The sequence below is a fragment of the Musa acuminata genome, chromosome BXJ1-1 (assembly GCF_036884655.1).
Source record: "Musa acuminata AAA Group cultivar baxijiao chromosome BXJ1-1, Cavendish_Baxijiao_AAA, whole genome shotgun sequence".
NCBI classification, from domain to species: domain Eukaryota; kingdom Viridiplantae; phylum Streptophyta; class Magnoliopsida; order Zingiberales; family Musaceae; genus Musa; species Musa acuminata.
Window position 1 is genome coordinate 28972233 of NC_088327.1, and position 72089 is coordinate 29044321.

Sequence of the window (72089 nt, forward strand, 5' to 3'; positions counted from 1 at the left end):
CCCTGTCTTATTGGATATCCAATAAGCCCCTGAATTATTGGATCCTATGGATGAGATCTAATAAAAGCCCATGAGAAATTATTGGATATAGATCCATTAATCTAAGAGGGTTAGGTAGTTGGATGAAGATCCAAAACCCAATAGCGGAGGATCCATTAGGGTTAAGTTGATAGGGGACCCCTATAAATAGGAGGGATTCAGTGGTTCATAGGCTAGAGCTTTTGCTTGCCTCTCATATTCTCCTCCCCCCTCTCTACCTCAATACAGACCTAGAGTTTTGAGGAGCATCGTCGCAGCCCTGTTGTGTGGATCACCGCTAGAGAGGAGAGTGCTTGACCTCCTTCACCACCCTCTCTTGGAGATCTGCAAAGAATCAGGGATATACGATCTCCCTAGGTAACACAATTTATTCTATACGTAGTTTTATGTTTTGTAACTTTTTATGCACCAATCTTCGCACGATGATGAACATATTTTTGAGAATTGAGGATTTTATTTTTTGTTCTTCTGCTGTGCATGGGATGTTACCCCTAAGAATTCCCAACAGTATTTATAGTCCTCATCCATATAATATCTCAAAGACTGTATATTGGGCATGGTGTTATCAGACTAATATGGAATCTGCTCGAGTATTACTCTAATCGAATTCTCTCAAAGAACTCTTTCTATCTTAATTCAAATGACCCTAGCTAGGGATTTTCTTGAGTAATAACATATAGGATATTCCTCTCATAACACCGAGAGTGGATGATCCTCTATTGACACTCAATAACTCTCGTAAGGTTGGCTGTCACTCCCGTTGACCGATTGTGCTAGATTTGAAACTTCTAAGCCTATAACTCCGGTTTCAAATAGTAAAGTACTCATACAGGACATCTTTGGTGTTTCAAGTCTAAAGACCAGATACACCACTAGGACAACGGAATCGTTGTTTGACAATGAGGTATTATCAACTATCCAGCATTTTGTGAGCGGATCGATCAGTGAATTTATTCTCTAATAAGCATTTGCATTGTATCCCTAGTGTCCCCACATAAGCAACTATGATACTAGCTACCTCCATCATATGGGCGGGTATACAACACACCAATCTATCTAGTTGTCTCAATGTCCCTCTCGAGTAACATATGATTAAGATTCTTTAGGGTTTGTGTTTAGAGGTGAATCGGTCTCATTATCATGTTCTTATCATGATTTGATTTATATTGCACAGATCCATGGACATTATAATATATACAACGGGCAATATAAAGTAAGAAAAATACCAAATAAATAAGAAATAAGAAGAGTATATTTCATGTCACACGTGCTATCACTCACGTGATTGGCTTATAGGGGCACCTATGACTAGTAGTCCCCAATCGCTGTTCTTGGGGGCACATATCGGCAAGTCGCCCGCATAAGGTAAGGGCGGCCTTAACGGAGACCCGTATGCTCCACCTAATGCCCAGGTATAAAAGCTAAGCCCTAGGCTATGTTAGGGCAAGTAAGTAAAAAAGACTCTTTACTCTCTCGTTTACACTACTAATATTGTTGTCTTCCTCCCTCTCTGTTTTCCTGACTTAAGCATTAGAGATCGAGTCGGGATACCTTCGACATAAGCCTATTATGTAGGGTTGTCGGCATAGCCTAGAGGCACAGCTAGGAGGCTACCCAGCAAAGGGAACCACCCAACTCCCAAACTAAGCTTCTTCACCACTCAAAGACGAAGCTACTCCCAACAAACCACCTCTCCCTATCGATTCCTTCATCTTTCGTGCAATGCTTGCTCTCCATATCATCTAGGAGGACTCATTAGAAAGGACTTGCACTTTCAACAATGAACTAATCGGGTCAACTCACTAGTCAACGGTCTCTATGTGTTAACACTTACGCTACGCTTGGGTTACACTCAATCATAGATTTAAAACATAAATATCCTATTTGAATAATTAATCATCCTAAAATCAAAAGAAACTAACAAAAGTGATACTAAACATACTATAATCATATTAGGATAGTTATAGAGAAGTTTTGATAGGTTTGATGAAAATTTTTTTAGATACACTCGGGTTACACTCAATCACAAATTCAACCAAAAGCACCCTATTCAGATAATTAGTCACCATAAATTTAAAAATAATTATAAAAAGTAATACTAAACTTATTAGAGTTATATTATGATAGTTATAGAGAAATTTGAATGAGTTTAAGAAAAATTACTTGAGTTACACTAAAGTTACACTCGATCAAATATTCAATCCAAAGTATCCTAAATTTACACAAGTAAAACTATCACAACCACATATAATGAATCACAATAGAAACACATATTCAATAATCACAAAACAAACACATGAAAGCAATTCACAACAATGTTAATCAGACTACTAAGACGATATTATATTGTCAAAGAATTTGTAGAACAATATAGGCCATTATTAGACTTTCCATTACTTAACTCCAATGTTCCAAAACCCTTTATGTAACTTTCTTTTCTTAAAGAAATATAAGTTATATTTTAAGGCTCGATATATTTTTAATGTATATCATCAATGAATCCAAATGAACGATCCTCTATGATTAGGGTCACAAGATGACTAGGTCAATGATCTTTGAGTATCTTTTATAATCTTATAATTTTATCTTCTTTGTTTTTACACTTGACATACTCTTGATTCTCACCCGCATGTGTCTTACAAATATTTTAATATATCAAATAAATAATATATTTTAAATATATAAATAAAAATACTAAATTATTATACTTCAGTATTCTCAACCGATAGTAGATGAGAACATATCTCCAAATAAACTCCTAAGTCATTAATTACCTTATTTTCATTTATTGAGTACAACCTTAAGTAGATAACAGTTCAGTTGCTAACGCTCACCTAACCCCTTCTCAACAATCATAAATGATTAGGATAATAGGATGGCATAAATATATCAATATGCTTGTATAACCATACTAGCAAAATTAAGAATCAAACTTAATTTGCATTGGACTTTTTATATATACATAGAAAAATAAGATTTAACTTACCATTAAAAGTGGTACATAACCTCTCAAAACATCTTGGTGCGACCATCAAGTTTCAAGTTCTTTATATGAACACCAACAATGGAAATCTTAATGGTAATGTAAGAATAGATACTCATTGCCCATTTGTAGTTTGTCAATGAATAGTAATTGTTGATAGGTAAAGTATAATTTATTTAACAAAATAAAATACAAACTAAAATATACAAAATATGCATACAATCGACAAAAGTCGACAATGTCAACGTCATCATCATTAGACACCAGCCTACACATTAACTATTCTATATTTTGTTTACTAGAGGGTTGATCTTTATAGTATTTCGTAAACATATAACTCAAACCCATTGCTTCAATATCTATGATCTATGGTTAGGAACTCTCAAAATCAAAGCAACATTGCTCGGGCAAAACACAACTAGGGCACCACCAAAAGTGAAAAATGGATCCCTTTGTACAATGTTACAAAATACTATATAGAGCAGACTAATATGTAAGAATGTTAGGAATATCTATTATATTATAAAGAGGTGTTCTCCTAAGGAAGATGACATAACCTAGTAAAAATAGATATCATGTGACTAAACTCCTACCACTCAATTTACAAATAAAATGTATAAAATGATTGATATAACAATGATAATTAACTATATATTATGGAGGGAGTGACATGGAAGCTGAGGAAGCATGTGGTGGTGAATGAGGGGGTGACACAAGTGAGGATGAAGATGTAGGAATGGTTGATTTAGACATATTCAACTTTACACCTTAAAAAAATAGTTATATATAACTTAATAATGATTAATATAATTTATGAAGTTATGATATATATTACTTGTAGTAGCTACTTGATCTACTTTCTTACCCCTAAGTCAAAGAAATCTACATCCTGGTGCTATTCTATTTATATACAAAATTAAATATTATAAATAAGAGACATTGTATCTAAAGTTTAAATATATAAAAGTAAAAAGTCATAGAAAGCGACTATTCTAAACGTTTGATATTTATAAATTATTTTCACTATGCAAAACATGTAGTTGGTGTTTCTCCAATTTCATCAATTTAGATAAGAAATATAAATCCTCTAAGATAATTATACACACACTAAAATAAGATTTGAAAAATATTACTTCTTTCAAGAGAAAGTTATATTTATAGTTTCACACATGATTATAACTAAAAAAAAGAATTAATTAGCTCAAACCTCATTATGAACATAGAATACTATCAATAATAATCCTAGAAGGTGTTGCAAATATAATGACACTTCTAAATACCTCCACTAAGTTTACTGATCTAGACCCAAGATCTTGACATCTCAACAATAACAATTTCACCAACAAAGACTCTCTTTTAGTTTAGATCATCAATCTCCCATCATTTCATCAAAAACTAATAAAATCCTTATATTATGTCAAAAATATAAATATCAATAATTAGTGAATAATCAATCATTTTCATAATACAAAAACGAAACCTCCGAGGACTCTCACAATGTTAATAGGATTAGCACACATAATGAATCAACAAAAAAAATGAGTTTCAAATAAAATTATCGCTTTTTCTTTTTTAAAAAAAGGGAGAAGTTTACCATTAGAGAGGGGAGGATATTATCGATGATGAAGACACTACCATTTATAGTCGGAGAGAAGATGAGGTTATCGTCGATGCAAATACTAGAGAGGAGCAAAGGTGTTCATCACCACCGGAGAGGGGAGGATGCCATTGCCGTTTGCAAATACCATAGAGGAGTAAAGGACTTTGTCGTTATCGGAGAGGAGCAGAGGAATTCGTCGCCACCAAAGAAGGGAGGATATCATTGTTCTTCATGGCCAGAGAATTCGAGGATTTTACTATTGCTTGAAAGAGGAGGATATTGTTGTCGTTCATCGTTATAGAGGAAGGAGTAGAGCATGGAAAGGAGCATTGGTCTCTACTACCCAAAATCTAACCCGATTTACTTTGTAGAATTCGACCAAAATCTATTTGACCCATACTATGATCACAATTGGCCTGAACCAACCTTTGGATCAATCAGAGTTTGAATCAAGCTACCCAATTCAATAAAAAGGATCGACCCAGTTTTAAAGGTATTTTTGGTATTTTAAACAAAGGAGTTATCCATGGTAAAAAATAAATATAGGGTCATCGTAAAATCTCATTATTATTTTTTTATAAATTACCTAATAAAAAAACCTCCCCCATTGCACTCACGTGGATTTCGCGTGAGCAAAGAAAAGAACTAGCTAGTTTCTGCACGATTCTTCTTCGCAGAGGTTTGTGTGTGTGCTTCCTTCCGACGGCGGCTTCGCGTCCTCCGATCAGAGCAGATCCAACAGGTCGGCGATGCAGCGGCGTGGCAGACCTCCCGTCCTGCGGGAGTCGTTGCTGACGAGGGCGGTGAGCTCGGTGTTCGCCTTCGTCCATCTCGCTGAGTTTGAGATCCTCTTCTTCCTCTTCTTCTTCGTCGCCTTCATCATATTCAAAGATCTGGTGAGTACATTTTGCCACAAGATTATCTTCACATAATTGTTCTTTTCTTCGACATCGTTCGAATGATAATAGCTTTGCTATTCGAATTAGGCTCGGGGTCGGGGAATTCACCCTTTATCGAGTAGAAAATCCCTAATTCACACTTTTAAGATTGTAAATTGGTTAAATCTTTACACTGATTGCAAGTTTATGCAGAAATGGTTTTTAATTAAGCTCGGTTTATTAGAAAGAAAATGAGATCGATTACTTTTTCAAGCATGCGCCTTCGTTCCCAGTCGGCTTGATCTGTTTTCTTCTCTTAGTTGACCGGATGTGTCACATATTTCTCGCTATGAAGGATGGATGGAAGGAAAGCGTGGTAGGCTTATATTTATTTTTCTTAGTCCACTCAACTTGATGAAAAAATTCTGCTCTTTATTTATAGTTTTATTGATTTACTATATATATATATCTGAAATTTAAGGCCCAGAGTTGAAACCAGGATTTATCAGGGGGCTCCAAGAGTAATAGAAAAGAATCGATATCATCATTAGGTAAAAAAATGAATACTAATATTGTATTTATGTCTTCGCTAAAATTAAGTTAGGAAGTTTGCTCTAAAGATAAATATATGGAACTGTAAAAATTGGAAGCCACAATAATAAGAAATTATTAGTGATGTTATAGTTGTAGTCAGAATTTAAATTGTACCAATGAAAGGGCTAGTTCGCTGTCTTGTTATGTAACAGTATCATGTGAGCACTTGCGGTGACTTTTTATCATGGCGGACCACCTTAGATCCTTTATCACGTGATTGTTTAGAGCTTGCGAAGTCTATGTTTATAATTTGTATTGTCTATCAAGTGTTTGCTGAAATATCTGCTTGTGGGATCTTGAGTTAAATGTTTTCTCTATTCCGTCTTCTCTTTTGTAAATCTTTAAGGGACCATAAGAGATTTCGAGGAGACTGACCCTTTGCGAATGGACATGCAAGGGTGCCGCATGGCATAGACAAAACTAGCTAAATCCATGACATATATAAATGTTATAAAATTTTGATCCCCTTGAAGATAAAAAATCAATCTCTATATATGCTAGGTTTAGATAAGATATGATAATATCGTCCATCATAGAACCTGTTGGAGTATGAAACCTATAGTACCTTTTAAGAAAAAAGTTTTGCTTGAGACTGAATCTAAAATTTTTATCCCTGAACATAATCCTACTTATTCAATATATGAGAAAAAAGAAGGGAACCTTTTTTTTTTGTTAGTTATGAAACTATTACTGATCATAAATGCTGTAAAATTTTAAATATTATGAAGGCCAAATGCATGCTTTGTGATACCATCTTCCATCATACAACTTGTTCCAGTGATATGAATAATAAAGAAGGATGCCCATATTTGTTAATTTTTACAATATCATTTAACACATGAATAGTAAGAGTAAGTAACTATGTTATTTCATTTTCGTTTCATGCACCCATCTTATCAAAATTAGATGCAAAGTTTTCCTTAGAAAAGAAAGGGACACCTATAAATTTACTGTCGGGACAAGGCCTAGCCATTACATGAATTACTTGGGCGGCCAAAAATAAAATTCTAGTAAATATCAACAAAGATCCTGAAAGTTATTAGTGCAAAATACAAGATCAGGATGGAAGTGAGCTACGAATGATATAATCAATATTGGTAGAATTGGTTGGGTCAGATCAATATGATCGGGATCACTTGAGAAATATTTTAAAATTATAAAAACTTAAAAATCATAACAATGGTAAAATGTTATTGAATGTATAATATTGTTTTGAAAATAGAAGTATTATATGTTAGTGTAAAAGATTCTTTTACCTTTGAAAATCAATGAACATTTATTCATTAAAAAATTATGCATATTTTTGCAAGAAAATAAAATAATTATTACAACATACAAATATATTATTGTAGTAAAAAATGTTTTATAATTTATGCAGAAAGATCCAAAATTTGTCAACTGAGAACTTAGATGTTAGCAATGGGTCCCATTTGTAGCCCTAGTGCTTTTCAAATTACCATGCAGATAAAGTCGAGGCTAATACAGAGATTAACAAAAAAAATCATTTGGACAAACAAGAGTGACTATGAATTTGATATTAATTCCAAATTTCATGATGTCTTCTTTCTTGATGTAGAATGCCTATTTCCTTAAGAGGTCCTCCCATTTTTTCTCCCCATATCCTTTCTTTTATCTTACACAGTGCTACTCAAATAAGTTTACCATAATGCTGGTAGATGACAAATGCAGTTGTTGTAGTAAGTGACAAATGCATAATAGCAGGATCTTCTTCACTGTTTCACAAACATATACAAATGTTTCTTTTTTCCCCTCTAACTTAACTTCTGTCTTATCCTTTTGCTTCTTTTTGCTCTTCCCCACTTTTTCTTCTTTTGTGGTAGTCAATTGGCTAGAATTAGACAAAATCAACTAACACCAATTGGGTTTGATTTACTCAAACAAATTCCTTTGGAGATTTCTATAAGGATGAAAAATCAGACAAATTCAATTTGATACTTATTGGTTGTATAGCATACTGATCAAGGCAGTGACTGATGTTGCTAACTATAGACTTGAGTTCCGCAAAAGGTGGTCATGAATCAGTTTTTGGAGGATTGAGTTGGAGGATTTCTGTATGTTCTTTGACTCTCTAGGAGGATGTGCTTATGCTTGACCTTGCCATTGGTGAAGCATTGATAAGAAATAGATGGTTTATAGTATTAATATTTGGTCAATTCTTTACCAAGTTTTGAACCCACCCCTCATCTCACTTTATCGGTAGAAGCACGGATGAGGGTATAAACATGGGCCCATTAGCCACTATCATTATAGACATAGCTAAGGTGATGGTGTAAAATGGAAGCTACTCTGTTGGTAAAGTGGTCTTTTTTATATGTAGTCAGATAAGATAATAGCTTTTTTTTTTAATTATGATGGGATAATAACCTAAAAGTTATGACATTGTTGACCTATATTTGACTCTTCTTTATGAGTGTTTTTGCATGGTGCCAAAGGAAGTATATAGTTGGTACATTTTGGAAACTATAGCAATGAGAAGATATTAAGGTTAAGCTTATAAAATGAAGTGAAAAGATGCTAAGGCTAAGCTTATTAAATGGATTGAGAAGGAAACAAACATTAGTAACTTCACAACAACAACAACAACAAGCTACAATGTTATAACTTTTAACTATTTGGGTTTGGCTACCTAGATCTTTTATTGCCATTGAGGTCTGGAAAAAGCAATATCTTCAGTTAAATTGAATCTTTATTTATAGTATTTATTAACATCGTCTTAGGTCTTTCTCTATATCTCCTTATGCCATCAAACACTAGTTATCTCATAACTTCTAACTGTAGCATCTGTAAGCCACTTAAACACAAGTCCATACTATCTTGATTTCTTCTTTCTTATTTTATACATAAAATATACACCTAATTTTTCACAAATGACACCATTTTTTTTTAGTAATTTCACACATAAACAGCCAGTGTAAAACTACATCAGATATCATGCAAATGGATCTTAATCAAATTTCAATTTATGATTAGGTTGTCAACTGAAAGTAATGCAAGGTACCTTCGCTACTTAGGTGTCCTGAATTGCAAACGATGGACTAGGAAGTTGCTCGAAAGTGGCCCATCACATCGGCACCTAGATGTGGTGCAAAGTAGGCAAGGATTCTCTTATTACTTTGGGCTTATGCAAGCAAAGAAGTTAGTTCAAGAACAAAGGATTATGTTAGTAAGATAGAACATAGGAATACTTTTAGGAAAAAGATTAGAATTGTGGATACTATGATTAGAAGAATATATATTATTTATTTACAAAAAACTAAGTTGGTAAGAGAAAATTCTAGCTAGATTGATGGTTAAAATTTGCCAAGTTGGTAGGAGAAACTAAGTTATTGCTTTGATTTAAAATTTGCTATACCAGAAAAGTTAAACACAGAAATAGTGTAGGAATTATGGTTTATAAGAGTCTTAAGAAAAATGTTGTAGATGTGAAAATATTTAGAGATAGAATTATAATTCTAAAATTTGTCTTAGGAGAAGATGCCTTGAATGTCATAAGTGTTTATGCCCCTTAAGTTGGACTAGATAATCAAATCAAAAGAGAATTTTTGGAAAATTTAGATGATCTCATTTAAGGAATCCTATACGGAAAAGCTTATAATTGGATGATAGATTTGAATGATCATGTAGAAAAAACATACATTGAATTTAAAGGGATGCAAGGGACTTTGGTTATGAGGAGTGAAATAAAAGTGGTGGTATAATAAATACTAAAAAAGATAAACATTTGATTACTTATAAGTGTGATTACAAATAGTTAGATTGACTTTTTTCTTACTAGAAAAGGTTGATAAAGTTATATGTAAGAATTGTAGAGTTATACCTGGCGAAATTTTGACGAATCAACATGGATTAATGGTATTAGATATTTGTTGTAGAAAATCGAAGAAGATAAAGATAGATGGTGAAGTTTTAAAGATGATAATATAAGGATTTTTAATAATAGGATGAAAAGGGAGATGACTTAGAACCTAATATATGACAATATTAATATTATTTGGACTACGATAATCAATAAAATTAAGAGCTTAACAAAAGATATCTTTGGCGAAACTAATGGTAAAGGTGTAGCCTTAATAGAGAGTTGGTGGTGGTGTAAGGAAGTTTAAAAAGCAATTATTACTAAAAGATCATGTTTTGCATATTGATAAAATTGTAAAAAGGAGAAAACAATAAAAAGATATAAGGAATCTAAAAACGAGGTTAGGATGACAAGGCGTAAAGCTTATAATAATTTTTATAAGAAATTAGATACTAAAAATGAAAAAAAAAAAATATCAAATTGCTAAAGCTAGGAAAAGAAAGCGTAAGAATTTATATAATATTAGATGTATTAAAGATGAAGATGAAAGAATACTTGTTGATGATAACGAAATTAAGAAAAGAAGTAGAAATTATTTTTATAAATTATTTAATGAACATTCCATAAATGACTTTAACGATATATAATAGTGATAGATTTAATAATCATGGATTTTTTCATAAAAATTAGAGTTATTGAAGTAAAAAAAACTTTAAAAAGATGAAAATAGCTAAGGGGGAGACTTGTTGTTATCCCTATCGAGGTTTAGAAAAGTTTAAGAGATTAAGGAGTAGCTTGATTAATTAGTTTATTTAACAATATTATAAGGTTCAAAAGATGTTTGATGAATAAAAGTTTCTTAGTGCTAATTTACAAGAATATAGGTGATAATTTACAATTATTCTAATTATAGACGGTTAAAATCATGAGACATATTATGAAACTTTGGAAAAGAGTTATCAAAAGTAAAATAAGATTTGAAACAAATATCTCTGAAAAACAATTTGATTTAATGCTTGAAAGAGCACAATAGAAGTTATTTATTTATCAAAACAATTAATGAAAATTAGAGAGATAAAAGATTTGTATATGGATTTTATTAATTTAGAGAATAGAGATTTATTATTATGGATTTTAGAAAAGAAACATGTATTCATTAATTATATTGATGTTATTAAGGTTATGTATGATAATAATACTACTATTGTTAGATTATAGGGAGTGCATCCCGTGAGTATCCTATTAGTAAAAGATTACATCAAGGATCCGTTTTATGTCTCTTACCTTGTCACATTGATAATGGATGAACTTATTAGTCATTTATAGTATAGACCATTATTGTGTATGTTATTTGCTAATGATATTAATGTAAAACATAATAGAGAGAAGAGAGAAATAGAGAGAAAGCAAGAGAGGAGTGTAAGAGACTACAAGAGAGAAGATGCAAGCCTTTTTTCATTCAAATATGAAGTGTTTGATCCATTGACAAGCCTCACTATTTATAGGGGTTTAGGAGCCTTGATACGATCAATGTAGGTAATGAATTTTAAGAATAATCTCCTAGGAAACATGTATGTCTTTTGGAATTCCAAAATATGACTTTTAGGATACCTAAATAGTAAATGAGTGCTCTTAATATAAATGGAGTTCCTAGGTTGGCACCTAGAAAAACCAAAAGACTTCAATTTTCAACACAACTTTTAGATATTCTATGCCAACTAATTAATGATTTTTTATTGATTTCTTTACCTAAAATAAACTTTTCTAAATTTCTTTATAAAGCTAGATGGTTCTCCATCATTCTCCCATGGTGGAAAAAAGCTCGACTCCGGGGAGTGATCTGTAAAGTATTGGTCCAATAATTCTGATGCAAAGTCATAAAGTTCCTCCAATAAAATCCAAGTGGCATCAAAAGCTAGACGATCATGCCACTTGACAAGGAAGTGTTGAGTAATGCTAGTAGCAGATGTAACAAGGTGGTTATCAAGAATGACTTCTATGTCATCCCTGTGTCGTGAGAGAGTCTATGCTTTGAGAGGATTGTCACTTGTAAGAATACTAGTAGATAAAGGAGGCTAAAAAATACCATGATATGGAGTTTAATTCTCCATATTGAAAATTGAACTAATATTTAAGTTAGAAGGCAAATTGAGCATATATGTATTTAATCCTAGTTTATGGATAATGGGGAAAGAACCAATGGCTCGGACATGCAAGTTCTCGAATGAGTTTTTAAGAAATCTCTCAGGACAAATGTGAACCAAGATATAATCACCAATTTGAAACTCTTTAACTCTTACGATGTGCATTAGCAGTAAGTTTGTAACTTTCATTACTTAGGATAATTTTATATCGAATCTCAACATATAAATCATGGATATGTTGATTGAAGGAGTGAACTGGTTTTGAGGCACGATAGTCAAGTGGAAGGGGTGCAAGGTCAATGGGTGTACGAGGAGTATAGTTGAGGACAACTTCAAATGGACTTTTTTCAATGGAGCGGTTGATTGGGTTATTGTATGCAAACTCTGTTGTGGGTAAGGTTAAGTTCGAATTTTTCGGTTTCTCCCCAACTAAATATTTAAGAAGATTTCCCAAGGAATGGTTAATAGTCTCAATTTGACTATCAGTCTGGGGTGAAAGGCTGAAGAGAATTTTAATATTGTGCTAAATAGTTTCCACAAAGTTTTTCAAAATAGCTAACAAATTTTACATCCTTATCGGACACTATGGTTGAGGGCAAATCATGTAATTTAACCACTTCTCGAAAGAATAATTTAGCAATGTGTGAGGCATCATTGGTCTTATTCCATGGGATAAAGTGGGTCATTTTTTGAAAATCGATCAACAACAACCAGAAGAGTCATGGCCACGAGCTGTTTTGGGAAGTCCAAGGGCAAAATCTAAACTTACATCTTGCTATGATGAGTATAGAATAAGTAATGGGCTGTATAGGTCAGTATTGCGTATGTGAGTTTTGACAATTTGACAAGTGTGACACTACAACACCACTTGAGCAACCTATCACTTTAAAGACGATCAGTAAAATCTATCCTCGATTAATGCAATGGTTTTGTCTCGACCTAGGTGACTTGCTGATCCACTTACATGCATTTCCCAAATAAATCTCGAAGGGAGGAATGGGGAACACATAATCTAGTGGATCGAAAAAGGTAACCATGCCTAAGAATGAAGTCTATATGCTCACGACAGTTTCTATTTTGGATTTCTTGATAGATGTGATTAAATTCTAAACATTGGGTATATACTCTTTCTTTAATTGCTCAAATCGTATGACCTTGACACTCATGGTAGACAAGATTGTAGAAATTCGACTAAGGGCATCAACAACCTTGTTTTGAGTGCTAGAATAATGCTTAATTATAAAAGAGTATTCATTAAGAAACTCATCCTACTTTGTCACGGACAAACTTCGAAACAGGATGTTTGATTTAATGCTTATGTATGTTCGTGTCTTTTGGTATGTTCATGCTTTGCACAACATGTAGAGGGACGATCGAAGGCTTAATAGTCCCATTTTAGTTGGGTTTGGTGGCAGTTTTAGGCTTGTAAATAAAGGTTGTGTCATGTGGACACTTGTGAGAGATTTTCGGTTTGTAATGGACCATTTTGACCCTTTGTTGTGCAACAGTTCAAAGCTTATAAAGTCTGTTTGTAATTTGCATTGTCTATGAAGTGTTTCCTGGAATGTTTGCTTGTGGATCCCGAGTGAGGCATTTTCTCTAACCCGTTTTCTCTTTTGTGGGTCCTAAGGGACCATGGGAGGCTTCGGGGAGGTTGACCTTTGCGGACGGACACGCAAGAATGCCGCACGACTTAGGCAAAACCAGTTAAGTCCGTGACAGATGGTATCAGAGCGGGACAAGCACTCATAGAAACACTTAGCATGCAAATGTGGGGGACCTAACGGGGCTGTGCTGAGGGCAGTTAGCATACGCGCGACCGTTTGGGGGAAAACGGGCATGGAGATGTAGGGAAAAGGAGTCGCTCGGAGGAGTGAGCATCTGAGATTGACATTTATAGGAATGGCCAACCCTTCGCGCAAGAGGCACCACGATAATAGGCAAGCTTGGAAGAATGTGGAGCGCACAAAGGTTGGGATGGCTGAGTTTGAGCTACGGCTCAACGTTGACAACTATACTTGATGGTGCTCAAGGCAAGCGAGACGCTTGGTAAAGGATGAGACCATGCAAGGTGGAATGAGTTGCTCAGCTACCGAAAGAGTTGTGCAAAGCTCACAGAGGTGAGGGAAATTGCTAACTCAAAGAATTCAGTACTCATACATAGGCTTGTATACGGACGATGGAATGTTCGTGGCCATCCCAAGGCAACCGAAACTTGGTGCCATGGAGCATTGAAACTTTCTCTTCGGCATGTGAAGGATACGTCCGTAGGAGGTTGAAGTGTGCAACGAGTTCAACATGTTGCTAGGCCTTGAGTGGTGCAGCGGGGGCTGTATTGACGTGGAGTCGTAATCTAGCAAGTGCGTTTGTAGGAGGCAGAACAATGCACAGTTTGTTCAGTAAATCGGAGTAGTCCAAGGGGATGGTGGTCTTCGAAACGAAGAGAGATGTTGCTCCAACGGGACAGTTATCCAGGAGGAATAAGTCCCGGCTCTCTAGAGAGAGAATCATGTGGGACGGACCTCACATGTTGAGGAGTACCTCAACAAACAACAACTCCACGAAGCTCAATGGATTGAGCAAGCGGCGAGGAGTCATCGCATGATCTCGCTCGAGAGAATGCATTGGTGGATGCATTGCGAGATTAAGTGGGGGAGCGACCCAATGCAACATAAATGAAGGCACACTTGAAGTCGATATGGAGATCAGACCCAAGGGAGGGCTGACCCGTGGAATGGTGGGCGCGAGGGCCACCATCAACTAAATGCAAAAACGAGGAGCGGAGCAACTTGGGTGTAACCTGGCGAAGTACCCAAGCTGCATGAAGGGAGACAACATAGAAGATGGAACATGGAGCGGAGGCACAGTGCTTTCCTTGGACGGAGGTGAAGGACATGAACTCTTGCAGAGGCAAGAGCAGGATCATGTTGTTTTATGGGTCCTTCATTCTGACGGAGCAGACTCATCTTGCATGGTGCCAAAGACGAAGGGAGCTTCTGGGCACATGCACCTTATCTCGGAAAAGCATTTGATGGAGGAACTAAGGCGACTCAATTTGCGGAGGCGAAGTTGGGTTTAGAAGGCGGCCTTGGCACGGGGCAAGAGGACGCGGAGGCGAGTACTCTTGAAGAATATGCCACAGTTTTACCAGTTAAGTTGCTAGGCAGGAAGCGGTGCGCAGCAGAGATTGTGCTGGTAGGGGTAGAGGCCCAGGATCGAGACAATGTTGCACCATCTTCAACGAAGTCGGTGGACTTCGAGAGCTACTAGGCGACGGACTGTCCTAGAGCGGTGCTTCATCTAAGTGTGACCCAAGAGTGGGTGGATGAAGTGCCAAAGGAGCGAACAAAATCGAAGGTGGAAGAGACCTTGCGATGTATTGGCAGAGGCCACACATGGAGGGATCACAATTCGAGTTCATCCCATAAGGATCAGAATGCAATAGAGATGTCACCAGGAGGCGACATGGTGCAGCGGATCGTGGTGGAACAGTTCGTGGCAATGCGATGCACATGACATAGTCCCGTGAGGGACTAGATCATATGGAGGTATGATCGGGAGCTACTGGAAGCTCCACTTCGGTGAACAACACGACGACAAGAAGGGCTTTGGATTCAAGGAGTGAAGGCCACGATACCGCAGAGGCGGGTCTTCCGTGCGTGCATCGAATTTTGCATCGGATGGAAGCCTTGGTCATCAGCATATGGGGGCTGTGTTTCACTAAGGAAAAAGTTTGAATGCAAGTACCAGTAAGTCCCATTGGAGGGACTTGATCATGTAGAGGTATGATCGAAGCAGCTGGAGAGTTGGACTGCTCCAGAGCCCATATTCGCTTAAGGGAGCCCGACAAGTCAGAGGACAAGGTCGAGTAAGCGAACGTTGTTACCAAGGAAGCTAAGGAGAATAGAATCGGTGCAAACCCTACAACGTGATGGCAGAGGCCATGTATGGGAGTTGCAGTCTGTCTTTCCATCGACCAAAGGGATCTGCTTGGAGAACACCGAGGTGTTGAAGCAGGGGGTCGAAAGGGGCGAGGAAGTGACGATGAGTCCAAAGGGATTTAGCTACCCAAAATCAAGCATCAGTTAGAATGGAGGTGGACTCGGAGGAGTGCCACAGAGGCATATCTACTGATTGTGAAGAAAAGGGATGCAGATGCGAGGCGACGGATAGTAGTGCCATGGGCATGGCAGCGCCATGGTATCGCAAAGGTGGGACTTCCGTTAAAGTCATTGATCCCTTGCTCTCATGGAGGGAGAGCACTTGGTCGTGAAAGGGGCCGAGGAGGTGGAGCATGCAGAGGCAATCTTCAAGTACCGAGACAAGGCTGAAGGACACAAGCCAAGGAACTTCGTAAGACCGGTGTCAACGAGCTTCTCATCAAGATAGCCGAAAGTGAAGGACTTCGGGTCATGCAAGAGTGCACGACCAAGGAACAAGCAGGCAATTTGTGGTGCTGTACCTTTGCTACTCAGTGGAGTAGGCGGTAGGATTGATGGAGAAGATGGTACAATCCCAGAGGCGACCAAATCTATTAGAGAATTACTCCAAGTTGGGGTGAAAACTTCCTACATTCTAGAAGTTCGATGGCATTGAGAAGATGAATCACAGTAACTAACTCAACGCAAGGAGTGCAAACACTTCAAGTGCTTCAGAAGTGTGAGCAAAGAGCAGGCGAAGGCCAATAACCAGCTCGATACTTGGAGTACAATCTCGAGGAGGTGGGCGAAGTCAAGTAACCTTTGCCTTCTCAACCCTTAAGAGAATGGGCGAAACCGAGTACCTTAATTCTCTTATCTATCCAGCAGAGGAGCTCTACACAGGTTCAAAGACCCTTCGAAGATATTAGAAGACAATAATTGTCAAATCCTCACCATTGGTGATCAGTGCTACTGAGAGTAGAGTATCCGCCTCATTTTCCAATAGAATACCAATCAAAAGCGGAAGTGATGCGAATCTACTTGGAAGTGACAACTAAGTGAAAGAAGAGTCGATGAGCAAATTTTGTGGAGGAAGGACTAAAAACTTTGAAAGTTTGCGAGGCGATACTCGTTAAAGCTCCAACAAGCATCCACCCAGTTCAAGCAGCATGAGGCATCTGAGAGACTAACGCATAGTAAGGATGGCCTTTTCCTTCATCTGGAGGATCCGTAGGAATCAACAAGGATCAACACAACTCAGCCAACCCCACACCAGAGTCAGAGTCATTGGTGAGTTGAAGCAGCACGGCGGATCAAATGTTCGACCACTCAAAAACAACAGCGGAGAGCAGCTGGGAGCCAAGAGGCACATTGCAGTTGGAGCAGAAGATTGAAGACTCAGCAAAGGCGAAGAGTTGCAGTATTCACAAAGGCTTCGACGAGGACGTCGAAGGAATAAGTGGGGGAGAATGTCACGGACAAACTTCGAAATAGGATGTTTGATTTAATGTTTATGTCTGCTCGTGTCTTTTGGTATGTTCATGCTTTGCACAACATGTAGAGGGATGGCCGAAGGCTTAATAGTCCCATTTTAGTTGGGTTTGGTGGCAGCTTTAGGCTTGTAAATAAAGGTTGTGTCATGTGGACACTTGTGAGAGATTTTCGGCCTGTAATGGATCATTTTGACCATTTGTTGTGCAACTGTTCAGAGCTTGTAAAGTCTGTTTGTAATTTGCATTGTTTATGAAGTGTTTCCTGGAATGTTTACTTGTGGATCCCGAGTGAGGTATTTTCTCTAACCCGTTTTCTCTTTTGTGGGTCCTAAGAGACCATGAGAGGCTTTGGAGAAGCTGACCTTTGTGGACGAACACACAAGGGTGCCGCACGATTTAGGCAAAACCAGCTAAGTCCGTGACAACTTGGCATATCGAGTATTTAACTTCTTTTGGGCCTTTAAGTACATTAGGATCTAGTGGTCAGACAATAAGACAAACTCTTGCGATAGAAGAAAATATCGTCAATACCTAAGACATTGCACAATCATATAATTCTTTATCGTAGGTAGAATAATATTGTTTTGCATCATTGAGTTTCTTATTGAAAAAGACGATAAATTAACCCTCTTGACTTAGAATTCCTCTTTTGCCAATACCAAAGACATCATAAGTGGGGCTAATTACATATTACTCCCTGTAATTAGTTATCTTTAGTATCCCAGTTCCTACACTTTCAAAAATTATATTGGGATCTCTATATTTACGAAAGTGAAACATTAAGATCCTTATAAATGATTACAAAAGTAATTTCACAAGGTTAGAAATCAAGAAATAGAGAGGGGTTTTGTTGGAGCAACGTGGTTAAATATTTCACTTTCGTAAGTATAAGAATCTCAATGTAACTTTTGAAAGTATAGGGATTGGGATACTAAATGTAGTTAATTATAGGGGGGTTTACTAAAGTCAGGATGCCTAAGAATAGGAGTGGTCGTCATTCTCGTTTTGATGTTAGCAAAAGCTTTAGTAGTGGCCAGGGTCTAAAAAAACTCACCCTTCTTTTGGCAATCAATGATAGGTGCCATGGTAGAACTAAACCCTATAATAAATCTCCTATGAAAAGAGACTAATCTATGGAAACTTTGAATCTCATAAAAGTTTTAGACTCAGGCCACTATAAAATGACGCGGATCTTTTCTGGATCAGTGGCAATACCTTGGGTAGAAATGATGAAGCCTAGGAATAGGACATGGGTTTGCATGATCGACCACTTTTTCAAATTGACAAAGCTTAGCAACTTGAAGGGTAGTATCTTTGATCTTTATCAAGATGTTGTTAAAGTAGACTACAATAAATTTGCCTATGTAGGGTTGTAAAACTTGATTTATGAAGTGCATGAAAGTGCTTAGGGCATTGCATAAACCAAAGGGCATGACTAACTACTCGTATAAGCTATCTTGAGTTTTAAATGTTGTTTTTGATTCGTCACCAAGTCTAATACGAATCTGGTGGTATCAGCTTCTTAGGTCAAGTTTCAAAAACAAACTAGATCCAACGAGAAGGTCTAGCATATCTTCAAGTTGAGGAATCGGGAAGTGATATTTGATTGTTATTTTGTTGATCGCTCAACTATCGTTACATATCCTCCTAGACCTATCTTTCTTAGGGGTTAACAAGGCAAAGATAATGCAAGGAGCCAAGGATTGAGGCTGTGTCACACAAATCCTTTAGCTAAAAGTTCTTTAACTTGCTTGTTTACCTCGGCTCTCTCCTTATGATTCATCCTATAATATGAGAGATTAAAGAGCAGCGATCCTGGGACAAAGTCAATGACATATTTGATTCCTCATAATGGTGGCAACTTACTAGGTAATTATGAGGATATGCCATCAAATAATTCATCTAATAAGGATTTAACCTCAAGAGTTAGGTCAGGAATATTGCAAGGGCCAAACATTTCTCTGGTAATGATGGCCATACAAAATTTGTTGTCTAGACTCTTTATTTTAAAAGATTTAGGATTTAGTAAGTAGAGTCCCTTGGTAGTTGGGGCTTATGGAAGAGACTTGGGAGTTCCTAATTTGATTTTTTATGATGATTTTGCTGGTCGCAGGTGATGTTTTTGCCTTTGTATCGAAAAGCATAGGTGTTTTCTATTCCATGGTTGATAACATCAAAGTCATATAACCAAACCCAACCTAAAAGAATGTGGGCATGGCATTGGTAGGAAGTCATAGTAATTCTCATCCCGGTAATTGCTTATTTTGATTGGTACCAAACATCTCTCAGTCATAGGTAAAGTGGTTTTGTCAACCCAGGCTACTTTAAATGGGGTTGAATGTGACTACCTTAAGGTTTAGTCTCTTGATAGTAGATTTTGAGGCCACATTCATAGTGCTACCCCATTATAACAAACTTACAAGTTCTTTTCCCATTTCGGATAAAAGTATGAAGGATACTTTTCGTCTCCATTAATTTGAATCATTATTAGTAAAGAGAATAATACATACAATATTAACATGGGCATCTTCAATTTTTAGTCCATTTTTGTCACCTGAGTGGGCTTCGTATTCAACTACTTGTTTTACTTGATTTGATCCTGGGTTGTTGTTTTACGATAAGGGTATATTGAGGATATTGAGAGGCAATGTGACCTCTATTATGGCAATAATGAGAATCAGTGGTTGAACGAGTTGGATGATTCATGGTTGGGCCAAGATTGTTGCTAGTAGTGGGGATTTTTTTGACTTGATAGAACCACTTTTTGGGATAGATTGAGAAATAGTTCTATTGTCGAGAAATTGAGAAGATGCTTGACGAATTGGATAGAGTTTGATATACTTCTTAATCTCAAGAGCTCGTCGGGAAGCTTTCTCCATGGTGTCAGGGAAACTAAAGAGACTTCTCATTGGATGTTAAACCTTAACCCATTAACAAATCTTCGGACAATGATGATTTAGTCCTTTATTTCACACCTAAGTGAAAGTTCTTCAAATCAAGCTAAATAACCTACCACACTAAAATTCAACTGTTTAAGGTTAACAATTGTTCAATTAGATGGCTATGAAAGTAGGTTGGCAAATATTTTTCCTTTAGTTTTTGTTTCATGATTTCCCATTGAGTGATGAGAGACTCTCGACAGTGTTCAATATTACGTTGGACATGTTGGCAATATTTCCTAGCGAACCCCACCATTTTCATTGTTGCAAATCATACATGTTTAATATCATCATTCCATGTCACTCAAAGTAGTCTTCTATACTATCTAACTAGTCAACGAACATATTTGGGTCAAAACTACCATCAAAGTCTAGCATATCCACTTTGACTCTTTTAGCCATTTCTCTCGGATTGTTAGCAAACCTAATTCGTTGGCCCATGACTTGGGTTTGTTGATTTTTAGTAGGTTCTAGGAATTCATCGTTAAGGTCAAAAGCTTGGTCATCAAGAATTGTTTGAGCATGATTGTGAATAAGTGCCTTATAGGTAGACCTAAGATTCGTTCCAAGTGGAGCTTGGGCAGTAAGCAAAATTCCTTGATTTGAAGTTGTGGATTGTGGAGAATGGACATGTTGCCTAACTAACTCATCAACCTCCTCATTCATAGGTCGTTTTCCAAGGTGTTGGAGAGCTCTTATGACTTAGGTCATTAAGTCGTATAATTGGTTCAACATATGTATCATGATCTCCTAGTTTGGTCCTAAGGGTATCTATCTGACTCTGTTGGTTTAGGGATTGATCAGGATTGGTTTGGTTTCTCTTGCTTAGACATGATTCCCATACTATCGACAATTTGTCTTTTGGTAATAATGTTGTTAATTGTTGCAATGCACAATGTAGAAATGCAATGTTTCAAATGGTTCTCTCACTTTTTTTCTTAATTTTTTATTTTTTTTAGGACAACTTTTTAAGGTTTAAAATCTAGTGGTATTGTAATTGTAGCTAAAGGGGAGAGAGAGGGTGATAAATAGAAAAAAAGGAGAAAATGAGGGAGAACCGATGAAAACCACATTCTAATGAAATAAATAATTTTTCTTTTCGACAAAAATATAGTGAAGTTTAAACAAAACTTACCAGGCACCGAGAACTAAGTGGTCCACCAATTTTGTAGGGATAGTCACACCAAAATCCAACTCCACATGCAAGGGTTGACGTTAGAGGTGTAAGAATCCTTGAGTGTTGATTAAAACTTTTGCTGCTAGTTGGAACCCAATAGGGTCCAGGGCAGGTTTTTTGATGGCCTTGATACCAAAATGTTGTTATTCAGAATAGAGAGAAGAGAGAATTAAAGAGAAAGCAAGAGAGCAAGAGAGGAGTGTAAGAGACTAGAAGAGAGAAGATACAAGTATTTTTTCATTCAAATATGAAATGCTTGATCCATTGGCAAGCCCCACTATTTATAGGGATTTAGGAGTCTTGATACAATCAATGTAGCAATGATTCTTAAGAATAATCCCCTAGGAAATATGTATGCCTTTTAGAATTTCAAAATATGGCTTTTAGGACACCTTAATAATAAAGGTGTGCACTTAATATAAGAGTACACTTAATACAAAAGGAATCCCTAGGTTAGCACCTAGAAAGATCAAAAGGCTCTTCAATTTTTCTTACAACTTTTAGATATTCTAGGCCAACTAATTGATGACTTTTTGTTAATTTCTTTGCTTGGAATAAACTTTTTTTGAAATCCTTTATAAAGCTAGATGGTTCTCCATCAGATATTATCTTAGTTGATGAGAGTATAAATGAAATTAATTCTAAGCTTGAGGTATAAACTATAAAGATAATACGTAGAAACTAAATGCTTTAGATTAAGTCGGGCTAAAACTGAATATATGAGATATAGTTTTAGTAATACTTGAATTAAATAGTATCATACAATTTAATTGGATGAGCAAAAAGTACCTTTAAGTGAAGGCTTTAGGTATTTTGGATCAATTATTCAATAAGATGAAGAGATTAATAAAGATGTTATTTGTAGAGCGAAAACATAATGTTAAAATGATGAGAGGCATTAAGAGTCATGTGATCATTTGGTGTCTTTGAGACTAAAGAAAAAATTTTATAAAACAATTGTTAGACTAGTAATAATTTATGGATTTGAGTATTGGGAAGTAAAGAAACAACATATACAAAAAAGGCTTGTGTTATTGAGATAAGAATGTTAAGGTGAAAGTGTGGAATTACTAGGAAAGATAGAAAAAAATATTTTTAATTGTGAATAATTAATTATCACTTCAATAGAGGATAAAATGAGAGAGTATCATTTAATATGGTATGAACATTTGATCAGGAGACATATGTTGTGGTAATTAGAAGAGACGAAAAGATTATTGTTAGTAACATGAGGAAAGGTGAAAAAAGACCTAAAAATATATAATTAAAGATTTAAATAATCTTAACATATGAATTTTTACGGATCTCAATGGTCGAAAAAAGATCCATGTAGCCGATCCTAAATAGTCAGGACTTACGATTTTGTTGTTGTTGTAGTAATTTTATATATCCACCTCAGTATTATCATCTTAACAATAATATATATATATATATATATATATATATATATATATATATATATATATATATATATAATTTTTTAGCTGCCCAACACTCAGACTCATAAGGAGTTAATAGCTTAACAAGTGTCTAGTAAAAATTTTCTTTTAATCTAAGGATACTCGGTGGTCACAGAAGACTCTTAACTTCTCTTTTCACTTTAATCATCCATTTTTTACTATATGAATGATATGTTTATCAAATTCTTCATCTTGTTGAATAATTATTGTAAGATATTTGAAATTTTTACCTATTGGAACATCTTGTTTATTTGATTTAACTATATCCTTAGTTCTTGTCTTACTATATATAATAGTACATCTTATATATTTAGTCTTAGTCTTAATATAGAACTTTTAATTTGTAAGATTTGTTTCCCTAATTTGAATTTAGAATTAATTCTATTTAAACTTTCATCAACATTTTCTGGTAGTAAAGATGCCATTTTTAAGGAATTGTTCAATAGCTAGCCTCACAAAATTTGTATCAAGGGAAAGACTCATTCAAGGAGGTGCCTCTTTGAGGCATCAACATTTACATTTTGTGCATAAGAGCATACATTATCGAAGAGGAGAAGATGACGATACATTGAGGTGCATCTAGATTTCGAGGCTTCAGCTGAAAACTAACTTATGGGATTCATTGTTGTTAGGCAAGTAAGTTGACATTAATATAGACATGGTTGCATAGTTCACTAGTCTACCCTCCTTCCACATTATTTTATATTTTTATTGCAACTAAAATAATTTGAAATATGGACAATTTGATAACATTTGTGGCTTACATATTAAGTACTGGCTGAGTCATCAGAAAATGATGTGAATTATCATTTGATCTGCCACTAGGCTAATGAGGAATAAACCCTGACCACAAAAGTTCCATTGCATTGCACTTTCGCTTATCTTTTTGCCAAGGTTTATGTGGTCATTTTAGTTGAGGCCATTGAATAGTCGAGGAAGATGGGTGGTCTTTCCAAAGACATCGTGTGAAAAAAACTGTGATGTTAAATTGAGTGATGCAAAGTTGATTCTGCAATAGTGCTGATGGACAAACATATATACAAAGGACTAGTTTGTTACACTACGCACCTTGACTGGCATATCTAGAAGTTCAAAGGTGAGCCATCCCTACCTGCGGTTATGGTGGAACAGCCCACAAATAGAAGTCTGTCTATATTTGCCAGGTCTATTGGCTGGAGTCATTTCATGTATTTGTTATTCTGCCTTTTTTTTTAAAAAATGATTAAGATGATTCATGCTTGATATAGAGTGCGTCAGAATTGAAAGGACTCTAAAATCAGCAATATTTGCTGATTCATGAAATGTCACAGTTATGTGTGTGTTTGTTGCATTAGCATGTCACATCCCAACATATGATTTATGGATACAACGTGTGTCTTAGTTGTAAACTGCATGTATGTGTCCATGGAATTTTTATTCATCATTGATCTTTCTAAAAGTTTTAACCCTTTTCAGACATCACGACCTGAGTACAACCAGATCTTTGTAAAGAAGCCTGGTGGTGAAGACTTTTGGCCTTTTTAGGAGAAATCTGCTTATCAAGACCTTAGAGAATTGGGCCATGAATCAGAAGTAGTCATCTTTTCCCTGGTGTTTTCGTCACAGGTGATGCTTTCTCCTGTATGTGAATCTTGCTATAACAATAATGGTGCATTTCACATGTCCTGGTGAGTATTATTTTCTCTGGAAACGAAAGTAGTACTTATGTTATTAGAGACCTATGCTTCTTTCCTTCTTTTTTTTTGTATCGAGTTACGTGGTAGACTGTAGGTGTATCTTAGTGACTCCAGTTCAATCTGGAAATCGTCCATTACACAACATTTGACAGGAAAATGGAAAGTGTCACTTTACATAGTAGTTTTCCTTTACCTGAGAACTCTGTCGTATTGGAAGAAAGAAAGTGATGCTACTTGTAGAGAAAGAAGACCTGCTGTAGTCTGTGAATTAACCAGACAAAGTAGGAAGCTGACTATAAAAGAAGTTTCTGCAATTCTGTACATATTTGGTGATTTGAATGGTATTCTTAATAAATCCAATCTGTGTACTAATCGAGAAAAATGTCATGGCAAACGATAGATCTGCTTGCGTCTCTAGAATTGGGGCACAGATGAAAAGACAGTGCAGGGAAAATACACGAGGCTTATTCCGTGTCAGCATGAGACGAGAGAGACAAGGAGTCAGCAGGTATACTGTAGATACTGTACACCTTTCTTGTTAATCCACAATTCTACCAACAAAACGTATTTATAGATTTGGTCCACTGCTCTTACACCTAGCCAATCTTTGTTAATGGCTTGTTTTCTAACAGCAAAGTAGCAAGTGTTTTGACAGAAAATTCGAATCTTTTTATTCTGTCTTCAAGATTTTGGTGTTTTTCAAGGATTAATTTAAAATTCTTTAAACTGACTCGATTAGATAAGCAAGTTTTGTCGTAAATAACAGAGATATTGTGGGCTAATTCTTTCCGTGTAGGGTTTATGGTTTCAGCAAGATCAAGGTAGTCAAGCTGGGAGGTATGGGAATTAGTATACCATTGTTGCATAGCTTCTTCCCATTTATAAGACATCTATTTCAAACTATGGGATCATGAGCCTTTCTTTCCTGTTATTTATATTACGTTGCCTCACCTTTTCAGTGTGCTTCAGGGTATCTCCTTGCCCTTTTGACACCTTACGTCTATTAGCAATTTCATACTTGAACAGAAAGTACTGATTCATGATCATTCTAGTCTTTCAATAGAAAACTCTTCCAGATGAAAATAAGTTTTAAAACGTTGACACCTATACTCCCAATCTCCTAACTCAACTACACTGAAGTACGTGACCTGGTGACAGAAAACGTCAGGCAATCAAAACTAGTTGAAAACGAGGCGTTGAGGTTATCACAAGACCTTGACCGGAAGCTACAAAGGGTGGAGCAGCTGCTCTCAAAAATTGAAAGGCAAATTTTTGGATGAGTCACACACTCTCCAAAAATACTGAAGCCTACAAGGAAGCCCTTAGAGCAACCGAAGCAATTGACGCTCCTTCACTCGGTTTTCTAAAACCAAGCGACTATTCAGGAACTTTGAGCCATCAGTCTGCGGTTATCAAACAACTCCTGACCTGTTATTGGGTCGATTGTTGTCCCTGAATTGACTATTATAGCTGTTGTTCTATGTCGGCTTTGGCTTGGTCTGATTACGCCTAGGTCCAATAGTGCTTTGATATTCTTGGCAAAAGACTCCTTTGCCTGAGGCGTAAGGTGCTTGATTGGCTTATCCTCAATTGTAAAGCTCGGATTTTTTATTTTCAATTTGCACGTGACTCTGTTTTTCTCCCAGTGCTGGAGCGGGTTTTCCCCAACGTAGCCTTGGGCCTTTAGTTCTTCGAGGAGGTTCCCAAACTGGGCTCTTAGGCCTGCTTCATCTTTTTGTGGTTCGGTCGAGTAGCATACTAACTCTTGGATCTGGATGTAATTTTCCTCATCTAGATCCAGTTCTTCTATTGCTGCTGCTGTTGGGGTATACGGAAGAGTGTTTACTAAAGCCTACAAGGAAGCCCTTAGAGTAACCGAAGCAATTGACGCTCATTCACTCGGTTTTCTAAAACCAAGCGACTATTCAGAAACTTTGAGCCATCAGTCTGCGGTTATCAAACAACACAACGTTCAGATATAACTTTTGGTACAAATCGCAGAGAGTCTCAAAGAAATACAATCTGAGCTCCGAGTTATAAAGGAGCTACAACAAGCAAGAACAGGGCCTTCCCAAGCAATCCCGGAAGACCTCATCACCAAACTCTCAAACCTCAGTTTGGGTCCTTCAGAAAGACCCAAAGAAGCAAAAGGAAGGATTTTAGTGTTCAAAGATCCCATCCAGATCCTCAGAGAGTTAAAATAATGACAACGAGAACGCAGACAAGAGAGGTGTCGACATCCGCTCCCCTAGTTGAAGACCAAATCAGAAACTATCAGAGGAGCCAGAGACGGATGTTCAACACCCGCCAAGCGGCAAGACGGGTTGGACAAATGATATTCGGAGGACCAAACACAAGCCAACAGGTCCTCGAACAGCAAATTGATCCTCAGACACAACTGAGGCTATCAATGCGGGAAAGGGCGGCAATAGCACCCGCCGAAGTATTATATCGCTCCAGAAGAGATGATGCCCATCACCGGGTGTATATGCATAGATCAGAAGAAGCTATCCTGGTAACACATAACCAGGAGGACAGGTCGTTCATCCGAGAAGAAAGCTATGACCAACTCTAGAGGAGTCGGATGAGATACATCCACTTGGGAATTCTACAAGTACAAATACAAACCCTACACTGACGGGAAGAAGGAACACTAGCCCTATTAGTATTCCGAGACAACAGGTGGAGCGACGACAGATCCATCATCGCAACGATGGAAGTAGATCTGACTAGAGGTAGTCAATTGGTTTACGTTATCCCCGACACAATGATGACGATTGGTGACTTCTACCGCAACATCCAACTTTCAATCCTCACCCGAGGATACGACAGTTGGCGGAATGGAGAAGCTAACTTACTGATCAATCGAGGAATGGTGGGGCGACTGTCAAATACCCTGAATGTCGCCTTTGCCTACGAAGTATCAGGGGTGGTGGACTATCTCACAAGCCATGGTGTAAGGGCGCTATCAGGAAGGAGATACTCCACAACAGAATTACAAGGAAGGGACTGGGTAATCCAACCTACCCAGACTAACATCCCTATGCAGCCATTGGAGGTACGAAGCCGAAACTTACTAGACGGAAGAATTTCAATAAGTTTCGACAATTACAAAGCCGCATCAACCTCAAGCCATCTTCACTACAATGCAAATGGCGAGGAAACGTTTAGTGAAGAAGAAGAAATCAGGAGCCACATCATAGCGGTCATACTTCAGCTCACCAACAAGGAAGAAGAAGAAGAGGCCGAACAACTATGCAATAACCTGAATTCTTATTTTCAGGATAATTACAATTTTCAAGAGGGAGGGGAGATGCCATACCCCCAAAAATTTCAGAAAGAGATAATAGCAGCCGGAATAGAAACAAATTGGGAAATGAAGTACCCACAATTGGCAAAACTATCTCAGCAAGTATATTCCTCATCAGCCGTATCAAACTACAGACCACCTGCAGACTCTACGATGGGACCCGCAAATTACCCACCAGCGGTCAACATAGAGTCAACAAGTCAGAAGCCAACCTTTGAGGGATACACCAGACAAAATCAACCAAGGTTCAAGGCAATAGACTTCTCAGAGGCATGGAACCTCCCAACAGCATTCCAACAGCAAGGGGCAATGTTTATAATCCCGTCACAACTAGGGATGTTTGATGAAGTATTCATGAGGTGGGAATCAATTACAAAAAATCTAGTCTCACTACAAGGGTTCACAGACTCACAAGCAAAGATGGAATTCATCGAGAACCTTCTAGGAGAATATGAGAAACTAGCCTGGATACAATGGCGAATGGCGTATCCAGATGAATACCAGATATTATTAGCAAATGCGGACAAAGCAGGAGATACTCAAAATATCCTCTCTCAATTACGCACAATTTTTGTACTTGAAGACCCGTTCCAAGGATCTACAGGTGCACAGGAAGAAGCATATAGAGACCTTGAAAGGCTATCATGCGATAACCTGAAGAATATTATCCAATTCCTAAATGCTTATATGAGACTAGCCTCGAAAACAGAAAGGTTGTTTACCAGCCCAGAATTATCCTAGAAATTATGGTAAAAAATGCCCGGAGAATTGGGCAGAAGGATAAAACAAGCATTCGAAGCAAACTACAGAGGCAACACCATAGGAGTAATCCCAAGGATATTGTTCTCCTACAAATATCTAGAGGTAGAATGCAAGGACGTTGCATTTAAAAGAGCACTAAAAGATCTATCATTCTGTAGTGAAATACCCATCCCAGGGTACTACAGCAAACCCGAAAGGAAGTTTGGGGTAAGAAGATCCACCACATACAAAGGAAAACCCCACTCATCTCATGCAAGAATCGAGAAAAAGAAACATCTCATCAGGAATAAGAAATGCAAATGCTATCTATGCGGGGAAGGAGGACATTTTGCCCGAGAATGCCCTAATGATCGCCAAAATACAAAGAGGGTTGCCATGTTCGAACAACTTGACCTACCAGACGATTATGAGATTATTTCGGTCCAAGAAGGTGAAAACCAAAGTGACACTATATACTCCATCTCAGAAGGCGAGAATGTGTAAAACCTGAATCATGGTATAAACTCTCTCACCCATAAAATATTCGTGCTAATAGGTGATAGCAGGACGTGGTGGATATGACCAAATGCAGGCTACAGAGCAAAGGTCCAGGTGTCCCAAAAACAAGCAGAGTGTCACCACTTATGGAGGATAAACGAAGATCTACCAGCAGATTTAGAAAGGTGCATCTGCTGTAAAAAGACGTCACAAAGAAGACACAGACGTCACTGCCCATTATGTGAAGTCACTTCGTGCGGAATGTGCAGCATGTACTATTTCGACAAAAGAACCCCGGTGGCCTTAGATGAACAGCCAAGGTATGAGCCCAAGAACCTTATCCTTCAGCAAACAGATTACATCAAACATTGTGAAGAAGAGATAAAGAAATTGAAGGGAGCATTGGAAGCCAAAAAGGAAAAGGCTAAGGAATCAAGGGAAATACAAAATCAAGCCCTGCTTGTTGCCCAAGAAAATTTCCAACTAAAACATGAACTGGAGGAAATGAGGAGAAAGTATCAGCAACTGGAGCAAGAAGGTCTGGAAATGGATAGGCTCAGAATGGAAAGAGCAGATCTACAAAAGGAAATCTAGATCCTAAGAAGGAAGGGCAAAACTCAAGAAGAAGAAACATACGTCCTCATGGAGGAAGGGTCACAGATAATCCTATCAGCAGAAACAAGCAACCCGAGAGGTACAAAGAACATGTTATTTAATCTGAAGGTACAAATAGAAATACTCGGCGCATCAATATTCAGGGTAAATGCGATACTAGATACGGGAGCAACAACATGCTGCATTGATGACAAGGCAGCCCCAGAAATGACTCTGGAGAAAAGCCTGTACCCAGTACTCTTCAGCGGGATAACCTCAAAAGCAACCGCTGATAAGAAGCTAAGAGGGTAAAGATGACGATAGGAGACAACTCCTTCAGAATCCCCTACACATATGCATTCCCCATGAAACTAGGGGACAACATACAGATGATAATAGGCTGCAATTTCATACGAGCTATGCAAGGAGGAGTAAGGATTGAAGGTAACGTAGTAACTTTTTATAAAAACCTAACTATAGTAAACACTCTTCCGTATACCCCAACAGCAGCTGCAATAGAAGAATTGGATCTAGATGAGGAAGATTACATCCAGATCCAAGAGTTAGTATGCTACTCGCCCGAACCACAAAAGGATGAAGCAGGCCTAAGAGCCCAGTTCGGGAACCTCCTCGAAGAACTAAAGGCCCAGGGCTACGTTGGGGAAAAGCCACTCCAGCACTGGGAGAAAAACAGTCACATGCAAATTGGAAATCAAAAATCCGAGCTTTACAATTGAGGATAAGCCAATCAAGCATCTTACGCCTCAGGCAAAGGAGTCTTTTGCCAAGCATATCAAAGCACTATTGGATCTAGGCGTAATCAGACCAAGCCAAAGCCGACACAGAAAAATAGCTATAATAGTCAATTCAGGGACAACAATCGACCCAACAACAGGTCAGGAGAAAAAGGGAAAAGAGCGGATTGTATTTAATTACCGCAGGCTAAATGACATTGTTAAGATCAAGAGCACTAAGAGGGGGGGGGTGAATTAGTGCCGCGGAAAACTTTCTGCGATTAAAACGAAACTGCGTTCGAACGATAGAAACGATTTCTGTGTGAAAGCTGATTCTAAGCAAGATGATGTTAAAGTCAATCTATGAAGGCAGTTTGTAGCTATGATGAAAACCAGAATATAGGCGCAAACTGAAATACGACGTTCGTACGAAGAAACTGATTTACGTCTAAATGCTGATTCATAAATCACTTGATTAGGCAAGATGCAGTTTAAGCAAGAGTATAAAGGCAGTTTGCAGTTATGGTAGAGCTCAAAACGTAAACGCAATCTGAAATATGATGATTGTACGAAAAAGCAGATTTATGTTTAAACGCTGATTTGGAAAGTGAAAGGCTTGAAACCCGATCGTATATGCGCAGAAAGCAGTAAGCTTCAGAGGAGGTTTGCAGTAAAGATAATATGCTCAAAGTAAATGCAAACCGGGATTTAGAGTGGTTCGGTCAATCTTGACCTACTCCACTTTTGGCTTCCTCCACCGACGAGGTCATCGACGTCAACTAGAGGCCTTCCTTCAATAGGCGAAGGCCAACCACCCTTTTACAGTTTCACTCATTTTGACGGGCTTAGGAGACAACCCTTACAGAAATTTTCTCTCCTCTCTTTACAGCTTAGAACATGAAAGAACAGAGGGAGAAGAACTTTTGGCCTTTACAACAATTTTGAGCTCTAAGAATCACAAAAAAGAATGAAGATTTCGGTGTTAAGTTATTGCCTTTCAGTGCTGAATGGGTGGGGTATTTATAGGCCCCAACCCAGTTCAAATTTGGAGCTCAAAACTGTCAATTCCTGGAATTCCGGGATGAGGCGGTTGCACCTCCTGACTGGAGCGGTTGCACCGCCTGGTAGAGCTCAAAGACTGAGCCTCTGGGCGGTGCTACCTCATGTCAGGGGCGGTTGCACCTCTTGACTGAGGCGGTTGCACCGCCTGGCAGAGCTCGAAGACTGAGCTCAAGCGGTGCCACCTCCTGTCAGGGGAGGTTGCACCGCCCAGTCTCGCTCGGAGACTGAGCCCCAGGCGGTGCCACCACTTGGCTGGGGCGGTTGCACCTCCCAGTCTCGCTCGGAGACTGAGCCCAGGCGGTGGAACCTCCTGCCTTGGGCGGTTCAACCGCCTGGCAGAAATCAGGGTCCGAATGGGTTGATCCATTCGGCCCGATTTGGGTTTTTCAGGGGCCCAATTGCCCCAAGATTAAGTTAATGAGATCACTTCCCATTTCCAACTTAATCAATGTGCTAACTACGATTTTTTCTAAGACATTTACTGCAGCTTGCTCCGGTGCGTCAATCGCTTCTTCCGGCGAGCTTCCGGCGAACTTCCGTCGATCATCCGATGAACCCTCGGTGATGCTCCTGCGGACTTCCGGCAAACTCCTGGACTTGCGACGATTCACTTGGCTAGTTCCGACGAGCTTCTTTGGCAAGCTTATGGACTTCTCGGATTTGTTCCCGCAGAACCTTCGACGACTGTCCGAACTTCCGTCGAACTCTCGAACTCCCAACGTGATCATTGTCTTGACTCCGGCGCAACTCCTGCTGCATGTCTTACTTTCATCGTAGTTAATTCTGCACACTTATCTCAACATATAGATTAGATAACAAATGACAATTGACTTCATCATCAAAATCCGAGATTCAACAATCTCCTCCTTTTTTATGATGACAATCAGTTGATAATGGAGTTAACCTTAACTGCCCCTGCCTATATGCCATACTTGAGATAAGTCATTCTTGAATTCAAGACCTAAGAATTCAAGTGACATATTGATTAGTTAAATCATTTAAACTTATCAATACTCCCATCATGATTCCCATCATGATGTATCTCTCTGAAGATGATGTCAAGGCTTGACATTCATTTTCAAATTTTACATAACAATTTTGAATGATGGTAATTGTAGCAATTCATCATATTGTAAGATATCAACATGTAAAGCTGTGAAGTAAGATTTTGATATCATTACATGATGTACACATTTCAAATATTTTAGCAAGTGTTGCATTTCTTCACATGGTAAGATATCAACTCAAGGCATAATGCAAATTAATGCATGGCATCTGTTCATATATCTCTTGGTGATGCAAGCATGAAATAATCGTAGCATCAGTGTTTATAGCATCAATTCATATATTTCTCCCCCTTTGTCATTAACAAAAAGCATGGTAGATGTGATACCAAGAGAACAATATAAGCAAGTTATCAAGCATATAAAGGAAGGCATGATACGTAGATTGCTTTGAATACTTCTTCCTTTTTTTTTTTGTTATAATCCTTTGTGCATGAAGGAGGAAAGCCATTTGTGATTCCAGCTATTTGTGAGGTCACTTTGAGTCAAGATATGTGATTGAAACAGCTTTTTGCAAGCAAAAAATACTATCATTCATATTTCAAGATGGAATTCATAAGCATGAATCATTTCATCAAACCCATTTCAGAAAAAATATTTTTCATATGAGAAAATTGGATTTTTGGCATTTCAACTGTTGAGCGAATCCGAAAATGAGATGAATTCTTTCATGCATTCGGACAAGACTATGCTACAGATTTTCAAATACAATCATGAAGACAAAACATTTCAACACATGTTATGCAATGGCAATCAAGCGATTTGATCATTCAATAAAGTCCGAAAAATAATTTTAACTAGTTTATCTATTCGGACACATCAACATTCCTAATTCTCTTCTTATGAAATCAAATTGTTTTTTATTTAGAGGTTTTGTCAACTAGTTGATGTTTAGTATCAATGGCAATGACTTATCAACTGCATTGGTATATTACTTTTTCAAACTATATTTATCATGAAAATCAAGTCACAAGGTTTTCAAAACATTTAGTTTCAATGTAAAATCCGAGATAAACATTTAGTTTACAACTCTACATATGCTCAAAATATATCAAGGATCAAGGCAAAGCTCATCATGGTGAGTAACATAAGGAGTTTACAATAACAACAGATGATTGTTTTCATACAAGCTCATTCATGAGGTGGAAAATTAAAGTGCCTAAACAAAGAATCAAATTATCGATGAATTTGCTGCAGCTAAGATAGGATTTGATCTTGTCGATGTTCAAGCCGTTCTTGTCTTTGTTCGAATCGGTCCATCCGAATCCCAATATCTTCGACAGATAATGTATGAGTTTGCTCAAATTGATGTGTTTCCTCAAAGGGACAGATCGGAGGAGATTGGGTACCCCTAAAGACTGGTGTTTCCGGTTCTGGTTCAGGTTGAGGGGGATCAGTTCTTCTTGGCATTTTAACCCAGTTACCGTTTCTATAAAAATATCTTAATCGGTGAAGTAGATTTTTATTTATTATGCTAAATCTATCTACTTTTATTACTTCTTCCGGTGGTATTAGAATATCGTAGGCTTTCATTATTCTAGTGATTATACCACCATATGGGAGCATCACGTCTTTCTTAGATAGTTCTAACATGTTTTATTGGATAAGATAACCAAGACAGATGTCATGTCCTTTCATGATCAAATACATAGTTCCTAATTCTAATTGGCTTACTTTATCATGATGGTATTGTTTAGGGAGAATGATGCTAGTTAGGATATGATAAAGTACCTTAGTGTTTAGAGGCAGTAGATGTTCATAACTTTTAGGAACAAATGCTAAGTTGGGATTGGCAAAAATTGTTCCTAAGGCTTCAACATATGTTGTTCCAACAGTTTCATCATCCCATGATCCTCTAAAGTAAAGTCCTCTACTTTTCATGGGAATGCCTATCATATCGCAAATGAATTTATCCGTAATTGAGATGTGTTGTCCTAGAAGATAGGTAGACATTCTTTCTTCTTCATCTATTTGTATGTTATTGTAAAACAATCTAACAAGTCTTGGATATATGAGTTCGTTAATTTGCAAAATAGGAAGTAGATCTAAGTTTACAAACCATTGGATTGTCTCTAAGTCTCTTAGTTCATTTAAATCGAAAGAGGAAAATTTCTCAGCATGGTATTTTGAATCGAAAAGGGTGAGATCAAAATCTTCTACTAATCTCCTCTTTCCTTTGTCCCTTGAGGATCTTCTAGATTCCATAACTACTGTTGTTTAGAAGAATAGTGATGAGCAAGAGTAAATGAATAAAAAAACAGAGTTTAAGGGCTTCTTAGAGAGTACCTTAGTGAGATCTTCAAGAGAGGGAAGGATTGTTGATGTTTTGCTCCGAAATGGGGGGTATTTGGGATACTATTGTAACACCCCTCATTTCCGAATGTTCGTATAAATTTTTGGTGATAATGTAAGCATCTATTTTAATTGACAAAAGAAATAGAGTATGAATCAGAGGTAACTTATTTTTAAGATTTGGGAGATCTGTTCAAAAAAAAAAAAAAGAAAAAGAAAGAATCTGAGGACCTATATGTAAACCCTAAGGACCTAATCGTGAATATGATAAAAACAAGGACTAAACTGTAAAATGCACCAAATGACAAATTCCACCGCTTAAGCTTCTCTGCCTTCGTTGTTAAGGAAGCAGAGGAGGCAGCTCGTGGGTGATCAGGGAAAGAAAGAAAGAAAGAAGAAGAAGAAGAAGAAGAAGAAGAAGAGAAAGAAAATTGGGGCTTTTAGGGTTCTTGCTTTAATCTTGTCATTTGGGGTCAAAATTTCCAAAGGCAAGTGTTCTAACCCCATCCTACAGAAGTATTAGACTCTGTTTTTATGTTGATTCAAAATAAATTGGAAGATTTCTGTTTAGAAACTGATATGACTCTTTTTGGACCTAAAACCATGGATTCTGAAATATTTTCGATAAACTGACCCCTATACACTGTTTCGGCTGTAAGTTTTAGTATAAGATGTGAATTCAGGCAGGAACTATTTTGTTTGTAATTAGACTCTTATGTCTTTCTTTTGACACCGATTTTGTAGATTTTGGACACCGAATACTTACCCAAACATTTTTTTCAAATGAGCCTATAGACGTTGTAAAACAGAGTTCAAGATTCTTGACCTTTCGATACTAAAACGCCTATAACTCCCTGTTGAAAATTCTGGTTTGTACCAACTGATTTTTATTTGAAACTAGACTTGAAATTATCTCTTTTGACATATAGTTTGAAAATTTTGGAGTTCAATTGCCCACCCTATCGTCTGTTGAATCCGACCCTATAAATTCTGCAAAACAGTGATTGTGATTTTGACCTTGTGTTACCAAATCAGAGGTAACTCTGTGTTGGGAGCCCTGTTTCATATGAAATCTGTTCCACCCGAATATAGATTGATATATGGTTCGACCATAGCCTTCTTATGGGTATTGGAGCATAATTGTTATTCTGAAATATTTGTTTGATGTGCCATTGGAATTCTGTCCGAAATCGAGCTTTGGTCGATTTCGCATATTCTGTTCCATTTCCTTTGGATACTTGAATTCGCCTAATCTTCTTATTGGAATTGAGCTGATTATGATTGCTTGGAATCCCTGTACACTCTTGCTTTCATTTCTTTCCTAAAATGAATACTTTTGTGAGAGATTTGTTCCTTGCATCACATTGCTTTTGAAAAGGCACATGTACGTTTGGTTGTTCCGCGTGTGCTTCCGTTATATGCTACTTATTGTTGAAATTGCCTTCTTGTACTCTGGTGTGTGGGATTGTCTGGACCTTTACCAGAAATGGTAAAGGGTATGCGCTGATTTGCCCGCTTTGTGGGATATTCTGGTATGCGCTTATTTGCCCGCTTTGTGGGGTCCCGCTTTGTGGGATATTGCTTAGAGCCTGCGATGCTCTGCCGACCCCCTTTGACTTCACCTAGACGTGGGTGGATGGAGCTCCCAGACGTGGGAGACTTTTGTCAGGTGGTCATTCAGAAATGGATGAATCACATTCTGACTGAGATCCCACTACACCCTCTATATGTTTGATATGACATCCAGAGTTTTGGTGAGTTATTTCTGTTCGTGCTCTGGATAGTTATGATATGATTGCAACGTCAAGGACGACGTTTGAGCTTCTGTACGACATATGAGTTTGATATGCTCTTAAATGCTTCATTCACTGTTGATTTTGCTTCGTAATGTTCCATATGTCGTTGATGTGATTTGGAACATTTTAAATGCCATTGTTAAGCTCCGATATGTTTCCTTTGTTTCTGATATGCTCCAATTACTCTATGCCCCATCTGTCAGGAACCAAATATGTATGATTAAAAAGGACAATTATGATTCTGCTCCTAATGATATTATGTATACGAAATCGTATATTCTGCTTTGTGTTTGAAAACTGCATCTCTTTGGAAATTGTACTATTTTGATATGGATATGTTAGTCACTTGCTGAGCTCTTTATGCTCACCCCATTTGTTGATAAATTTTTCAGGATAGCGTAACGCTTGCTTAAATGTTAAGAATGGGCTGAGGCAGTGGAGAGTTTAGAAGACGTTGGGCAGAACTTTTGTTAGCATATATGTAGTTGTGTATAAGCTACCTTGCATCTAATGAAATGTGACTGTGAATATGAACCTGTGGATTTTGTGTAAGTTAAAGGATCCCTCATGTATAGGGTTTTGGAATGTTAAATTAAATTCGTGTAATGATATGAACTTATGGTAAATCGATGATTGTGGTGACTGCATAGATTTCCCCACTTGTGGATTTATATTGTGGTTTTTATTTTGATGAGTTGAGTTCAGATTGTATAAATTATCGAGTGATGTGTGCTATGTTTATGAATTGCACAGGGTTATGAATTGGTAGATTATAGAAGTGAAATTTTTGGATCTGAATGTTTTCTTAGTGACCTCAAATGTGTGTTTGGATCCTGGGTTAGTTGTGACGAAAAAAAAAAAAATTAAATATCATGGATATTTTTAGGGGTGTGACAACTATGAGGGGAGAAATGGGGATGGAGGAGGCTTGGAGGAGTAGAGAGGGGAAGGGAGTGAGTTGGGGTCGGTTTCACCGTCGGCCCTAGCTTGGGTTAAAAAGGGCAGAGTTGCAGGCGGTTGCACCTCTGGCTGGAGCGGTGCAACCGCTTGCAACACGTGACAGCTGGAGGTGCTACCTCCAGCTGGGGCGGTGCCACCGCCTGCAGGCGATGAGCACTTGTTCTGATCGTAGTGTAATCTGATTTGAGAGTTTTTGTCTTGAGAAGAATTTTCATTCAGAGCAATCAACTTTACTTTCGTAATTACGTAAGAGTTTTTATTTTAAGACAAGAACTTTTGCACGATCAAGATAGATCTTTTAACGTGCATACTCTCAATGTCGTACACATGTTTGTGATAGTTTGTTCAAGTTGGTAAGCCTTGCAAGTTCATGACAGACTTAGTCAGTTCATGATACAGAGTTGGATTCGAAAGTTATGAACGGATGAAGTTGATGGGTTCGAAAATCCAGAGGATATGTGAATTTGAGAATCATACGTTTCTAATTCTGAAAAGTCAAATAAGGTTGTATCTAAATCGCATTTGTGATTTTAAATTTATAATCTCCATTTGTTATTTAGGCTAAAGAGCATTGCGAGTTCCTTTTTGGATCTTGGGTCGAGAATCAAGGAGCAGAATATTATTTCTTGCTCCAGCCTAAATTTTTTTAAATTTTTTTATGTTTTTAATGTTTTTACAGGAAGGGATGATTTTTAGGTACCCATTTGCTTTTGGGTGCCTCACAAATAGATCTACATTGCCTATCATGTTGCATAGAATTTATCATAGTTCCTTTAGGAACCCAAATCAATTTGTTTGGACTAATTTTCTTGAATGGACAATAATGCGTATTGTGTCCAAATTTGCAACAAAAGTTGCATTTGTTTTGGTGTCGAACATGTAAGATGGGGCCTTTTATGAAGGTAGTTGGATTTTGGTGAGAACTTCTCACAAATCCAATTCCACTTCTTTTGGGAACGTGACTCTTGTTTGCAAGGATCATGTTCAATGACTTGCTACTAACCTCGAATTTCTTCAAGGTGTCCTTAAGTAGCAAGTTTTCCTTTTGGAGAGTTTCTAGATCATGACATTTGATGCATGAATTTAAACTATCATGATATTCAGTTTTTAACTTATCAAAATTATAAGTAAGACTATCATGCTCCTTTTTTAGCAATTTGTATTTTCTATTAATAATCTTGCATTCATCAAATAAGTCATAGAAGGCATTTAATAATTCATCAAATGATAAATCTGCATCTATTAAATTTGTTACCTCATCTCCGATGGCCATTAAGGCGTAATGAGCAACTTGCTCGGTGTTGGACACCTCTTCTTCGGACGCGCTCGAGTCATCCCATGTTGCTTTGAGCGCCTTCTTCTTTGATGTTCTCTTTTTGACTTGGGGATAATCACTCTTGTAGTGTCCCGGCTTTTTGCATTCATAGCAAATAACTTTGTCATTCTTGGGTTCAAGTTTATTTTTTGCGTCATTCTTAAACTTGTTTCTTTTAAAGAATTTTTTAAATTTTCTTGTTAGAAGTGCCAAGTCATCATCACAGTCCTCATAACTTGAGTTTTCTCTCTAGTGGCCTTCTGAAGTTTTAAGTGCCATATCCTTCCTGTTCTTTGGAAGGATGTCTTCTTGCTCTTCATGAGCTTTACAAGTCATCTCGTAGGTCATTAATGACCCGATTAGTTCTTCAAGAGGGAAGTTGCGTAGATCTTTTGCCTCTTGAATAACAGTGACTTTAGGATCCCAACTCTTTGGAAGGGATCTTAGAATCTTATTTACGAGCTCAAAATCCGAAAAACTTTTTCCGAGTCCTTTTAGACCATTGACGACATTCGTGAAACAAGTAAACATGTCGCCAATGGTTTCACTCAGTTTCATCCGGAAAAGTTCGAAAGAATGTAACAGAAGATTGATTTTTGACTCTTTCACTCTACTTGTGCCTTCGTGAGTCACTTCGAGTGTGTGCCAAATATCAAATGCGGTTTCACAGGTTGAAACACGGTTAAACTCGTTTTTATCAAGTGCACAAAATAAGGCATTTATAGCCTTTGCATTAAGAGCGAAAGCCTTCTTCTCCAATTCATTCCAATCGATCATTGGAAGAGAAGACTTCGAAAATATGTTTTCGACAAGATTCCAAAGTTCAAAATCCATAGAAATAAGAAAGATCCTCATTCGGGTCTTCCAATAGGTGTAGTCCGTCCCACTGAACATGGGTGGACGTGTAATAGAATGACCCTCTTGGTTTCCGGCGTATGCCATCTCTCTTGGGTTTTAATCCGTTAGAGAGTTAACCCCGCTCTGATACCAATTGTTAGGATCAAGAGCACTAAGAGGGGGGGGGGGGGGGGGGGGGGGTGAATTAGTGCAGCGGAAAACTTTCTGCGATTAAAACAAAACTGCGTTCGAACGATAGAAACGATTTCTGTGTGAAAGCTGATTCTAAGCAAGATGATGTTAAAGTCAATCTATGAAGACAGTTTGCAGCTATGATGAAAACCAGAATATAGGCGCAAACTGAAATACGACGTTCGTACGAAGAAACTGATTTACGTCTAAATGCTGATTCGTAAATCACTTGATTAGGAAAGATGTAGTTTAAGCAAGAGTATAAAGGCAGTTTGCAGTTATGGTAGAGCTCAAAACGTAAACGCAATCTGAAATATGATGATCGTATGAAAAAACAGATTTACGTCTAAACGCTGATTTGGAAAGTGAAAGGCTTGAAACCCAATCGGATATGCGCAGAAAGCAATAAGCTTCAGAGGAGATTTGCAGTAAAGATAATATGCTCAAAGTAAATGCAAACCGGGATTTAGAGTGGTTCGGTCAATCTTGACCTACTCCACTTTTGGCTTCCTCCACCGATGAGGTCACCGACGTCAACAAGAGGCCTTCCTTCAATAGGCGAAGGCCAACCACCCTTTTACAGTTTCACTCCTTTTGACGGGCTTAGGAGAAAACCCTTATAGAAATTTTCTCTCCTCTCTTTACAGCTTAGAACTTGGAAGAACAGAGGGAGAAGAACTTTTGGCCTTTACAACAATTTTGAGCTCTAAGAATCACAGAAAAAAATCAAGATTTCGGTGTTAAGTTACTGCCTTTCAGTGTTGAATGGGTGGGATATTTATAGGCCCTAACCCAGTTCAAATTTGGAGCTCAAAACTGTCAATTCTCGGAATTCCGGGATCAAGCGGTTGCACCTCCTGACTGGAGCGGTTGCACCGCTTGGCAAAGCTCGAAGACTGAGCCTCTGGGCGGTGCTACCTCATGTCAGGGGCGGTTGCACCTCCTGACAGAGCTCGAAGACCGAGCTCAGGTAGTTGCACCTCCTGACTGAGGCGGATGCACCGCCTGGCAGAGCTCGAAGACTAAGCTCAGGCGGTGCCACCTCCTGTCAGGGGAGGTTGCACCGCCCAGTCTCGCTCGGAGATTGAGCCCCAAGCGGTGCCACTACCTGGCTGGGGCGGTTGCAACTCCCAGTCTCGCTCGAAGACTGAGCCCAGGCGGTGCAACCTCCTACCTTGGGCGGTTCAACCGCCTGGCAGAAATCAGGGTCCGAATGGGTTGATCCATTCAGCCCGATTAGGGTTTTTCAGGGGCCCAATTGCCCCAAGATTAAGTTAATGGGATCACCTCCCATTTCCAACTTAATCAATGTGCTAACTACGATTTTTTATAATACATTTACTGCAGCTTGCTCCGGTGCGTCAATCGCTTCTTCCGGCGAGCTTCCGGCAAACTTCCGTCGATCATCCGATGAACCCTCGGTGATGCTCCTGCGGACTTCCGGCAAACTTCTGGACTTGCGACGATTCACTTGGCGAGTTCCGACGAGCTTATTTGGCAAGCTTATGGACTTCTCGGATTTGTTCCCGCAGAACCTTCGACGACTGTCCGAACTTCCGTCGAACTCTCGAACTCCCAACGTGATCATTGTCTTGACTCCGGCGCAACTCCTGCTGCATGTCTTACTTTCATCGTAGTTAATCCTTCACACTTATCTCAACATATAGATTAGATAACAAATGACAATTGACTTCATCATCAAAATCCTAGATTCAACAGACATCACAAAAAAGGATCAATATAGCCTCCCTGGAATAAACACAATACTAAAGAAGGTCAGCACCAGTAAGGTATATTCAAATTTTGACTTAAAGTCGGGCTTCCATTAGGTGGTAATGCACCCGGAGTCCATAGAATGGAAGGTGTTTTGGGTGGGTACCGGAAGTCCTCTATGAATGGCTGGTCATGCCATTTGGGCTGAAGAATGCCCCTACATTATTTCAAAGAAAAATGGACGACTGCTTTCGAGGTACGGAGCAATTCATAGCAGTCTACATAGATGACAAATTAGTATTCTCTGAAAACATGAGGGATCACGTGAAACACCTGAAAAGAATGATCGAGATATGCTAGGAAAACGGACTGGTCCTGAGCTCAACCAAGATGAAAATTGCGGTCCAGGAAATCGAGTTCCTTGGAGCAGTTCTCGGCAATTCAAGGATCAAACTTCAACCCCACATTATCAAAAGAATCATGAAATACAATGAAGAAGACCTGACAACAAAAAGGGGCATGAGATCATGGTTAGGAATACTAAACTACGCGAGGAGTTATATACCAAACCTCGGCAAACTCCTAGGGCCATTATACTCTAAGACAAGCCCAACAGGAGAAAAGAGGATGAATGAGCAAGACTGGAAGCTTATCAGAGAAATAAAAGGAATAGTAAATAAGCTGCCAGACCTAGAAGTCCCACCCCAAGAATGTTTTACAATCCTAGAGGTGGACGGATGTATGGAAGGATGGGGGGGTATGCAAATGGAAAAACAAAAAGGGCGACCCTAGAAACTCAGAAAGGGTCTATGCATATGCGAGCGGGAAGTTTAGCCCGATCAAATCCACCATTGATGCAAAGATACACGCAGTAATGAAGACTTTAGAAGCCCTAAAAATATACTACCTTGATAAAAAGGAAATCCTGATCAGGACATACTGTCAAGCCATAATCAGCTTTTTCAACAAATCAGCACAGAACAAACCATCAAGGGTTAGATGGATGGCATTTGTGGACTACATCACCGGAAATGGAATAGAAGTACAGTTCGAGCATATTGAGGGCACGAGCAACGTCCTGGCGGATTCGCTATCAAGGCTAATAAATATGTTAATTAATGCAGGATGGAAGGACGAACAAGAGGAACAACTATCATTGATAGCAGGGGCAACCAAAGAGCTAAAAGAAAAGCCCAACCCACCGAGCAGAAGCCTTTTTGAGTCAGATTGCCCACAAGATTGTGGATTGTTCTCTGACTATGCCACCAAGCTTAATAACATCAGGAACAAAATGCAAGGAGGGGCCTCACTTAGTGACATGGACGCCTCTAGAAGAAGACTCAACTCACTGCAGGAAGAAGCAGCACAGCAAGCAATCAAAGCCCTATAACAATATAAAGACATCCACTCACTCAAAGTGGATGAGTATCGAAGAAGAAGCGCAGGGAACAACAACCGGTACAAAGATTGGCTGCCAACCGTCCTCACAGCAGCAACAACAGCTGGAAAGGGCACTTGCACTAGCTAAAGACATTGCCCAAAGGACACCTAGCTTCAGCGTCTAGGGACAGGGCAGGCCCAAGACAAAAGCTGAAGCACGTCACTCATCCAGCTGAAAAACACCACGACGCCACCCTGGTTGGAACACACTATCTTTACTTAGCATGCAAGAAAGCTTTGGACTGAGCCTCGGGGAGCCGTCCATCGTAGAGTCAATAATTGTACTCAGGAACATAAAGAAGGAAAGGATAAGGATGGCGGGGGGGGGGGAAGGCCCAGCTCTTCCACTCCCTCTATATAAACCCACCACGAGCTCTTGCAGAGCATCAGTCGACCACTTGAAGTTCTACTTGAGAGAAGTTCAAATTAAGAAGTTCTTAGAGTCATTCCTAGTTCTCTGTAAGCATTTTACACTTTCTTCGCTAGTCTTTGTGTGTACAATTGCTTTACTTTGAATTAGAAATTCCGCTTGTATCTCCGTGTGCATGGTTTCAATTCAAAGTAAAGCAATTGTACACACAAAGAACTAGTTCTCCTTGTGCATGGTATGGAAGATTTAGTTGGCTAGGTTCTAAGTTTATGGCTTTGACCAAAAACAGGGTTATCACAAGATCTTGATAACCCTGAGATACAACGAAACTTCTAATAACCCATAAATTTAGAACTTCTAATAACCCATAAATTAGTAGTTCCGCTGTATCAAAAGAACTTGTGATACAGCAGAACTTCTAATTCAACGTAAAGCAATTGTACACAAAAAGAACTAACGAAGAAAACGTAAAATGCTTACAGAGAAATAGGAATGACTCTAAGAACTTCTTAATTTGAACTTCTCTCAAGTAGAACTTCGGTGGTCGACAGATGCTCTGCAAGAGCTCGTGGTGGGTTTATATAGAGGGAGTGGAAGAGCTGGGCCTTCCCCCCCCCCCCCCCCCCCCCCCATCCTTATCCTTTCCTTCTTTATGTTCCTGAGTACAATTATTGACTCTACGATGGACGGCTCCCCGAGGCTCAGTCCAAAGCTTTTCTTGCATGCTAAGTAAAGATAGAGTGTTCCAGCTGGGGCGGCGTCGTGGTGTTTTCCAGCTGGATGAGTGACATGCTTTAGCTTTTGTCTTGGGCCTGCCCTGTCCCCTAGACGCTGAAGCTAGGTGTCCTATGGGTAGTGTCTTTAGCTAGTGCAAGTGCCCTTTCCATCTGTTGTTGCTGCTGGAGGACGGTTGGCAGCCAATCTTTGTACCAGTTGCTGTTCCCTGCGCTTCTTCTTCGATACTCATCCACTTTGAGTGAGTGGATGTCTTTATATTGTTGTAGGGCTTTGATTGCCTGTTGTGCTGCTTCTTCCTGCAGAGAGTTGAGTCTTCTTCTGGAGTCGTCCATGTCACTAAGTGAGCCCCCTCCTTGCATTTTGTTCCTAATGTTATTAAGCTCGGTGGCATAGTCAAAGAACAATCCACAATCCTGTGGGCAATCTGACTCAAAAAGGCTTCTGCTTGTGGGTTAGGCTTTTCTTTTAGCTCTTTGGTTGCCCCTGCTATCAATGATAGCTGTTCCTCTTGTTCGTCCTTCCATCCTGCATTAATTAACATATTTATTAGCCTTGATAGCGAATCCGCCAGGATGTTGCTCGTGCCCTCAATATGCTCGAACTAGACTTCTATTCCATTTTCGATGATGTAGTCCACAAATGCCATCCATCTAACCCTTGATGGTTTGTTCCGTGCTGATTTGTTGAAAAAGCTGATTATGGCTTGACAGTCTGTCCTGATCAGGATTTCCTTTTTGTCAAGGTAGTATATTTTTAGGGCTTCTAAAGTCTTCATTACGGCGTGTATCTCTGCATCAATGGTGGATTTGATCGGGCTAAACTTCCCGCTCGCATATGCACAGACCCTAGTTTCTAGGGTCGCCCTTTTTGTTTTTCCATTTGCATAACCCCCCCCCCCCCCCCCCCCATCCTTCCATACATCCGCCCACCTCTAGGATTATAAAACATTCTTGGGGTGGGACTTCTAGGTCTGGCAGCTTATTTACTATTCCTTTTATTTCTCTAATAAGCTTCCAGTCTTGCTCATTCATCCTCTTTTCTCCTGTTGGGCTTGTCTTAGAGTATAATGGCCCTAGGAGTTTGCCGAGGTTAGGTATATAACTCCTCGCGTAGTTTAGTATTCCTAACCATGATCTCATGCCCCTTTTTGTTGTCAAGTCTTCTTCATTGTATTCCATGGTTCTTTTAATAATGTGGGGTTGAAGTTTGATCCTTGAATTGCCGAGAACTACTCCAAGGAACTCGATTTCCTGGACCGCAATTTTCATCTTGGTTGAGCTCAGGACCAGTCCGTTTTCCTAGCATATCTCGATCATTCTTTTCAGGTGTTTCACGTGATCCCTCATGTTTTCAGAGAATACTAATATATCATCTATGTAGACTGCTATGAATTGCTCCGTACCTCGAAAGTAGTCGTCCATTTTTCTTTGAAACATTTCAGGGGCATTCTTCAGCCCAAATGGCATGACCAGCCATTCATAGAGGCCATCCGGTACCCAAAACGTCATCCATTCTATGGACTCCGGGTGCATTGCCACCTGATGGAAGCCCGACTTTAAGTCAAATTTTGAATATATCTTACTGGTGCTTACCTTCTTTAGTATTGTGTTTATTCCAGGGAGGCTGTACTGATCCTTTTCTATGATGTCATTTAGCCTGCGGTAATTAAATACCATCTGCTCTTTTCCCTTTTTCTCCTGACTTGTTATTGGGTCGATTGTTGTCCCTGAATTGACTATTATAGCTGTTGTTCTGTGTCGGCTTTGGCTTGGTCTGATTACGCCTAGGTCCAATAGTGCTTTGATATGCTTGGCAAAAGACTCCTTTGCTTGAGGCGTAAGGTGCTTGATTGGCATATCCTCAATTGTAAAGCTCGGATTTTTTATTTCCAATTTGCACGTGACTCTGTTTTTCTCCCAGTGCTGGAGCGGGTTTTCCCCAACGTAGCCCTGGGCCTTTAGTTCTTCGAGGAGGTTCTCGAACTGAGCTCTTAGGCCTGCTTCATCCTTTTGTGGTTCGCCCGAGTAGCATACTAACTCTTGGATCTAGATGTAATCTTCCTCATCTAGATCCAGTTCTTCTATTGCTACTGCTGTTGGGGTATACGTAAGAGTGTTTACTGTAGTTAGGTTTTTATAAAAAGTTACTACGTTACCTTTAATCCTTACTCCTCCTTGCATAGCTCGTATGAAATTGCAGCCTATTATCATCTGTATGTCGTCCCCTAGTTTCATGGGGAATGCATATGTGTAGGGGATTCTTAAGGAGTTGTCTCCTATCGTCATCTTTCCCCCTCTTAGCTTCATATCAGCGGTTGCTTTTGAGGTTATCCCGCTGAAGTGTACTGGGTACGGGCTTTTCTCTAGAGTCATTTCTGGGGCTGCCTTGTCATCAATGCAGCATGTTGTTGCTCCCGTATCTAGTATCGCATTTACCCTGAATATTGGTGCGCCGGGTATTTCTATTTGTACCTTCAGATTAAATAACATGTTCTTTGTACCTCTCGGGTCGCTTGTTTCTGCTGATAGGATTCTCTGTGACCCTTCCTCCTTGAGGACATATGTTTCTTCTTCTTGAGTTTTGCCCTTCCTTCTTAGGATCTGGATTTCCTTTTGTAGATATGCTCTTTCCATTCTGAGCCTATCCATTTCCAGACCTTCTAGCTCCAATTGCTGATACTTTCTCCTCGTTTCCTCCATTTCATGTTTTAGTTGAAAATTTTCTTGGGCAACAAGCAGGGCTTGATTTTGTATTTCCCTTGATTACTTAGCCTTTTCCTTTTCGGCTTCTAGTGCTCCCTTCAGTTTCTTTATCTCTTCTTCACAATGATTGATGTAATCTGTTTGTTGAAGCATATGGTTCTTGGGCTCATACCTTGGCTGTTCATCTAAGGCCACCGGGGTTCTTTTGTCGAAATAGTACATGCTGCACATTTCGCACGAAGTGACTTCACATAATGGGCAGTGATGTCTGTGTCTTCTTTGTGACGTCTTTTTACAGTAGATGCCCCTTTCTAAATCTGTTGGTAGATCTTTGTTTATTCTCCATAAGTGGTGACACTATGCTTGTTTTTGGGACACCTGGACCTTTGCTCTGTAGCCTACATTTGGTCATATCCACCACGTCCTGCTATCTTCTATTAGCACGAATATTTTATGGGTGACAGAGTTTATACCATGATTTAGGTTTTCCACATTCTCGCCTTTTGAGATGGAGTATATAGTGTCACTTTGGTTTTCACCTTCTTGGACCGAAATAATCTCATAATCGTCTGGTAGGTCAAGTTGTTCGAACATGGCAACCCTCTTTGTATTTTGGCGATCATTGGGGCATTCTCGGGCAAAATGTTCTCCTTCCCCGCATAGATAGCATTTGCATTTCTTATTCCTGATGAGATGTTTCATTTTCTCGATTCTTGCATGAGATGAGTGGGGTTATCCTTTGTATGTGGTGGATCTTCTTACCCTATACTTCCTTTCGGGTTTGCTGTAGTACCCTGGGATGGGTATTTCACTGCAGAATGATAGATCTTTTAGTGCTCTTTTAAATGCAGCGTCCTTGCATTCTTCCTCTAGATATTTGTAGGAGAACAATATCCTTGGGATTACTCCTATGGTGTTGCCTCTATATTTTGCTTCGAATGCTTCTTTTATCCTTCTACCCAATTCTCCGGGCATTTTTGACCATAATTTCTCGGATAATTATGGGCTGGTAAACAGCCTTCCTATTTTCGAGGCTAGTCTCATATAATCATTCAGGAATTGGATAGTATTCTTCAGGTTATCGCATGATAGCCTTTCAAGGTCTCTATATGCTTCTTCCTGTGCTCCTGTAGATCCTTGGAATGGGTCTTCAAGTACAAAAATTGTGCGTAATTGGGAGAGGATATTTTGAGTACCTCCTGCTCCGTCCGCATTTGCTAATAATAGCTGGTATTCATCTGGATATGCCATTCGCCATTGTATCCAGGCTAGTTTCTCAGATTCTCCTAGGAGGTTCTCGATGAATTCCATCTTTGCTTGTGAGTATGTGAACCCTTGTAGTGAGACTAGATTTTTTGTAATTGATTCCCACCTCATGAATACTTCATCAAACATCCTTAGTTGTGACAGGATTATAAACATTTCCCCTTGCTGTTGGAATGCTGATGGGAGGTTCCATGCCTCTGAGAAGTCTTTTGCCTTGAACCTTGGTTGATTTTGTCTGGTGTATCCCTCAAAGCTTGGCTTCGGACTTGTTGACTCTATGTTGACCGCTGGTGTGTAATTTGCGGTTCCCATCGTAGAGTCTGCAGGTGGTCTGTAGTTTGATACGGCTGATGAGGAATATACTTGCTGAGATAGTTTTGCTAGTTGTTGGTACTCCATTTCCCAATTTGTTTCTATTCCGGCTGCTATTATCTCTTTTTGGAATTTTTGGGGGTATGGCATCTCCCCTCCCTCTTGAAAATTGTAATTATGCTGAAAATAAGAATTCCGGTTATTGCATAGTTGTTCTACCTAATCTTCTTCTTCCTTGTTGGTGAGCTGAAGTATGACCGCTATGATGTGGCTCCTAATTTTTTCTTCTTCACTAAATGTTTCCTCGTCATTTGCGTTGTAGTGAAGATGGCTTGAGGTTGATGCGGCTTTGTAATTGTCGAAACTTATTGAAATTCTTCCGTCTAGTAAGTTTCGGCTTCGTACCTCCAATGGCTGCATAGGGATGTTGGTCTGGGTAGGTTGGATTACCCAGTCCCTTCCTTGTAATTCTGTTGTGGAGTATCTCCTTCCTGATAGCGCCCGTACACCATAGCTTGTGAGATAGTCCACCACCCCGGATACTTCATAGGCAAAGGCGACATTCGGGTTATTTGACAGTCGCCCCACTATTCCTCGGGTGATTAGTAAGTTAGCTTCTCCATTCCGCCAACTGTCGTATCCTCGGGTGAGGATTGAAAGTTGGATGTTGCGGTAGAAGTCACCAATCGTCATCATTGTGTCGGGGATGACGTAAACCAATTGACTGCCTCTAGTCAGATCTACTTCCATCGTTGTGATGATGGATCTGTCATCGCTCCACCTGTTGTCTCTACGATAGGACCCGCAAATTACTCACCAGCGGTCAACATAGAGTCAACAAGTCAGAATCCAACCTTTGAGGGATACACCAGACAAAATCAACCAAGGTTCAAGGCAAAAGACTTCTCAGAGGCATGGAACCTCCCATCAGCATTCCAACAGAAAGGGGCAATGTTTATAATCCCGTCACAACTAGATCTGGATCTAGATGAGGGTATAAAAACCTAACTACAGTTATTAAAACCGAACTACAGTAAGCACTCTTCTGTATACCCCAGCAGCAGTAGCAATAGAAGAACTGGATCTAGATGAGGAAGATTACATCCAGATCCAAGAGTTAGTATGCTACTCGGCCGAACCACAAAAGGATGAAGCAGGCCTAAGAGCCTAGTTCGAGAACCTCCTCGAAGAACTAAAGGCCCAGGGCTACGTTGGGGAAAACCCGCTCCAACACTAGGAGAAAAACAGAGTCACTTGCAAATTGGAAATAAAAAATCCGAGCTTTACAATTGAGGATAAGCCAATCAAGCACCTTACGCCTCAAGCAAAGGAGTCTTTTGCCAAGCATATCAAAGCACTATAGGACCTAGGCGTAATCAGACCAAGCCAAAGCCGACACAGAACAACAGCTATAATAGTCAATTCAGGGACAACAATCAACCCAACAACAGGTCAGGAGTTGTTTGATAACCGCAGACTGATGGCTCAAAGTTCCTGAATAGTCGCTTTGATACCATACACTAGGAGATACAACGGAACTTCTAATTCAAAGTAAAGCAATTGTACACACAAAGAACTAGCGAAGAAAGCGTAAAATGCTTACAGAGAACTAGGAATGACTCTAAGAACTTCTTAATTTGAACTTCTCTCAAGTAGAACTTCAGTGGTCGACTGATGCTCTGCAAGAGCTCGTGGTGGGTTTATATAGAGGGAGTGTAAGAGCTAGGCCTCCCCCCCCCCCCCCATCCTTATCCTTTCCTTCTTTATGTTCTTGAGTACAATTATTGACTCTACGATGGACGGCTCCTCGCGGCTCAGTCCAAAGCATTTCTTGCATCCTAAGTAAAGATAGTGTGTTCTGGCTAGGGTGGCATCGTGGTGTTTTCCAGCTGGATGAGTGACGTGCTTTAGCTTTTGTCTTGGGCCTTCCCTATCCCCTAGACGCTGAAGCTAAGTGTCCTTTGGGCAGTGTCTTTAGCTAGTGCAAGTGCCCTTTCCAGCTGTTGTTGCTGCTGGAGGACGGTTGGCAGCCAATCTTTGTACAAGTTGCTGTTCCCTGCGCTTCTTCTTCGATACTCATCCACTTTGAGTGAGTGGATGTCTTTATATTGTTGTAGGGCTTTGATTGCTTGCTGTGCTGCTTCTTCCTGCAGTGAGTTGAGTCTTCTTCTGGAGGCGTCCATGTCACTAAGTGAGGCCCCTCATTGCATTTTGTTCTTGATGTTATTAAGCTCGGTGGCATAGTCAGAGAACAATCCACAATCCTATGGGCAATCTGACTCAAAAAGGCTTCTGCTCGTGGGTTGGGCTTTTCTTTTAGCTCTTTGGTTGCCCCTACTATCAATGATAGTTGTTCCTCTTGTTCGTCCTTCCATCCTGCATTAATTAACATATTTATTAGCCTTGATAGCGAATCCGCCAGGATGTTGCTCGTGCCCTCAATATGCTCGAACTAGACTTCTATTCCATTTCCGGTGATGTAGTCCACAAATGCCATCCATCTAACCCTTGATGGTTTGTTCTGTGCTGATTTGTTGAAAAAGCTGATTATGGCTTGACAGTCTGTCCTGATCAGGATTTCCTTTTTATCAAGGTAGTATATTTTTAGGCCTTCTAAAGTCTTCATCAATGGTGGATTTGATCGGGCTAAACTTCCCGCTCGCATATGCATAGACCCTTTCTGAGTTTCTAGGGTCGCCCTTTTTGTTTTTCCATTTGCATACCCCCCCCATCCTTCCATACATCCGTCCACCACTAGGATTATAAAACATTCTTGGGGTGGGACTTCTAGGTCTGGCAGCTTATTTACTATTCCTTTTATTTCTCTAATAAGCTTCCAGTCTTGCTCATTCATCCTCTTTTCTCCTGTTGGGCTTGTCTTAGAGTATAACGGCCCTAGGAGTTTGCCAAGGTTAGGTATATAACTCCTCGCGTAGTTTAGTATTCCTAACCATGATCTCATGCCCCTTTTTGTTGTCAGGTCTTCTTCATTGTATTCCATGATTCTTTTAATAATGTGGGGTTAAAGTTTGATCCTCGAATTGCCGAGAAGTGCTCCAAGGAACTCGATTTCCTGGACCGCAATTTTCATCTTGGTTGGGCTCAGGACCAATCCGTTTTCCTGGCATATCTCGATCATTTTTTTCAGGTGTTTCGCGTGATCCCTCATATTTTCAGAGAATACTAATGTCATCTATGTAGATTGCTATGAATTGCTCCGTACCTCGAAAGCAGTTGTCCATTTTTCTTTGAAATATTGCAGGGGCATTCTTCAGCCCAAATGGCATGACCAGCCATTCATAGAGGCCTTCCGGTACCCAAAACGCCGTCCATTCTATAGACTCCGGGTGCATTGCCACCTGATAGAAGCCCGACTTTAAGTCAAATTTTGAATATATCTTATTGGTGCTGACCTTCTTTAGTATTGTGTTTATTCCAGGGAGGCTGTACTGATCCTTTTCTGTGATGTCATTTAGCCTGCGGTAATTAAATACCATTCGCTCTTTTCCCTTTTTCTCCTGACCTGTTGTTGTGTCGATTGTTGTCCCTGAATTGTCTATTATAACTGTTGTTTTGTGTTTGCTTTGGCTTGGTCTGATTACGCCTAGGTCCAATAGTGCTTTGATATGCTTGGCAAAAGACTCCTTTGCCTGAGGCGTAAGGTGCTTGATTGGCTTATCCTCAATTGTAAAGCTCGGATTTTTGATTTTCAATTTGCACGTGACTGTTTTTCTCCCAGTGCTGGAGCGGGTTTTCCCCAATGTAGCCCTGGGCCTTTAGTTCTTCGAGGAGGTTCCCGAATTGGGCTCTTAGGCCCGCTTCATCCTTTTGTGGTTCGGCCGAGTAGCATACTAACTCTTGGATCTGGATGTAATCTTCCTCATCTAGATCCAGTTCTTCTATTGCTGCTGCAGATGGGGTATACGGAAGAGTGTTTACTGTCGTTAGGTTTTTATAAAAAGTTACTACGTTATCTTCAATCCTTACTCCTCCTTGCATAGCTCGTATGAAATTGCAGCCTATTATCATCTATATGTCGTCCCCTAGTTTCATGGGGAATGCATATGTGTAGGGGATTCTGAAGGAGTTGTCTCCTATCGTCATCTTTCCCCCTCTTAGCTTCTTATCAGCGGTTTCTTTTGAGGTTATCCCGCTGAAGTGTACTGGGTACGGGCTTTTCTCTAGAGTCATTTCTGGGGCTGCCTTGTCATCAATGCAGAATGTTGTTGCTCCCGTATCTAGTATCGCATTTACCCTGAATATTGGTGAGCCGGGTATTTCTATTTGTACCTTCATATTAAATAACATGTTCTTTGTACCTCTCGGGTCGCTTGTTTCTGCTGATAGGATTCTCTGTGACCCTTCCTCCATGAGGACGTATGTTTCTTCTTCTTGAGTTTTGCCCTTCCTTCTTAGGATCTGGATTTCCTTTTGTAGATCTGCTCTTTCCATTCTAAGCCTATCCATTTCCAGACCTTCTTGCTCCAGTTGCTGATACTTTCTCCTCATTACCTCTAGTTCATGTTTTAGTTGGAAATTTTCTTGGGCAACAAGTAGGGCTTGATTTTGTATTTCCCTTGATTCCTTAGCCTTTTCCTTTTCGGCTTCCAGTGCTCCCTTCAGTTTCTTTATCTCTTCTTCACAATGATTGATGTAATCTGTTTGCTGAAGTATAAGGTTCTTGGGCTCATACCTTGGCTGTTCATCTAAGGCCACCGGGGTTCTTTTGTCGAAATAGTACATGCTGCATATTCCGCACGAAGTGACTTCACATAATGGGCAGTGATGTCTGTGTCTTCTTTGTGACGTCTTTTTACAGTAGATGCACCTTTCTAAATCTGCTGGTAGATCTTCGTTTATCCTCCATAAGTGGTGACACTTTGCTTGTTTTTGGGACACTTGGACCTTTGCTTTGTAGCCTGCATTTGGTCCTATCCACCACGTCCTGCTATCTTCTATTAGCACGAATATTTTATGGGTGAGAGAGTTTATACCATGATTCAGGTTTTCCACATTCTCGCCTTCTGAGATGGAGTATATAACGTCACTTTGGTTTTCACCTTCTTGGACCGAAATAATCTCATAATCGTCTGGTAGGTCATGTTGTTGGAACATGGCAACCCTCTTTGTATTTTGGCGATCATTGGGGCATTCTCAGGCAATATGTCCTCCTTCCCCGCATAGATAGCATTTGCATTTCTTATTCCTGATGAGATGTTTCTTTTTCTCAATTCTTGCATGAGATGAGTGGGGTTTCCTTTGTATGTGGTGGATCTTCTTACCCCATACTTCCTTTCGGGTTTGCTGTAGTACCCTGGGATGGGTATTTCACTGCAGAATGATAGATCTTTTAGTGCTCTTTTAAATGCAGCGTCCTTGCATTCTGCCTCTAGATATTTGTAGGAGAACAATATCCTTGGGATTACTCCTATGGTGTTGCCTCTGTATTTTACTTCGAATGCTTCTTTTATCCTTCTGCCCGATTCTCCGGGCATTTTTGACCATAATTTCTCGGATAATTCTGGGCTGGTAAACATCCTTCTTGTTTTCGAGGCTAGTCTCATATAATCATTCAGGAATTGGATAATATTATTTAGGTTATCGCATAATAGCCTTTCAAGGTCTCTATATGATTCTTCCTGTGCTCCTGTAGATCCTTGGAACAGGTCTTCAAGTACAAAAATTGTGCGTAATTGAGAGAGGATATTTTGAGTACCTCTTGCTCCGTCCGCATTTGCTAATAGTAGTTGGTATTCATCTGGATACGCCATTCGCCATTGTATCCAGGCTAGTTTCTCAGATTCTCCTAGGAGGTTCTCGATGAATTCCATCTTTGCTTGTGAGTCTGTGAACCCTTATAGTGAGACTAGATTTTTTGTAATTGATTCCCACCTCATGAATACTTCATCAAATATCCCTAGTTGTGACGGGATTATAAACATTGCCCCTTGTTGTTGGAATGCTGTTGGGAGGTTCCATGCCTCTGAGAAGTCTTTTGCCTTGAACCTTGGTTTATTTTGTCTGGTGTATCCCTCAAAGGTTGGCTTCTGACTTGTTGACTCTATGTTGACCGTTGGTGGGTAATTTGCGGGTCCCATCGTAGAGTCTGCAGGTTGTCTGTAGTTTCATACGGCTGATGAGGAATATACTTGCTGAGATAGTTTTGCCAGTTGTGGGTACTCCATTTCCCAATTTGTTTCTATTCCGGCTACTATTATCTCTTTCTGGAATTTTTGGGGGTATGGCATCTCCCCTCCCACTTGAAAATTGCAATTATCCTGAAAATAAGAATTCAGGTTATTGCATAGTTGTTCGGCCTCTTCTTCTTCTTCCTTGTTGGTGAGCTGAAGTATGACCGCTATGATGTGGCTCTTGATTTCTTCTTCTTCACTAAACGTTTCCTCGTCATTTGCGTTGTAGTGAAGATGGCTTGAGGTTGATGCGGCTTTGTAATTGTCGAAACTTATTGAAATTCTTTCGTCTAGTAAGTTACGGCTTCGTACCTCCAATGGCTGTATAGGGATGTTGGTCTGGGTAGGTTGGATTACCCAGTCCCTTCCTTGTAATTCTGTTGTGGCGTATCTCCTTCCTGATAGCACCCTTACACCATGGCTTGTGAGATAGTCCACCACCCCTGATACTTCGTAGGCAAAGGCGACATTCGCGGTATTTGACAGTCGCCCCACCATTCCTCAGGTGATCAGTAAGTTAGCTTCTCCATTCCGCCAACTATCGTATCCTCGGGTGAGGATTGAAAGTTGGATGTTGCGGTAGAAGTCACCAATCATCATCATTGTGTTGGGGATGACGTAAACCAATTGACTGCCTCTAGTTAGATCTACTTCCATCGTTGCGATGATGGATCTATCGTCGCTCCACCTGTTGTCTCGGAATACTAATAGGGCTAGTGTTCCTTCTTCCTGTCGGTGTAGGGTTTGTATTCGTACTTGTAGAATTCCCAAGTGGATGTATCGCATCCGACTCCTCTGGAGTTGGTTATAGCTTTCTTCTCGGATAAACGACCTGTCCTCCTGGTTATGTGTTGCTCCACCCTTTGTAGCTTCCGGTCAAGGTCTTGTGATAACCTCAACGCCTCGTTTTCAACTAGTTTTGATTGCCTGGCGTTTTCTGTCAGCAGGTCACGTACTTCCTGCTTTGTTAATGGCTTGTTTTCTAACAGTAAAGTAATAAGTGTTTTGACAGAAAATTCGAATCTTTTTATTCTGTCTTCAAGATTTTGGTGTTTTTCAAGGATTAATTTAAAATTCTTTAAACTGACTCGACTAGATAAGCAAGTTCTGTCGTAAATAACAGAGATATTGTGGGCTAATTCTTTCCGTGTAGGGTTTATGGTTTCAGCAAGATCAAGGTAGTCAAGCTTGGAGGTATGGGAATTAGTATACCATTGTTGTATAGTTTCTTTCCATCTATAAGGCATCTATTTCAAACTATGGGATCATGAGCCTTTCTTTCCTGTTATTTATATTACGTTGCCTCACCTTTTCAGTGTGCTTCAGGGTATCTCCTTACCCTTTTGACACCTTACGTCTATTAGCAATTTCATACTTGGAACAGAAAGTACTGATTCATGACGCTTCTAGTATTTCAATAGAAAACTCTTCCAGATGAAAATAAGTTTTAAAACGCTGACACCTATACTCCCAATCTCCTAACTCAACTACCCTGAAGTAAACTTAGAAAGCCATAAATCTTCTACATGTTAGAAAGCCCTAAACTTAGAAAGCCATCAAATGGTGCACTAGGACTAGACAGCCTGGCCATTGTAACTTGTAAAATTGTTGGCAATGCATCGATCATGAATCGAAACAGACCTAATCCTCCTCTCATGTTTGGTCCAAAGCAATCCACAGATTTACTCAACATTTTATAGTAGAAGGGAAATAAATAAATAAAGAGTTAGACACCATTTCTTCTCTTTCTTTATTGTGTAATGATGAGTGCGGAGTTTTTTTAACAGTTAGGGCTAGTCAAAATCTTCCACATCCCTGTCAGTTGTTATTCTCTCTTTATCTTGTGCATAATAATAATCCACATGTTTGGTGTTCATAGACAGCAAACCAACGACATAAATCAACTGCCCAATGCACCTCTCCGAGCATATCATCATAGAGACGACCAAGTTCACTGTGCAAGAAAGCAGTGAAGGGAAGGAACTTCTCGATCATATGCTTGGCAAAGTTGCCAAAGAATCATTCACCTTTATTGAGCCCTTGGCGCATGAAGGTAACAAGAGAAGCAGATGAAGCCATCGGGGAGATGAACAATGGCCAACAGAAGAGAATGAACCAGTAATTATGAAATGGACATAATCAAAGTACAGAGGTTCAACGTATAAAAAAACCCGGTAATACAATGCAAAAAGCTATTGGGCGATACAAAGTGACAATAAAATTTACAACTTCAGTAGTAGAATGAACATCATCCTTGTTAATGTGTTTGCATAAAGCTGTTATAAACGAGCAAAAACTTTGAGCCACTGTACATTTGCCGTTCTTCGGAAAGTTGATCGGCATTAAGCAATCAGATTTACTGATACACTGGGAAAGTTTCTACCATGAATTGTTTCAAGACTTGATTGAGAGCCCACATCTACCACAGCAGCAGATCCCAAGCACACGTACACCAGCACATGAAAGCAACCATTAGAACCTTGGTCTATCATTATTTGATCTCGTCCCATTTTGAGCTCGATTCTCACTCAGGGCTTCTCGATTGTTAGTTAGAGAGGGAGAGGCTGCGTTGGTGTGGGGTGTTTAATAGTGTCACATCTCATCAACTTTGAATTCAAATTCTATCTTTACAACACTAAATATTTTTTTACTAAAATTAGGAACCTTTGAAAAATTATAAAAATAATATTTAATATTTATGAAATATATAAAAATATCAATAATTTAATATAAAATATATCGATTCATTATAAAACATATATATCAAAAAATTAATAATAAATTTTTGATATGTGGGTTACGTTGTACTTGACTACATGGGCTTAGTTATAGTTTGTCACATGGGTTATATCATACTTAGCTACATGGGCTGTGTCGTATCTAGTCACATACGTTGGGTCATGCTTATCCATGTGTTGGATCGTACCTAACCACATGGGCTGGGTTACGTGCTAAGCTATACTTGGCCACATGAGCTAAGTCATGCCCGACCACATGAGTTGGGTTATATTTGACCACATAGGTTGAGTCATGCCTAACCATATGAATTGGACCATACCTAATCATATGGGCTAGGTTATGTCTAACCACATATCATAGCCAGCTCGATATTGGGCCTAGAGGGTCACACACATATGGTAGGCTTTACGATGGGTAGAGGTTTAGATATGAGATATTTACTGGAGCCTCTATCTTATTTGATATATAATAAGCCCCTGAATTATTGAATCCTATGGATGAGTTCCAATAAGAGCCAATGAGAGATTATTAGATAGAGATCCACTAATCTAAGAGGCTTAAATTATTGGATGGAGATCTAATACCCAATAGGGCAAGATCTATTAGGGTTAAGTTGATAGAGGACCTTTATAAATAGGAGAAAACCAATGGTTCATAGGCTAGAGCAACTTTGGGAATACCATCTCCTATTCTCCTCCCCTTCTTCTCCTCAGATAGCTGGCCTAGAGCTTTGACGAGCATCATCGTAGCCCTACTATGTGGATCACCGCTAGAGAGGAGGAGGCTTGACCTTCTTCACCATCTCTTAGAGATCTATAAGGATTCAGAGATATACGATCTTCCTAGATAACACAATCTATCTCACATATAACTTTTAAGTTTCGTAGATTTTGTGCATCAATCTTCGCATGACGACGAACAAATCTTTGGGAAATTTAGCGATTTTGTTTTATGTTCTTTCGCTGTGCATGTGATGTCGCCGCCTAGATTTTCCTACAAAAACTCCCCCTATCAATATTACGTATTGATAGAACCTTGAATTCAAGTTAAAGCAATTATAATCATGATCATATGCAACACATTATATGCATATCATTGCATTGCATGCATAATTATCATAAGTATTGCATGAATCATCATAAATATTTCAAATCATCATGGTATCAAAATATCAAAGTATATTACATCCTATCATGTATGATTATCATATCATCATATCTTCTCCCCCTTTGTCATCAATTAAAAAGAGAAGTGCAACTAGCAATTTTTGAGACATAACTTCAAATCATTGCATAATTTTAAGTTTTTGAAACATCATTGCATATATTATCACTTTAGAACATGCAAACTAGAAAATTTGTGAAAGTAAGCAATATTTGCTTCTTTTGAGATAGCAATTTTTTGCATCTCTTTACAACGTGTAAGCTAGCACATTTTTGTTGATTTTTGTGATGTGCAAGCCAGCAAGACTTTCTTTTTGAGATGGGCAATATTGCATTTTGCGTGAGATTACAAGCTAGCAATTTTTCTTCCTTTTGCAATGTACAAGCTAGCAATTTTTCTTCCTTTTGCAATGTGCAAGCTAGTAATCTTTGCTTTTCTTTTTAAATGAGCAAGCTAGCAAGTTTTGCTTTTCTAGAGCTAGCAATTCTTTCTCCCCATTTGTTATAAAAAAGAAGGGAACAATATAATAGTGTAAAATATTTTAACCATTATATGAGGCATACAAGCCATAAATACAAAGGAATCATATCATGAAGGATATAATATCAAAGATCATGAAGGAATAAGTCATGAATACCAAAAGACATGATTTATTTTAACAAATCTTCCTTTTAGTAAATAATAAAAAGAAACTTTAGGAGATCAAATATTTTGATTTATAAAAAAAATCTCAAGTTGTCAAGATCATGCTTCATATATTAAAAAATTTCAAGTTATAATTCACAAGAAAAATCATGATTCATAAAAAAAATCTCCTCTTAAGTAAACGACAAGAAGAAAGATGAACTTGATTCATGCATTAGAAAAATCGAGCTATCAAGCAAAAGAATCATGATTTATGTGATAAAAAGATTATCGATTCATGCATTTGAGTAAATATTTTTTGAACTATCATTACTTCAACTCATCATTCATAATTTTAAAATGTAAAATTATCAAGCATGATACAAATATTTATTTTCAAAACATTCATCATTATTTTCAATTCATTCAATTTGTCAAATCATCAAAATCACTTTCAAGGCATTCTAAATGACATAAATAGATTTATCAATTTCTTTTAAAAAATCGATAAGATAGAGATAGAGAAATTTTCAAAATGCATTCCCTTTTTAGTTGTTTTAATTTATGTGATTTATTTCATATAAGCATGCATTTGTCTTTTATGCCAAAACCATGCGTTATCGTTTAAACTCGAAAAATAAGATTTATCATAAAAATCATCAAAATCAAAAGTGTAACACAAAATTCCAAAACATAAGATTTCAAATCATCATTACTTCAAATCCTTATGCATAATATAAAATCACCAAGCATGATACCAAACCTTTTAACATTTTCATTACATCATTACATTATTAAAACATTAAGCATGATTTCATTAAACATAAAGCATTTTCAATCAAAATCATTTTGTTTGTTGTAATAATATATTTTTCTTTTTAAATAGATCTAACTTTTTATGCTTAGTGCTAGGACATAAAATGCAATTGTCATATTCAAATTTTTAAGTTTTTTTTAAAATAACTAAAAAAGAAGCATGATAATTTTTTTTTATATTTTTTTATTTTTTACTAACTAATTTGAAAACAACTCATGAAAGGCATCAAGTAATTTCATAGTAAAGTAAAGGGGTTTCGGGTGAGCCATTTACCTTATCATTGAGAGCCACTAAGGTATAGTTCTGTTAGGATCAGGGTCGGCACTAAGAGGGGAGGAGGGGGTGAATTAGTACAGTGGTAAAATCATAATGGTTTAAAAACTTTCATAAGATAAAATCATTTCTGATGTAAAATCGTTTTCGGAAAATTAACTTAAATTGAAAGCATAGGGAAGTGTAGTTGATGTAAAGCAATGGAGGTAGTTTGCAGTTAAGATAAATAGTAGAAAGTAAATACAAACTGAGATTTAGAGTGGTTCGGTCAAACTTAACCTACATCCACTTTTGGCTTCCTCCTCCGACGAGGTCACCGACGTCCACTAGAGGCTTTTCTTCAATAAGCGAAGGCCAATTACCTTTTATATCCCTCTTCTCCTTTTATCGGGTTTAGGAGACAACCCTTACAAGCACTCACTTACTCCTCTCTTAAACTAGTCTAACACTTAGAAGAGGGAGAGGAGATTATTGAATCTCAAATTTTGATGATGAAACTAATTGATTGTGTTTAGATGTTTAACTGCATTTTGAGTGATGCAAGTCTACTCGATTAGGATTAGACAGTTGACGCAGGAGGAATTAACGTTGCATCGGAGGAGATCACGTTAGGATATTGGACGGCAGAAGGCTTCGGACGTCGGGCATCGGGCAAAGGAGAGTGGAATTGCACCAAGGATATCGGGGTTGTGGAGGTCAACCGCCGATTGGGCAACAAGCCGCAAGAGAGGACGAAGCGCAAACCAATGACGTGACGGGCAACAGAATGTCAATTCGCATTGTAATAATTGTCTAGATTAGAGTAGAGTTTTAGTTTGTGTGTGCAGGAATAACTACGATAATGACAAAGATATAAAGCGAAACAAAGTATCGGAGTCAAGTGCGAAGGATTCGTTGGGAGTTCAAGAGTTAGACGGAAGTCCGAAGGTTCGTCGGGAATGCTGCCGGAACTAGCCGAGAATGAGTAGGGAGCTTACCGAAGGGTTTTTCGGAAGCTCACCGGAAGGTTCGTGGGAAGTTCGCGGAGCTTGCCGAGAAAGATCAGAGCTTGCCGAAGAAGCTCATTAGAACTCGCCAAGATTAAATTGTGAAGTCTAGGAGCTTGCCGGGAGTCCGTAGAATGGTTTTTGAGAGTTCGCCGGAAGACCGCCGGAAGTTCGTCGGAAGCTCATCGGAAGAAGTCTTGACTTGCGAACTTTGTAATAGCTTAGGAAATGTCTTTAAATTCGTAGTTAGCACATTAATTAGGGTTAGGATTAGGTGTTAATCCTATAACCCAAGTAGGGGCCAATTGGGCCCGAGTTCGGACTGGTTTGGGCCAAGTTTGGAGCCCAACCAGTGAGCTGAATTGGTCTAGGCGGTGGCACTGCCAGATTAGGCGGTGGCACCGCCCAGCACCCGAGAGCCAAGCGGTGGCACCGCTTGGATGGGCGGTGGCACCGCCCAGCACCCGAGAGCCAGGCGGTGGCACTACTTGGCTGGGCGGTGGCACCGCCAGTACACTGTCAGTGTCAAACACTAACAGGCGGTGGCACCGCCAGCATCGGGAACCAAAGAGAATTCAAATTTTGGAGCCCAAATTTGAATCCTCTTGAGGCCTATAAATACCCCTCAATTCTCAGCTGAGATGACAACTTTTGAGAAGCAATTGATTGAGAGAAAGGTCTTAGAAAAGTCTTAGCAAGTCTTGTTTTCAATTTGCTAGAGTGTTCACCTCCTTCTTTCTTGCTGAAAATTTGTAAGAGTGTGAACCGCTTGTAAAGAGTTATAAGAGGGGTATTTACCCTTCCCCTTCAAGAGATTTACTAGTGGAACGTGGGAGCCTCATCGAAGAGGGCCTCGCAAGTGGATGTAGGTCATTTGACCGAACCACTTTAAAATCGGTGTGATCTCTGGTTTGCATTTCATTATTGCTATTTACATTACTACAAACCTTCTTACATGCTTTATTTCTTCATTACCTTTGCTGTACACCTTTACGAACACGCGTTCAAGTTAAGCTTTTCAAGTTCGAGTTTTTATCGTATAAAAGATTTATCGAAACCAACGTTTTAATCCGCTGCACTAATTCACCTCCCCCTCTTAGTGCCGCTCTGATCCTAACAATTGGTATTAGAGCCTGGTATTTCTCATTTCGAATTTACACCTGAGAGAAATGTCTCTTCATGGCTTTCAAGAGGGCTTATCGGTTGTTCGTCCACCGTTTTTTACGGATTGGACTACACTTATTGGAAAACTCGAATGAGAGTTTTCTTAATTTCTATGAATTTGAATTTGTGGAATATTGTTGAAAATGGTTTTCAACTTCCCTCTAAACCGATGAACGAATGGTCGGATTTGGAGAAGAAGTATTTTTTTTTAAACGCAAAGGCTATGAATGCCTTATTTTACGCTTTGGACAAAAATGAGTTCAATCGGATTTCTACATGCGAAATGGCTTTTGATATTTGGCGAACACTTGAAATCACGCACGAGGGAACTAGTAGAGTCAAAGACTCGAAAGTTAACATTTTAATGCATGATTTCGATCTTTTTCAAATGAAGCCGAGCGAAACCATTGTTGACATGGACACCCGTTTTACGGATGTCGTCAATGGTTTACAAGCTCTTGGCAAATGTTTCTTGAATTTTGAACTTGTTAGTAAAGTTTTACGATCACTTTCTAAAGCTTGGGAATCAAAAGTAATGGCAATACAAGAAACAAAAGATTTAAATATTTTTCCACTTGAAGAATTTATCGGCTCATTGATGACATATGAAATGGTGCGCAATGCACATTATGAACACAATGAACACTTGAACCACCTTCCAAAGAATAGAAAGTATTTGAAACTTCGAACAAATGAATACCACTTGAGCGATGACTCAAGGGATGAGGACAATGATGAACTTGAACTTCGAACACTAACTCTTAATAAGTTCATTAAACAAAAATCTAAAATAAACAATGAACTTGAACGGAGGAAGAGGCCAAAGAAAAGGAAGGCACCCAAGGATGAATCAAGAACTTCCAAAGGTGAAACGGCGAATTAGGCTTTGACAGGATTCGACTACAAGGTAAGTAACTTAACTATCTTGAATTATTTTGAAATTACTTGAAGTTTTTCATGAGTGCTTAATTTAGATAGTAGGAATAGGAAATAAAAAATTATTTTTCAAAAATTATATCATGTTTTTCTTTTTAGCATCTTTGAAAAATTAAAAAATTTAAGAATGAAAAGATAGATTCACCTAAAAAGAAAAATGTATGACTACAACAAATAACAAAATGATTTTGTTTGAAAATGCCTTATACCCAATGAAACCATCATTGATGAATATGCTTTATATTTAATAGTTTCTTTGGCTTATATGCCTTATCATGATAAACATTTTGAAAAGTTTGTATCATACTTGATGATTGTTATACATGATGATTTATTGGTCTTGAAGTTATTCAATTTTGATTAAATGAAATCATGTTTGACTTGAAGTAATAAGTTGAAATAATTTTTTTTTGAATTATGTGTTGCATTTTGTTTTTATGATTTTTGATCTTTCCGTTTTACACGATGATGCATGGATTAAAAAAAAAAAAGAGAAAAAAAAAGGACATGCATGTATGGAATCAATCAATAAGTTGAAACAAAAGGAGGAAAGAATTTTTTATTAAAAATTTTATTTTTCTCTATCTTATTGATTTCTACCTAAGAGACCAATAAAATTATTTATGCCATTTTGAATCTCTTGAAAGAAATGTTGAGATTTTGATGATTTGGACGATTTGAATTTGAATGAGTTTTATTCAAAATCATGATCTTGATTCCGTGATATTTACAAATTAAGATTTATTATGAATCAAGATTTTTTCATTAATTGATCTCTTAAGATTTTCTTTTGATTATTTATGAGTAGGTTTTTCAAAAAGAAATCATGCCTTTTGGTATTTACATGTTCTAATATTTCATGATATGATTTTTATGCAATTCCTTGTATTCATGAAATGTTTATCGCATCACCCAATTACTTTCTTCTTGATATTCCTTATGTGGTGATATAAAATTATGCATGAAATACTCTTGATATTATTTTGATGCATACAAATGAAAAGTTATGATCATGAATGGTAGGATAAAATTTGACAAGTTAATACCATCATGATTTGAAACATTTATGATTTGAAATTATGCATGCAATTGCTTTTTATTGTGATGATATATGCATATAATATGTATCATGAATACTTTATTATCATACATGAAAATAATGATAAATATTTTGAAAATAAATGTTTATATCATGTTATATGATTTTACATTTTGTGCATGATGAGTTATAGTGATGATTGAAACAATGATTGAAACAATGATTGAAATAATATGAATGATGATTTGGAATCATGCATATAATGATGAGTTTATATGTTTTAAAAATATATATGATGATTTGGTATTATGTATGCAATAATTTAATGTATGATAATGATGCACGCAATGATGAATTTATTCATAATAAAATTATTATTTTGATATTCATGACTTGAATCTTCCTTTCCTTTTGCCAATGACAAAGGGGGAGAAAGAGTTGCAAATGTGATCTTGATAAGAATGTTTCAAGTTGCTCTTTGTGCTATATCTTTTCAAATGAATCATGAGCCTTGAAATCATATATTTCACAATATAGAAATAACGAGATTTCTTTGCCTTGTATGCCTTATGTGATGATTGTACATCAATTTGCTTTATTATGAATTATATGAATCTTGATCGTGAACTTGTTAAGAAGAATTTTAATGAACCATGAATCATATCTTTGGTATTCATGAATTGATCCTTATTGATATATTTCATGAATTCTTTGCATATTTAGCTTGTTGAATGGTTGAAATTTTTAGCCATTGAGTCCTCCCTTTTTTTTTTACTTTGATGAAGGGGGAGAAGGTTTTGCTAGCTTGTGCATTGAAAATGAAAGTAAACTTCCTAGCATGCTAAGTAAAACTTGCAAGCTTGCACTTCTCAAAAAGAGAAGAAAGATCTTGTCTATCGAAAGAAGCAAAAAGTGCAAAACTTAGAAAACTTGCAACAAAATTGCTCTTGCCATGCTTTGTATCAAAAATAGGTTGATATCCTTAAAAGCATCGCATTAAATTTTTTAGTGTATCACAATGTATCATATGTATTGCAAAATTAAAATTTTTGAGACTATTATCATATCATGTTTAACAATTGATATCTTTCATTGATATGATAAATTATCATCTCATGATGTATCGCATAATGATATCATGATTTGCGATTATATCATGTGATCCTTGTTGAATTTTCATATTGATATCCTTCATGAAATGATTTCTTTGTATTATTGTCTTGTATGCATCATGTGATGATTGAAATATTGATTGATGCAAAGTTGATGTAAAAGTCTAAATCATTGGTTCCTCTCCTTCTTTTTGACATTGACAAAGGGGGAGAAAGTTATTGCTAGCTTGCACACTTGAATGAAGAATTTGCTAGCTCGATCATTCTAATGAAGAAATTTGCTATATCAAACATCATAAATATTGTTACTTGTAAAGAAAAGCAAAGTGCAATCTTGCACAAAAATTCAAGTGTTGAATTGCCATGATTGAACTTAAGAATCTTGCTATGCTTTTGTGCTTATATGTTGTGATGAAAATCAAGCTTTATGTTGCAAAAACTTACATATCTTTTAAAATAGCTAGAGCTACTTCTCCTTTTTGTTGATGACATAGGGGGAGAAGTATATTGATGACTTCATTCATTGAATTGAATATTTTATATATATTTGCATGATGGTTTAACTGTTTTTCATAACATATGATGGATGTTACTTGGATTTGGGATAATCCAAGTGTTCTATCAATGACATATTGATAGGAGGAGTTTGGTTAAACTCCGGGGAGTTAAGGTTAACTCCGGGGAGTTAAGGTTAACTCCGGGGAGTTAAGGTTAACTCCGTTAGTCATCAATTAGTTGTCATCATAAAAAAGGGGGAGATTGTTGAATCTCAGATTTTGATGATGAAACTAATTGATTGTGTTTAGATGTTTAACTACATTTTGAGTTATGCAGGTCTACTCGATTAGGATTAGACAGTTGACGCAGGAGGAATTGACGTTGCATCGGAGGAGATCACGTCAGGATATTGGACGGTAGAAAGCTTCGGACGTCGGGCATCGAGCAAAGGAGAGTGGAATTGCGCCAAGGATATCGGGATTGTGGAGGTCAACCGTCGATTGGGCAACAAGCCGCAAGAGAGGACGAAGCGCTAACCAATGACGTGCCGGGCAACAAAATGTCAATTCGCGTTGTAATAATTGTCTAGATCGGAGTAGAGTTTTAGTTTGTGTGTGCAAGAATAACTACGATAACGACAAAGATATAAATCGAAACAAAGTATCGGAGTCAAGCGCGAAGGATTCGTTGGGAGTTCGAGAGTTCGACGGAAGTCCGAAGGTTCGTCAGGAATTCTGCCGAAACTCCGAGAATGAGTAAGGAGCTTGCCGAAGGGTTTTTCGGAAGCTCACCGGAAGGTTCGTGGGAAGTTCGCGTTGCTTGCAGAGAAAGATCGGAGCTTGCCAAAGAAGCTCATTGGAACTCGCCAAGATCAAATCGTGAAGTCTAGGAGCTTGCCGGGAGTCCGTAGAATGGTTTTCGAGAGTTCACCGAAAGACCGCCGGAAGTTCGTCGGAAGCTCATCGGAAGAAGTCTTAACTTGCGAACTTTGTAATAGCTTAGGAAATGTCTTTAAATTCATAGTTAGCACGTTAATTAGGGTTAGGATTAGGTGTTAATCCTATAACCCAAGTAGGGGCCAATTGGGCCCAAGTTCGGACTAGTTTGGGCCAAGTTTGGAGCCCAACCAGTGAGCTGAATTGGTCTAGGTGGTGGCACCGCCAGATTAGGCGGTGGCACCGCCCAGCACTCAAGAGCTAGGCGGTGGCACCGCAAGTACATTGTCAGTGTCAGACATTGACAAGCGGTGGCACCGCCAGCATCGGGAACCAAAGAGAATTCAAATTTTGGAGCCCAAATTTGAATCATCTTGAGGCCTATAAATACCCCTCAATTCTCAGCTGAGATGACAACTGTTGAGAAGCAATTGATTGAGAGAAAGGTCTTCGAAAAGTCTTAGCAAGTCTTGTTTTAAATTTGCTAGAGTGTTCACCTCATTCTTTCTAGTTGAAAATTTGTAAGAGTATGAACCGCTTGTAAAGAGTTGTAAGAGGGGTATTTACCCTTCCCCTTCAAGAGATTTGCTAGTGGAAGGTGGGAGCCTCATCGAAGAGGGCCTCGTAAGTGGATGTAGTTCATTTGACTGAACCATTTTAAAATCGGTGTGATCTCTTTTTTGTATTTCATTATTGCTATTTACATTACTGCAAACCTTCTTACATGCTTTATTTCTTCATTACCTTTGCTGTACACCTTTACGAACACGCGTTCAAGTTAAGCTTTTCAAGTTCGATTTTTTATCGTATAAAAGATTTGTCGAAACCAACGTTTTAATCCGCTGCACTAATTCACCCCCCCGTCTTAGTGCCGCTCCGATCCTAACAGAGATCACATAAGATTTTAGCAGCGTTTCTTACTTTTTAGACTCTCTGTGCTTGTATGCTTTAACCAGGGATGAGAAGGGTATTTATAGGCTTCAAGTTGATTCAAACTTAGAGCCTAAAACTTTTCCATCCCGGGTTCCCTAGGCATAGGCGGTACCATCGCCTACGCTGGGCGGTACCACCGCCCAATGTTAGTCTAGCTAACACTACCCTAGGCGGTACCATCGCCCAGGTCTGGCGGTACCACTACCTAGGGGGCAGTGTTGGGCGGTACCACCGCCCAAACTGGCGGTACCACCACTTGGCACCTTGCTAGGGGCGGTACAACCGCTTGGCACCCTGCTAGGGGCTGTACAACCGCCTAAACTAGTGGTACTACCACCTGACACAGTCTCAAAGATTGTGCCACGACGGTGAGACTTCTTGGGGCACTGTTTGGGCCTCTTATTGGGCTCAACGTAGTTCTTACATGGGTCTAGCTGGCCCCTAATTAGGTTGGCCCAATTCCAAGCCAATTACGTGCTAACTACGAAATCCTAAGACATTTGCTAAGCTAAACATGTCCCTATGTCTATTCTTCCGGCGAGCTTCCGGCGATCTTCCGATAAACTTCCAACGTTCTCTCGGCAATGTTCCAGCGGACTCTTGGCAAGCTCCTGGATTTCACGATGATCTTCTTGGCAAGTTCCGATGAGCTTCTCTAGCAAGCTCCGAGACTTCGTGGCTGGTTCCTCCATAACTTCTAACGAACGTCTGGACTTCCGACAAACTCTCGAACTCCTAACGTAATCGCGTCCTTGACTCCGGGACTTCATTTTGCTTTATTCCATGCTATTATAGTTAATCCTACATATATAAAACACACTTCGATATAGACAATTAATACTAAGCATTAATCAAGTTGTCCGGCATGTCATTGGTCCCTCAACGCTTCGTCCGATTCTTCGGCTCATCGTTCTCTCTTGCGGCCTATTGCCTAATCGGTCAGTTGACTCCGCAACTTTGATATCGTTGGTGCAATATCTGCTTTTCTTGGCCCGATACCCAAATCCATGGCCCGAAGCCTTTTGTCGATATGTGGACTGTTACTGCTTTAATTGTCTCATCCTGATTGAAGCATCCTGCATCACTCAAATCGCAGATTAAAATATAAACACACATCGATTGGTTTCATCATCAAAATCCGAGATTCAACAATCTCTCCCTTTTTTATGATGACAACCAATCGACAACGGAGTTAACCTAAACTCCCTGAGTTTAAACAAACTTCCCCTATCAATATGCCATATTGATAGAAACTCTTGGATTAAAAAATCCAAGCAACATGTCATGATCAAATTATGTATGACATCAACATACTTCTCCCCCTTTGTCATCAACAAAAAGGAGAAGTTCCAACCATCAAGGGTTTGAAATATCTAAGTTCAATACTTTGCATGAAAAACATAATATCCATTTTTATCATCATGCAAGCTAGCAAAAATTTAGAGTTTTGCAAGTTTGTAAATTTTGCTAGATGTGTAAGTTTAGCATTTTTGCTTCTTGAGATGGGCAAGATAATACTTTTTTGTAGTGTTCAAGATAACAAGTTCTACATCATGCAAGCTAGCAAATTAGAGATGTTCAAGAAAGCAACTCTTGCTTCTTGAAATATGCAAGTTGCAAGCTAGCAAATTTTTGCTTCCTTTGCAATGTTTGAGCTAGCAATTTCGCTTCCATTGCAAAGTGCAAATTATCATGTTTTGCATCTTGAGATAGCCAAGATAGCACTTTTGGTATGCAAATTTATAGTATACAAGCTATCAAATTTTACACAAAAAATTTAGCAAAATTTAACATCTTTTGAGATGTGCAAGATGGATTATTTTGCCTCTTTTTAAAATGTATAACTTGACAAACATTGCTTCTCTTGAGATTTGCAAAATAGCACTTCTTGGTGATGTTCAAGATAGCAATTTCTTCTCTTTTGAGAAGTGCAATTTTTGCTTTCTTCTTGAATTGTGCGAGCTAGCAAATTTACTTTCTAGCATGTTTTGCTCCCCCTTTGTCATTGTCAAAAAGAAGGGAAGATCCTTTACATCAATTTTTAGATTATGACAAATGTAAGTATCAATCTTATTTGTGCATCATTATATTTTCAAATTAAAACATGCACATTTTAAAAAAACTTACATTTCATTTTTCATGCATGATACCGAATAAATCAATCATCATTATAAGCATATCATACATATTAGGCATTTATCAACATTTTGATCATGATGCCAAACATAAAGCATTCATGATACACATCATATGCATCACATATATCATCACAATAAAAAGCATAAGTATTGCATGTATTTATATCATCACATGAAGAATATCAAGAAGAACTTGGTGATGAGATATTACTTGATGAATACAAGGAATTGTACATAAAAATCATATCATGAGAGATAAGATCATGTAAATATTAAAAGACATGATTCATAAGTTAAATCTCCTCTTAAATAAAATACCAAGAAGAATCGTAGGAGAACGATTAATGAAAAATCTTGATTCATAATAAATCTTAGTTTGTAAATATCAACGAATCAAGATAATGATTTGGATAAAAAATTATTCAATTTTAAATCATCAAATCAATTTCATGGTTCACAAAATTCATAACATAAATAGATCCATTAATCTCCTTTTTGGAAAAATCGAGAAAGTAGGAAAATATTTCAAGGAGAAAACTTTTCTCTTTTTAGTTGTTTGTTTCATACAAGTATGCCTTTGTCTTTTTTATGCCAAATCAAAACATATATCATTGTTTAAAATGAAAGTGCAAGATTTATTTCAACAAAGATCAATAAGCTATAAGTTACAAGAATTATCATGCATAATTTTGAAATCTCATTCATAGTATAAAACCATTAAGCATGGTATCAAAACTTTAATATTTTCATTACAACATCAAGCAAGGTTTCATTGAACATAATTTTGAATGATTCTTATAGATATCTAAAACTTATTTAGTTTTAATTTATATGATTGACTTTATATTAGCATGCCCAAATTTTTGTTCTTATGTCAAAACCATACATCATGTTGAAAACCAAAGACAAGGTTCATAAAAAAATCATCAAGCCTTCCATACAAAAGCCATGCATCGTCATTGAAAAGCAATATGGAAATCATCAAAATGCACATTCTTGCTTCTTAAGCACATACATAAAATTAATCTTACTAAGTGTACAAACATTAGATTTATATTTAACATTTTATTGCATTATCATAAAACATGTAAGTTTCATAATCATTTTTAAAATTACTAGAATGATAAGACTGATCCTAATTTTTTTACATTTTTATTTTTAAACATGAAATTTTCAAAAAAAATAATTATTCTAAAAAAAATAAATGTATCATGAAAAGCATCAAGTAATTTCAAAATAAATTAGGGGGATTTCGATTATCTCATCGTTGAAAGCGGTTAAGGCGTAGTTTGCCACGCCTTTGTTGATTTTCTACTCGTCATCGGAGGAGCTTGATTCATCCCAATTTATGTTCTTCTTCTTACATTCAAAGCAAGTAATTGCATTCTTTTTGTTCCTTAATTTTTGTTTCATTAATTTCTTTGTGAGTTCATGTTCACCATCACTTGAGCTTATGCTCGAGGGGTCTTCGATTGTTTTTAGTCCGAAATCCTTCCTATCATTTAGAAGGTGGTTCTTATGTTCTTTACGTGCATTGCACATCATTTCATAGGTCATTAAAGACCCTATTAGTTCTTCAATCGGAAAGGTATTCAAATTTTTTGATTCTTGAATTGTCGTTACTTTTGAATCCCAACTCTTATTAAGAGAACGCAAAATCTTGTTTACAAGTTCAAAATCTGAAAAACATTTGCCAAAAGCTTTTAAACTATTGACGACATCCGTAAAATGGGTATACATGTCAACAATGGTTTCGCTCGGCTTCATTAGAAAAAGCTCGAAATCACGTATTAAAAAATTAATTTTTGAATATTTAACTTTGCTAGTTCCTTCATGTGTGATTTCAAGAGTGCGCCAAATATCGAAAGCTATTTTGCAAGTAGA

At 38.4% G+C, this 72089-nt stretch overlaps 1 protein-coding gene across 1 annotated transcript; it reads left to right on the forward strand.

Annotated features, from left to right (window-relative positions):
* Positions 1-5247: 5247 nt before the first annotated feature.
* Positions 5248-28771, forward strand: LOC135679520 (uncharacterized). The gene is made up of 2 exons (XM_065193372.1): positions 5248-5518; positions 24500-28771. Exon 2 carries the CDS (start codon positions 27434-27436, stop codon positions 28769-28771), a length of 1338 nt encoding a protein of 445 aa, XP_065049444.1. The 5' UTR covers positions 5248-5518; positions 24500-27433.
* Positions 28772-72089: the final 43318 nt, after the last annotated feature.

Bases quoted from the DNA above. Each gene is read 5' to 3' on its own strand.
- LOC135679520 (XM_065193372.1), top strand. From the start codon at position 27,434: ATGGAAGTAGATCTGACTAGAGGTAGTCAATTGGTTTACGTTATCCCC.